The sequence below is a fragment of the Mirounga leonina genome, unplaced genomic scaffold (genome assembly GCF_011800145.1).
Source record: "Mirounga leonina isolate KUSES-001 unplaced genomic scaffold, KU_Mleo_1.0 Mir_152, whole genome shotgun sequence".
In the NCBI taxonomy this organism is placed as follows: Eukaryota; Metazoa; Chordata; class Mammalia; order Carnivora; family Phocidae; genus Mirounga; species Mirounga leonina.
Genome location: NW_023270380.1, coordinates 10,343,086 through 10,414,722, shown reverse-complemented (window position 1 = coordinate 10,414,722; position 71,637 = coordinate 10,343,086). Strand labels below are relative to the sequence as shown.

Genomic DNA, 71,637 nt, shown 5'->3' with positions numbered 1-71,637 from the left:
TAACAAGTGTTTTAGGAAAATGATTCAAAGGAACAAGGGCACAGTGTGGTTAATAAATTCATTTTAAATACCTCCTTAAATAAGCACTCTGACCCCAATGTTTTGAGATGCTTTCCTCATGCGCTAGACTGTGTGACTCAAGGCACTCATTTGCAAGACCACTTCCATTTTGTGAGGATCAAGTAAATGTGATCCAAGGATTTAATCCTAAACAAACTGTAATACCAGAGTGAAGAAAACCTATAAACATTCTCAAAGACTAAGTTTACTACTTACATACACTTGCTAAAAAAGCAATGAATGAATATATTTCGGGAAGAAGGATTCGAACTCAGAAAGATGGTGTATATTTTGTTATTTTCTGTTTATGATTAAATGTTTCAAAGTCAAAAATAAGAAATAAAAAAATACAGTCTTATTGAAATGAAAGCAAAGCTAAACAAAAGGCAGTCAGAAGGTACAGTTGTAAAATAAATAAGTCTCAGGGATGGAACAAACAGCATGGCGACTATAGTTAATTATGAGGTATTGTATATTTGAAAGTTAGTAGGAGAGGGGCTTCTGCGTGGCTGGGCCTGTTAAGTGTCTGCCTTTGGCTCAAGTCATGATCCCAGGGTCCTGGGATCGAGTCCCACATCGGGCTCCCTGCTCAGTGGGGAGTCTGTTTCTCATTCAGCCCCCCCTCCTGTTCATGTTCGCTCTCTCTCTCTCTCAAATAAATAAATAAAATCTTAAAAAAAAAAAGAAAGTATGAGAGCAGATTTTAAAAGTTCTCATCACAAGAGAAAAACACTGTATCTATGTGCAGTGATGGATGTTAACTAGATCTACTCTAGTGATCATTTCACAATGTATGCAAGGATCAAGTCATTATGCTGTACACCTGAAACTAAGGTAAGGTTATGTGTCAATTATGTCTCAAGGTGTAAAAACCTAAACTGAACTCTACTTGAACTGTTCAAGTATCTCTGCAGTCTGGGGCAACAAGAAGTTGATCCTAATATAAGGTCTGGAAGTCTTCCATGGTAGTTGGAATCAGGAAGGAGAGTAAATTAAATCTGTAGGAGTAGGGTGTGATAGAAAGTCTGATCTTAATAATTATGGTATTCCCTTCTCTGGGACCCATTTTCTTATTCTCTCTCTCTCTCTTTTTTAAGATTTTATTTTTAAGTAATCTCTGTACCCAACATGGGGCTCAAACTCAATGCCAAGATCAACAGTCACACGCTCTACTGACTGAGCCAGTTAAGTTTCCCTCCTATTCTTTAAAATAGAGCTTAAAACATGTATTCACAGAACTGTTGAGAAGATGCTTATCAAGCAATTAATATAGTAACACTTTTGTTCAATTTGGCTAACATATCTGATGAAGAAGAATGCCAAGTGGAAGGATTCACCCAAATCTTACTCTAACCTTAATCTCTTGCACCTTAATCTCTAACGACTCCTTCTTCACTGTCAATGTTCACTTCAGTTCAAGAATCATTTTTTCTTCTTTATTTTTTTAAGATTTATTTATTTGAGAGAGAGTGAGGGGGGAGGGGCAGAGAGAGGGAGAGAGAGGATCTCAAGCAGACTCCACACTGAGTGCAAAGCCCGATGCAGGGCTCAATCTCACAACCCTGACATCAAGAGTCAAACGCTTCGGCAAGATGGCGGAGGAGTAGGAGACCTGGATTTCGTCTCCTCTCAGGAATTCAGCTGGAGAGGGATCAAACCATTCTGAACACCTACAAACTCAACAGGAGATCGAAGAAAAGAAGAGCAACAACTCTCTCATCAGAAAAGCGACCACTTTCTGGAAGGTAGGACGTGCGGAGAAGTGAATCCGAGGCGATATTCGGGAGGATAGACGGCGGGGGAGGGGCCTCCGTCGGCCGCTTCTGGCAAGTGATAGAGCCGCGGAGCACAAAATCGGAACTTTTAAAAGTCTGCTCCGCCGAGGGACGTCACTCTGGTGGCTAAGCGGGGGGTGGAACCCTCCGGGACAGTGTGGTCTCAGGACCCTCGGGGTCACAGAAACACCGGGGGTGCCTGAGTGTGGGAGAGCTCCCAGGTATCGGAGCGGGGAAGCCGGCTGCAGAGGCGGAGCCCAGGCGCGGGCTCTCAGCTCGGGGTGGCCATAGACCGTGATCCGCGGCACAGTCGGGCCCCTGCTCCTCCAGCAGGGACCCAACAAGCGGCAGATACAGGGAGACTCGCCTTCCTCCCCCGGGAGGAGCCGCGCGGGAGTGCACCGCAGGGATCTGCTGGGTTTGGAGACTCCACCCGGGGTCGGGTGCCAGAGACAGAAACGCGAAGTCACAGGCCGGGCGAGCACGGGGTGCGGCCGGAGACCGGGGAGACGGGAGTGACTGACGGCTTTTCTCTGGGGGCTCACTGAGGAGCGGGACCCCGAGTTCTCGGCTCCTCCGGGGCGGAGATTGGGAGGCCGCCATTTTCACTCTCCGCCTCCAAAGCTGTACGGAAAGCTCGCAGGGAACAAAAGCCCTGGAGAGCAAACCCGAGCAGATTACTTAGCCGGGAGGGGGCAAGGGCGGGGCAATTCCGCCTCCGGCAGAGACATTTGGAAACCACGGCAACAGGCCCCTCCCCAGAAGATCAGCGAGAACAGCCAGCCAAGACCAAGTTTACCGATCAATGAGAACGGCAGAACTCCAGCACTAGGGGAATACTGCACATAGAATTCATGGCTTTTTTTACCATGATTCTTTAGTCTTTTAAAGTTAATTTTTTTTTAACTGTCTTTTTGTCTTTTTATTTCTTTTTGAATTTTTCTTTTTCCCTTTTTCAACCAACACCTTATCAATCCCTTTTTTAAAAAAAAAAATTTTATTTTTCATTTTTAGAGCCATATTCTATCCCTTCATAGTAGTTACCCGTATTTTTGGCTTATATATATAAGTTGTTCTCTCCTTAAAATTTTGAGACAGTTTCTTCTAACAGATTAAAATATACCCTAAATCTCTAGTATATGGTGTTTTCTATTCCCCTGCCTGATCACATCCTCTCCCTTTTTTTTTCTTTTTTCTTTTTTTAAATCCTCTTCTTTCTTTTTTCAAACAACTTCTTATCAATTCCTTTTATAAAATTTTTTATAATTTCCATCTTTACAGTCATATTCCATCCCTTCATCATATCAACCCTTATTTTTGTACATATATAAGTTTTTCTTTCTTTAAAATTTTGGGAGGCACTTTCTTCTAAAAGACCAAAATACACCCCAAATCTAGTGTGTGGCACGGATCTATATACCAGCCTGATCATATTTGATCACATTCTGGTTTTTTTGTTGTTGTTGTTTTGTTTTGTTTTGTTTGTTTTTGTTTTTATCTTTATCTTTTTTTTTTCTTTTTCTTTTTTTCTCTCTTTCCCTTTCTTTTCCCACTGCTTCAGGTCTTTTCTGATTTGTTTAGAGTATATTTTCTGGGAACGTGGTTACTCGGCTAGCATTTTGTTCTCTCATTCATCTATTCTCCTCTGCACAAAATGACAAGATGGAAAAAATCACCTCAACAAAAAGAACAAGAGGTAGTACCGACTGCCAGGGACCTACTCAATACGGACATTAGTACGATGTCAGATCTAGAGTTCAGAATCATCACTTTAAAGATAGTAGCTGGGCTTGAAAAAAATATGGAAGTTATTAGAGAAACCCTTTCTGGAGAAGTAAAAGAACTAAAATCCAACCAAGTAGAAATCAAAAAGGCTATTAATGAGGTGCAATCAAAAATGGGGGCACTAACTGCTAGAATAAATGAGGCAGAAGAGAGGATCAGTAATATAGAAGATGAAATGATGGAAAATAAAGAAGCTGAGAAAAAGAGAGATAAACAACTACTGGATCACGAGGGCAGAATCCGAGAGATAAGCGATACCATAAGACGAAACAACATTAGAATAATTGGGATCCCAGAAGAAGAAGAAAGAGAGAGAGGGGCAGAAGGTATAATGGAGCAAATTATAGCAGAGAACTTCCCTAATTTGGGGAAAGAAACAGGCATGAAAATCCAGGAAGCACAGAGCACCCCTCTCAAAATCAATAAAAATAGGTCACCACCCCGACATCTAATAGTAAAACTTACGAGTCTCAGAGACAAAGAGAAAATCCTGAAAGCAGCTCAGGAGAAGAGATATGTAACCTACAATGGCAGAAACATTAGATTGGCAACAAACCTATCCACAGAGACCTGGCAGGCCAGAAAGGACTGACAGGATATATTCAGAGCACTAAATGAGAAAAATATGCAGCCAAGAATACTCTATCCAGCTAGGCTGTCATTGAAAATTGAAGGAGAGATAAAAAGCTTCCAGGACAAACAAAAACGAAAGGAATTTGCAAACACAAAACCAGCCCTACAGGAAATCTTGAAAGGGGTCCTCTAAGCAAAGAGAGAGCCTAAAAGCAACATAGACCAGAAAGGAACACAGACAATATACAGTAACAGTCACCTTACAGGCAATACAATGGCACTAAATTCCTATCTTTCAATAGTTACCCTGAATATAAATGGGCTAAATGCCCCAATCAAAAGACACAGGCTATCAGACTGGATTTAAAAACAAGACCCATTGATATGCTGTCTGCAAGAGACTCATCTTAGAACCAAAGACACCCCCAGATTGAAAGTGAGGGGGTGGAAAACCATTTACCATGCTAATGGACACCAAAAGAAAGCTGGGGTGGCAATCCTTATATCAGACAAATTAGATTTTAAACCAAAGACTGTAATAAGAGATGAGGAAGGACATTATATCCTACTTAAAGGATCTATCCAACAAGAAGATCTAACAATTGTAAATATCCATGCCCCTAACATGGGAGCAGCCAATTATATAAGGCAATTAATAACAAAAGCAAAGAAACACATCGACAACAATACAATAATAGTGGGGGACTTTAACACCCCCCTCACTGAAATGGACAGATCGTCTAAGCAAAAGATCAACCAGGAAATAAAGACTTTAAATGACACACTGGACCAAATGGACTTCACAGACCTATTCAGAACTTTCCACCCCAAAGCAATGGAATACACATTCTTCTCTAGTGCCCATGGAACATTCTCCAGAATCGATCACATCCTAGGTCATAAATCAGGTCTCAACCGGTACCAAAAGATTGGGATCATTCCCTGCCTTTTTTCAGACCACAATGCTTTGAAACTAGAACTCAATCACAAGAGGAAAGTCGGAAAGAACTCAAATACATGGAGGCTAAAGAGCATCCTACTGAAGAATGACTGGGTCAACCAGGAAATTAAAGAAGAATTAAAAAAATACATGGAAACCAATGAAAATGAAAACACAACTATTCAAAATCTTTGGGATGCAGCAAAGGCAGTCCTAAGAGGAAAGTATATAGCAATACAAGCCTTTCTCAAGAAACAAGAAAGGTCTCAAGTACACAACCTAACCCTACACCTAAAGGAGCTGGAGAGAGAACAGCAAATAAAGCCTAAACCCAGCAGGAGAAGAGAAATAATAAAGATCAGAGCAGAAATCAATGAAATAGAAACTAAAAGAACAGTAGAACAGATCAACAAAACTAGGGGCTGGTTCTTTGAAAGAATTAACAAGATTGATAAACCCCTGGCCAGACTTATCAAAAAGAAAAGAGAAATGACCCAAATCAACAAAATCATGAATGAAAGAGGAGAGATCACAACCAACACCAAAGAAATACAAACAAGTATAAGAACATATTATGAGCAACTCTATGCCAGCAAATTAGATAACCTGGAAGAAATGGAGGCATTCCTAGAGATGTATCAACTACCAGAACTGAACCAGGATGAAATAGAAAACCTGAACAGACCTATAACCACTAAGGAAATTGAAGCAGTCATCAAAAATCTCCCAAAAAACAAAAGCCCAGGGCCAGATGGCTTCCCAGGGGAATTCTACCAAACATTTCAAGAAGAATTCATACCTATTCTTCTGAAACTGTTCCAAAAAATAGAAATGGAAGGAAAACTTCCAAACTCATTTTATGAGGCCAGCATTACCTTGATCCCAAAACCAGACAAAGACCCCATCAAAAAGGAGAATTACAGACCAATATCCCTGATGAACATGGATGCAAAAATTCTCACCAAAATACTAGCCAATAGGATCCAACAGTACATTAAAAGGATTATTCACCACGACCAAGTGGGATTTATCCCTGGGCTGCAAGGTTGGTTCAACATCCGCAAATCAATCAACGTGATACAATACATTAACAAAAGAAAGAACAAGAATCATATGATCCTCTCAATAGATGCAGAAAAAACTTTTGACAAAGTACAGCATCCTTTCTTGATCAAAACTCTTCAGAGTATAGGGATCGAGGGTACATACCTCAATATCATAAAAGCCATCTATGAAAAACCTACAGCGAATATCATTCTCAATGGGGAAAAACTGAGAGCTTTCCCCCTAAGGTCAGGAACATGGCAGGGATGTCCACCATCACCACTGCTATTCAACATAGTATTGGAAGTCCTAGCCACAGCAATCAGACAACAAAAAGAAATCAAAGGCATCCAAATCGGCAAAGAAGAAGTCAAACTCTCACTCTTTGCAGAGGATATGATACTTTATGTGGAAAACCCCAAGGACTCCACCCCAAAACTGCTAGAACTCATACAGGAATTCAGTAAAGTGGCAGGATATAAGATCAATGCCCAGAAGTCAGTGGCATTCCTATACACCAACAACAAGACAGAAGAAAGAGAAATTAAGGAGTCGATCCCATTTCAATTGCACCCAAAACCATAAGATACCTAGGAATAAATCTAACCAAGGAGACAAAGGATCTGTACTCAGAAAACTATAAAATACTCATGAAAGAAATTGAGGAAGACACAAAGAAATGGAAAAACGTTCCATGCTCATGGATTGGAAGAACAAATATTGTGAAGATGTCAATGCTACCTAGAGCAATCTACACATTCAATGCAATCCCCATCAAAATACCATCCACTTTTTTCAAAGAAATGGAACAAAGAATCCTAAAATTTGTATGGAACCAGAAAAGACCCCGCATAGCCAGAGGAATGTTGAAAAAGAAAAGCAAAGCCAGCGGCATCACAATTCCGGACTTCCAGCTCTATTACAAAGCTGTCATCATCAAGACAGCATGGTACTGGCACAAAAACAGACACATAGATCAATGGAACAGAATAGAGAGCCCAGAAATGGACCCTCAACTCTATGGTCAACTCATCTTTGACAAAGCAGGAAAGAACGTCCAATGGAACAAAGACAGTCTCTTCAACAAATGGTGTTGGGAAAATTGGATAGCCACATGCAGAAGAATGAAACTGGACCATTTCCTTACACCACACACAAAAATAGACTCCAAATGGTTGAAAGACCTCAATGTGAGACAGGAGTCCATCAACATCCTAAAGGAGAACACAGGCAGCAACCTCTTTGACCTCAGCCGAAGCAACTTCTTCCTAGAAACATCACCAAAGGCAAGGGAAGCAAGGGCAAAAATAAACTATTGGGACTTCATCAAGATAAAAAGCTTTTGCAAAGCAAAGGAAACAGTCAACAAAACCAAAAGACAACCGACAGAATGGGAGAAGATATTTGCAAATGACATATCAGATAAAGGACTGGTATCCAAAATCTATAAAGAACTCATCAAACTCAACACCCAAAGAACAAAGAATCCAATCAAGAAATGGGCAGAAGACATGAACAGACATTTTCCCAAAGAATACATCCAAATGGCCAACAGACACATGAAAAAGTGCTCAATATCGCTCGGCATCAGGGAAATCCAAATCAAAACCTCCATGAGATACCACCTCACACCAGTCAGAATGGCTAAAATTAACAAGTCAGGAAACGACAGATGTTGGCGGGGATGCAGAGAAGGGGGAACCCTCCTACACTGTTGGTGGGAATGCAAGCTGGTGCAGCCACTCTGGAAAACAGTAGGGAGGTTCCTCAAAAAGTTGAAAACAGAGCTACCCTATGATCCAGCAATTGCACTACTGGGTATTTACCCCAAAGATACAAAAGTAGGGATCCGAAGGGGTACGTGCACCCCGATGTTTATAGCAGCAATGTCCACAATAGCCAAACTGTGGAAAGAGCCAAGATGTCCACCGACAGATGAATGGATAAAGAAGATGTGGTATATATATACAATGGAATATTATGCAGCCATCAAAAGGAATGAGATCTTGCCATTTGCAACGACGTGGATGGAACTGGAGGGTGTTATGCTGAGCGAAATAAGTCAATCAGAGAAAGACATGTATCATATGACCTCACTGATATGAGGAATTCTTAATCTCAGGAAACAAACTGAGGGTTGCTGGAGTGGGGGGTGGGGTGGGAGGGATGGGGTGACTGGGTGATAGACACTGGGGAGGGTATGTGCTCTGGTAAGCGCTGTGAATTGTGCAAGACTGTTGACTCTCAGATCTGTACCTCTGAAACAAATAATGCAATATATGTTAAGAAAAAAAAAAAAAGAAGAAGGTAGCAGGAGGGGAAGAATGAAGCGGGGGAAATCGGAGGGGTAGACGAACCATGAGAGACGATGGACTCTGAAAAACAAACAGGGTTCTAGAGGGGAGGGGGGTGGGAGGATGGGTTAGCCTGGTGGTGGGTATTGAGGAGGGCACATTCTGCATGGAGCACTGGGTGTTATGCACAAACAATGAATCATGGAACACTTCATCTAAAACTAATGATGCAATGTTTGGGGATTAACATAAGAATAAAAAAATAAATTAAAAAAAAAAGAAAAATTGGAAATCAAAGAGCATATTGGAGCTACCACCTGGCTCTTTCCGGTCTTCAGCTTATTGAAGTCATAGTCACATGGGTTAATTCCTTAAAATAAATCTCTTTCTCTAGGTATAAAAAGCACAGGAAAGAAAGCAATTGTAATCTTAAATTGTAATCTTAATATCCAGATGACCTCTTTAAAAAATTAGGTGTATATTTTTTAGACCTGATACATTATAAACAATATCTACAAATGTCGTAGGCACGTATATGTAATTTTAGGGGTAAAAAGCATATATTGCAATTCTTTGATGAGGAAAATAATTGGTTTCCCAGTGATTTCCTCACGTAAAGATTTGAAGTGTTTATCTGAGGAGTATTTAAGAATTGGAAGGCAGGGCAAATTTCATACAAATGCCAACAATGATCTCTAGAAGGAACTTCTAGCCCTATGACTCTTCCTGCCATTTTTCTGTCTCCACAGAGCCCTCAGTTTATACTCTCATTGCTTGATTCTAATTTATCAGACAGCGGCAGGATGGCCATCTAGCTGGCGTTCCCGAAAGGGAAAGAACCACTCGATCCTTGTCAGAACACAGCTTCGCTTTCGGCTCAGAGGACCACTGCAAACTGTCTCAACCTATGTGCCAAGGAAAGAAAATACTTCCAGGCCCTTTCCATGAGAGTAGATCTTCTGTCGTTCGTGAACTTTTTCACAGCAGTACTTTGAGCAGAGCTGAGCCTTCTGGGCAGGGGAAGAGCAGTTTCCTCTTATGGTTCTATATTTATCTAGCTATTCTGGCATCCATGTTTCTGTACCCAGTCTTTTCCAGATAACAGACTAGCACTGATTGGACCCTTGATACTGTTTCCACTCCTTCCCATACAGTGACTTGCTCTCCAGAGTCTCCTCTGAGAAAATTATCTGCCTGGGAAACAAGCCAGCCACTTTACCTTTCCCATCTGTCGTCATGACAATTTATAGCTGTTGTATTTCTGGTGGCGTAATAGAACATATCAGAGCTGGAAGGAAGTTAGAGATTGAGGTTCATAAATGAAAAATGTCAGAACACACACCAAGGACTAAAGAGGGAGGTGAGTTGTACAAGACTATATTTAATGGAGTAAGGGTCATGCAGATGAATAAAACCCATCATTTTTTTTTTTAACTTCTACTCTAGAGGTCTTGATCACCCAGCTATATTCTATTCTGTACTTGCAGAAGAATATTTTTAAGAATCCCTGCTCACAGTTCCATCCATGAAAAATTTAGTGATTCTCAAAGGAAGAAGGGGGCATTATTGGGGCAAGATGAAATTTTGAGTATTTTAATGTTAATTAAAAGGGAGACATATGGGAACATGTGGGTGGTTCAGCTGGTTAAGCTTCAGCCTTCGGCTCAGGTCATGATCCCGGGGTCCTGGGATCGAGTCCCGCATTGGACTCCTTGCTCAGCGGGGAAGCCTACTTCTCCCTCTCTCTCTGCCACTCCCCCTGCTTGTGCTCTCTCTCTCTCTGACAAATAAATAAATAAAACCTTCAAAAAAGGGAGACATATGTTCCCAAAAGATTGAAAAACATTGTTTCTGTAAGAGAACTCTAAGTATCAAAAGTCTTCTTGGCAGGAATCTTCAGTTGAATGTTTTTAAGTTCTATGAATTTTGGTGTGGTGTTCCCCACTTAGCTATTTCTGAGTAAGAGCTGACAAGATTGAGGGATGATTGAGGGATGACAGACCTCATCAATAATCTGGGGATGTTTGGGCTGTAAAAGACTGATTATTCAGTATTTTGTTGAAACAAAAGATACCATCACTGATCCATTCCAATGAGACATGATGTGACTAATTCACACCTCCTATAAAGACGCCACTGTTGCTCAGAACATTCTGGGGGGGGGGGGGGGGGGGAAGGGAGTTCCCTTTCTAACCTGCCTTCAGAGGCTTTTGTCTGCTACATAGTATTTCAACCATCCTCTAAGGTATTAAAAAAAAATTTTTTTACCTTGAAACTGATTATGAAACCAGCATCATTTCAGATGCTATTTTTGTTTCAAAAATTACTTAATATTCTAGATTTCAGTCATATGTGAAATGTAAGAAACGAAACAAGTGAACAAAGAAAGAAACAAACCAAAACATACTCTTAGCTACAGAGAATAAACTGGTGGTGACCTGGGGGTGGGGTGGCCGGGTGTGTGTGTGGGTGGGGGAGATGGGTGAAACAGGTGATGGGGATGAAGGAGGGCACTTGTCTTGATTAGCGCTGAGTAATGTATAAAATTGTTGGATCACTATATTGCACACCTGAGACCAATATAACACTGTATGTTAACTATACTGGAATTAAAATAAAATAAAATAAAATTGATACTCTAAATACACTTATGATACAAATATCAGTTGTTATTACCATCTAAAGGTCATGCCTTTACAGTCATAATATTTAGCTACTAGGAAAATACCATATTGACAAAGGAATATGGTTTTTCCATCCTGTCCTGCTGGTAGGTTTCAATAGTCTCCTAATAAAATGGCTTTCTTGAAAGAATGTGGTTACAGAGATTCCCACTGCATTGCTGTGTCACTCTTCCCACATTCTTTTGAACACATTCCAACTACAACTTTGGGGCCATTCCAGGGTTTGATAGAAATGTGTCAAGAGAGCAAATCTGGGCGACTGCTATAGTTGGGGTCACCTTCCCAAGGCCTCCACCTGGCAAGCCCCATGCAGGGCATGGGCTGGAAAGCCTGCAGAGGTGGAATTTCCCATTGTGGGAGCCTCTGGAGGAATAGAATGCATTGGGGCTGCCTTCGATGTTGGTGCAGGGATTCTACTTTGCCCAGAATTCACAAAATCTAGAAGGATAGCTGTCACCTCCGAGAATACACAGTTACCTCTCATCTCCTGCATCTTTTGCCCACGGCAATCAGGGTTTCTCAAATTATAGCCTGTGAGCCATTTGTAAAAGGGCTCCTTGTTCCTACCCGAGACCTGCTGAATCAGAACCTCTAGTGTACAATCCAAAATTTATGTTGTTTACCACTTCCTGGAGTGATTCTTAGGTACTCTAAAATTTGAAAACCACGGTTTTACAGGTTCTTACGACCAACTTCAAGGGAAGGTATGAACTCAACCTGACAATATATCAGGGTACAGCTTCATTAAGCTGGAAAATTCATTAATGTTAACCAATTTTGTTCCTCGGTAGGCCTCATTTTCTCCAGGGAGGCAACTGATGAGGACATCAAGTCACAGAAGGCCCGCATGCTTTCTCCTTAAGATACTTACTTTCCTGTGCTCCCTTGGTTTTAGGTACTTTTGTCACTCAAATACAGATTTTGGAAAATACAGTGACTTATTTAACAGACTGCTGAATTAATTAGCACCTACCATGAGCCCGGTCTTATGCTTGTCACCAACCATATAGAAAGAAGTAACTTAGAATCCTTCCCATCAAGAGTTCACACCCTAATCCCCTCTTCCTTGACCTCCTCTGGCAATTGCTCAAGAACAAACACCTCATTCCCCACAATGAAATTCTAGAAATTCCCTAGTCCCCTGGGTTTTCACTGTGTTCCTTCAAGCTCTTGAAGTGCCTCAGATGTTTCCCCAGAGGCTATATGGGTGACAGATCAAGTAGGCTCTGTGTGACCATCTCCCCATTCAACCATAACAGCTCCAATTATCTCTCCTTATGTTTTATATCGTAGCCACGTGAAATTTCAGTTAAGACAAGAAAGAAAAGTGGTAAACCGTCACCCTCGAACATTTTCAAGTATTTCAAGTATTTGTCTCCAACAAAGAGTTTCCAATGCCATATTCCACTCTCCCCTTCTTGTCTTGTTGGATGTTTCTGGTTAATCAGAGGGAGCACCTCCCATGGTGCTTACACGGTGTAAACTCTTTTCCCGCTAGCTAAGATTTGATTAAAGGTGTATACCCTAAGGGAGCTGGAGGGAGTCAGAAACACTAAAATTCAATGGAATTACTGCCATTGTATTTCACTTGGAAGACATTTTTGGAACCATGTCAAGACACACAAGGAACTCGGAAACCTCAAAACTTAACTCTCTGTCTCCTGAATTCTCTCTCTCATTCCAACCTGTCCCAGTCCGATCTCTGTGCTCAACTCCTCCTTGAGCTGTGGGTCAGCACCAGTTTCCACTGAATTAAAAGACGTATCTATTTTCTTTTTTTTTTTTTTAAGATTTTATTTATTTGACAGAGAGAGACACAGTGAGAGAGAGAACACAAGCAGGGGGAGTGGAAGAGTGAGAAGCAGGCTTCCCACAGAACAAGGAGCCCAATGCGGGGCTCAATCCCAGGACCCTGAGATCATGACCTGAGCTAAAGTCAGATGCTTAACTGACTGAGCCACACAGGCGCCCCAAGACGTATCTATTTTCAACGTTAATATTTACCTTTCACATCAAGAGCAGCCTACTCCAAGCTCATTCAATTATTCACAAGAACTTAGATGTTGAAAGAGAACAGGACGTCCCTCTTTGTCATCAGTTCATGATGGGCCTTAATGTATATGGGTCTATCACCATACACATTTAGACGCAAAAGACTTGGGCCCCTGCCGAAGACCACATTTGAAGACAGAAGTAGGAGAAGGAACCATGTGAGGGTGTAAGCACAGTTTTCTGAGAGGATAAAGTTATTTCCAAGTCCCTGAGAGTGAATATAGCATCATAATCTGGCAGAACGGGGCGCCTGGGTGACTCAGTCAGTTGGGCATCTGCCTTCAGCTCAGGTCAAGATCCCGGGGTCCTGGGATGGAGCCCCAAGTTGGGCTCCCTGCTCAGCGGGGAGCCTGCTTCTCCCTCTCCCTTCGCCTGCCGCTCCCCCTGCTTGTGCTCTCTCTCTGTCAAATAAATAAATAAAATCTTTAAAAAAATAATAATAATCTGGCTGAGTGACAATCAATAGTCAGCACTGTTTGTGCTCTACCTCCGCTCAGTAGGTCATAGGGGGTTGTGAATACCTGCTTGGTCTTGGGGTAGTTGTTGCTGAAGCAATTCTTGACAGAGGACAGTTGGAGTTCTGCCCCTTGCTGTTTATGTTGCTTCTTGTAGATGAGGTAGAATGGGGGAGAATTATAGAAAGGGCTATTTCAGGATGAGGCAGCTTACAATGACATAGATTGATCCTGCCAGAATACTCTCTGGATTTAGCTTAAAATCACTGTGATAATTTAGAGAGGTTTTAAATGTTCTCTACATTGCCATAGTGGATCTTTTCACTAAGGAATTGAAAAAAAGCAAAGGATTTAAGTCTCCATGACCTCCAAATGGATGCAGTGGTTGCTGTGGGAATCCTGGGAAGGAAAGCTCAAACACGGTCCAGACTCTTATTTGCTTTGTGAACTTGGACATCGTGTTGGACATCTCTAGCCTTGTATTCCAGATATGTCTTTTGCAAGACATGAAGTTATCTGTCCATCCAACTTCACAAGGTTGTGATACAGATCAAAGCTCCCGACTGTGAAAGCATTCTATAAAACCCAAATACATGTAAGGGAAGTAGAATAATCTTTTTGTTACTATTCCTGAGGTCATTAAATAAAACCACTAAGTGTGCCTAGCCCAGAGCACAGACCTTGCTCACATCTACTGAAAGTTAGTATTTCTACTGCCTCCTTTGCATGCAAACAGCATTATCGAAGCTTGGCTGCTAGGGAAAGACCTCGGTAAACCAGAGCATCTAGAAAGTGGGGCTAGAGAAAAAGGAAACACGCCCCAGTGAAAACTATTCATGTCCTCTATCTCATCCCTAAACTCACATTTCCTCTCATGTCTGAATAAAGGCACTCACAGCCTAAGGCACAGAGCAGTGTTGAGCTGCATTTTCTGGAAATGAGACATGAGGGAGTTTATTTCACAGAAGACGGCCTCTAAGACTTGGAGTGGCTGACGTACACACAAGGACATGAAGGAAATCTTCGAGGATGAACTCAAAGATAAGTCGTTTTTGCCCATGTTCTGGCATCATACCATCAAATGCAGCGAGGTGATTCAGTCGCTGTTTGGAGGGTGTCAAGCACGGAGGCACATGCAGAAGGTAAATACCCAAAGAACAGTACAAACTCAGGCACGTCCATCACCATCACGTTGAGAAAATCACACCACATGCTAAAATGTAGTGTGGTCAGGCCCCTTCAGGTCATTTACTCAGAATTTTAAAAGTATGGAAAGTACCTCCAAGAACAATTACAAGAAGGAATGCAGGGTTGAAGATGTGGTTGCAGCAAAATCTTCTCTGCTTTCTGAACAAACCCCATTAACTGCTCCGGAACCTCATCATATGTGTCTGCAGGTTGTGCACTGCGCATCTCCAGGGGGCGCTGTTCAAATTGATACCGATGAAAATGTCACTCCCTGGAGTTGTTCAGTGTACAACCTGCATGGCTGTGCATGGCAGGCTCAGGAGAGCATCTCCATCATTTCAGGGATGCAGTAGAGGGGAGGTGTGTGGGAGAAAGAGGCATTGCTTAAAATTGACTTTGTATCCTGGTTCCCGTATACACTCTGGGCATTATTTTTTTTTAAGATTTTATTTATTTATTTGACAGAGAGAGACACAGGGAGAGAGGGAACAGAAGCAGAGGGAGTGGGAGAGGGAGAAGTAGGCTTCCCATGGAGCAGGGAGCCCGATGAGGGGCTTGATCTCAGGACCCTGCGATCATGACGTGAGCCGAAGACAGACGCTTAACCGACAGAGCCACCCAGGCGCCCCTCACTCTGGGCATGATTCTGAGCAAGTCATGTAACCACTCTGAGTCTTGATTTCCTCTGTAAAAAAGTGACAGTGAAAAAGATCCTACAAGTTTGATAGGTTAAATGAGGGCTAAATGAGACCAGGTAGATAATAGTGCCTCCCCCATGGAAGGGACTCAGAAATGACAGTTATCAGTATTGACTTGGACTGCCAAGCAGACACTGAAGGAAACAGGCTTCCTCGATTTATAAAGAGAGATAATTATAATAATAGTACCCGGTATTTAAGTAGCATTTTACATATTACTATCAAAATAGCTTTTTTTTTTTCTTTGTAAGCACTATGAGTAGATCCATTTTACAGATCACTTAAATCACCTTCCCAAAGTCACCAAGTCAGGAAGTGAAAAGCCAAAACTCAAATCCCTGCTTTTGACTAAAAGGTCAATGTCCCTGGCTCTGAATGATTCAGCAGGAAACAAACGGGCTCGGGGGAAGCATTTGAAGGAGGCTCGATGAGCAAAGTAGGGTTAGCCGTTGAGCTTCTTTGGCAGTGGGTCTTATGAACTCACTGATAGATAGCTATTTAAGATGCTTCCTTTTTCCCATCAGCCACCTTGGGACTGCTTTTGTGCAACCCAGGGAAAAGAAGACAGAGCTCAGCTCTCTCAGGCCATGCAGACATTACTAGAAGAGACGAACAGAAACGTGCAATTCAAAAGTTAGCTCCAACCTTAATTCCTTCTATTTTGCCAGCAAATGTGTGTTGTTTTCTCATCTCAATAAGAGGTGTGTGTGAGATGTGCCAAAATTGGAACCAGTTCAATTGCAACAAAAGGCCAAGTTTCCAAGGGAGGTTACGATCCCTTCCCCTGGCCTGGCCCAGAGTTGGAATCACCACTGCATACCTAAAACAACACACTCGTGAAAACCAAGGACTCTGGCATCTAACTGCTTAGGTTTTTCTCCTGCCATATAAAACCTTGTATGTCGAATTTCTTTTCCTCTCTAAAACTGAGATCGTGGATACTGAATACACTTCCTTTTTTTAACCACCTGAGCCACCCAGATGCCCCCTGAATACACTTTTAACAAGGGAAGGAAGTTACATAGAGAAAGCAAGTAGGAGAACTCTTGCCACAGAGTAGGTGCTCAATAAATTAGGAGTGCGTAATAATCCTAGACGTTTCTATACCTCATGTAACAGAGTTCAAAATACACGAAGCAAAAACTGATAGAACCAAGAGAAGAAATAGATACGCCTGCAACTATAAGCAGAGATTTCAAAACCCATTTTCAGTCATTAATAGAACAAGTAGAAGGAAAATAAAGATATAGGGGATAACCGAGAATTTATGTCATTTTAACTTACCTTAATCCCAACTCCCACCCCCGAGCTCAGCGGTGGCCTTGAAGAAACAGCCCACATTCCCAGTACAGGAATCCAGGTCCAAGCAGAAGAATGGACTCCATTCACAAAGAATCACGGTTGTTGGTTTTGATCAGCCTTGTGTTTTCCTTGAGGATCCGCCCCACTTACTTGCCTTTATCTAGTCTTAACTCAGAGCTCACACAGTGCTGAGCCAAATGCCCTGGGGGGTGGAATTTGTCAATAATGTTTACAAGTAAATGTATCTGTCACTGCTGCTCAGGGAGTTCAACAAGCCATCAACTAACCAAAAGCTTGGAAATCAACTCACCCAAATTAAGAAAATTAGGAAAAGAAAGATGCATTGGGGGAAAAAACTCTGAAAAGTTCCAAAATATTCCCGGGAATCTAAAGGTCATACATAAACCCAGGGCTGTGTGTATGCTCAAGAAAGATGGAAAAAGGCCCTAAGCTTTCACCTCTGACTGACCTTCAGGCTCCGGGCAAGCAGGAAACGAAGATGAAGGCAGAGTTGTAAGCTGCCAGGCTGAGGGTTCAAAGTGGGTCCTAACAGAGTCCGCTTGCAGTGACTGGGGTATTTGTTGCTTCCAGGCATTTCAGGCTTTGGAAAAACCACTAAACAAACTCAACAACGACAATCAGCAGGAACAACACAACCTGCAGAGGAGAAAGAGTCTCATTTATGGAGCTGCCATCACATAATATTCGAAATGTCTGCTTTTCACAAAAATTACGAGCCATGCAAAGAAACAATCAAGTATGGCTCATTCATAGGAGGGGAAAGCAACTAAAAGACGCTGTCCCTAAGGAAACACTGTGGACTTAGTAGACAAAGACTTTATTTTTTTAAAGATTTATTTATTTATTTGAGATAGAGAAAGAGTGAGCAGGGCCTGGGGCGCAGAGGGAGAGGGAGAGAGAGAATCCCAAGCAGACCCTGAGCTGAGTGCAGAGCCTGACGCAGGGCTCCCTCTCACAACCCTGAGATCATGACCTGAGCCGAAACCCAAGAGTCAGATGCTTAACTGACTGTGCCACCCAGATGCCCCAACAAGAACTTTAAATCAACTGTCTTAAATATGCTTAAATATTTGTATATCACATATCTGATAAGGGTCTGGTGTCCAGAATATATAAAGAACTCTTAAAACTCTATAACAAAAACCAAAAATAAAAGGGCAAAGGACTTTAATAGGCATTTCTTCAAAGAAGATATGCTAATGACCAGTAATCACATGAGCAAAGGCTTGACATCTTTAGTCATTAAGGAAATACAAATCAAACCACAGCAAAAGACCACTTTACACCCACGAGAATGGCTATAATTTTTAAAAACGAAAACAACAGATATTGGGAGAATGTGAAGAAATTGGAACACCCATGCATTTCTGGTGGGAATGACAAAGAATGCATTTAATTTTAGAACAGTGTGGCAATTTCTCAATAAAGTGTTACCGTATGGCCCAGTAATCCCACTCCTGGTTATACCCAAGAGAAATGAAAATGTATGTCCCCACAAAAAAATCTGCATGAATGTTCATAGCAGCGTTATTCACAATAGCAGCCAAAGGGGGAAACGGCCCAAATGTCAAACAACTGGTGAATGGATAGACAAAATGTAGTATATCCATACAATGAAATATTCGACAATAAAAAAGAATAGGTACTGATAGGTGCTACAACATGGATGAATCTTGAACATGTTATTTTACTTGAAAGAAGTCAGTCGAAAAAGGCCACACATTATGTAATTCCACTCACACAGCCTCCAGCCATCACTTAGGATATACCTATTTGGTGTCCACTGGGGAAAACCACTCACAACTCCTAGACTGGTTGGCATCTAAGGGATTTCCTCCTTCCACCTGAAGTCAGAAAGATGTCACAGAAACTTTGTGAGTTTTTTTTTTTTAAGAGTTTATTTATTTATTTGAGAGAGAGAGATAGCAAGAGAGAACACGAGCAGGGAGGAGAGGGAGAAGCAGGCTTCCCGCTGAGCAGGGAGCCCAATGCGGGGCTTGATCCCAGGACCCTGGGATCATGACCTGAGCCGAAGGCAGACGCTTAATGACTGAGTCACCCAGGTGCCCCAAAGACACAAATTTATTTAAAGTAAATGATGGAAAAAGATGTATTATACAAACCATAGCCATAAGAAAGTTATAGTTGTTATAATGATATCACACAAAATAGACTTTAAAACAAAAAAAAATATTGCTGGAGTGAAAGAGGAGTATTTCACAATGACTAAAGGGTCAGTAGACCAGGAAGATATAAAATTATAAATATATATACACACCTAACAATAAAGTACCAAAATACACAAAGCAAAAACTGACAGAATTGAAAGGAGGAATGGAACAGGTCATGGAAATGAATTGGTTAATTTCTTTTTTTTTTTTTAAGATTTTATTTATTTATTTGACAGAGAGAGACACAGCGACAGCAGGAACACAAGCAGGGGGAGTGGGAGAGGGAGAAGCAGGCTTCCCGCTGAGGAGGGATTCTGATGCGGGGCTTGATCCCAGGACCCCGGGATCATGACCTGAGCCAAAGGCAGACGCTTAACGACTGAGCCACCCAGGCGCCCCAGAACCCTTGTGTTTTAACCATGTTATCTTTGCGTACGAGAACCACAGTGACATCTCACAAGTAAGGAGAGACATTTCATGGAAAGTCACGAAATGCAAAGGCAGGATCTATAGCGGGCTTAACACCCAGAACGTGGCGTATGGACCCCTCAGGAACCCAAGCAGCTGGCTGCTCTCTCTACTCTCCTTCCCCTCACTCTCTTTCCAGGGATGTGTGCATCTCATCTCTCCTCCCTGAAAATCTGCTCATCCTTCCTTTGTTCTGTAGACGAGCTTCCGATGCATCGCCATTCACAGGGCACGAGATGGTAGCCCAAAATGGTCATCTCGACCCCCTTGTTTACATATTGTAAATTCCTGGGAGAGTCTATTTATTCCTCTGTGAAAAAGATTTCCGACCCAGGTCCAGAAAGCTGTGGCCACAATAGACAGATCGTATAGTACAACATGGCTACAGGACTCTAACCTGGCTGTGTATATGATGGGGGGGGAGGGGAGGTCCTCAGAGAAAGGGGTCCCAATTTTGTAGGCTCTCAAGTAGGTCTTCTTCCTTGTGAGGGTGTCTGTTTCCGATAGGTCAGGAGTACAGATGGGCAAAAGATAGATCTTAGACTCTGTGTAGGTATGTGTGTACTTATGATGCGATCATGATGTCCCCTGCCATATTTTTCTCATGGTGAATTGGCTCCAAAGCTAAAATTCATAAATGATTAATCATCATTGATGTGATCATCATTATTTTTCAGTATAATTGAGGTATAATAAACCCTACATATATTTAAAGTATACAGTTTGATAAATTTCAACATATCTTTATATACACCCATGAAACCAGCACTACAATCAAGATAGTGAACATAACCGTCTTCCCTAAAAGTTTCCTCGTGCCCCATGGTGATGCATCTTTGAAGCCCACTCCCTCCCCTAAACAACTACTGACCCACTGTCTGTCACAACGGATTCACTTGCTTTTCCTGAAGTTTTATGTAAATAGAACCATAGAGGACATACTCTTTTTGTCTGGCTTCCCTTACTTATCGTAATTGTTGTAAGATTCATCCTTGTTGTTGCATGTACAAATAGTCTCATTCCTCGTTGCTGAGTTCATTGTACTCCATGATATGGATGCTTTCTTAAACATTCTCTAAACAGAGATTATCAGGGTTCGCAGGGACATAATAAAAGTTCACACCAATTACCTGCAAAAGTATATGGCGGGGGCGCCTGGGTGGCTCAGTCGGTTAAGCGACTGCCTTCGGCTCAGGTCGTGATCCTGGAGTCCCGGTATCGAGTCCCGCATCGGGCTCCCTGCTCGGCAGGGAGTCTGCTTCTCCTTCCTGACCCTCCCCCCCCTCATGTGCTCGCTATCTCTCATTCTCTCTCTCTCTCAAATAAATAAATAAAATCTTTAAAAAAAAAAAAAGTATATGGCGGGATAGATCTTAGCCAAGTGCGGAATAAACATCTCACTCAAGTTGCTAAAAGTCAGCAGAGCTGATTATGTTGTGTTTATGCGAGTGATTAACAAAGACTATGGATTGCAACAATTTCTAGGCAGTGTAAGCACGTTTCTGCTACTGGGCAGGAGGCTCTGAGGACCCGAGGGTGGGAGGGAATCCGCAGGGAGGCACCCGGGGGAGCACAGATCTTAGTTCTCGCCCAGCTGTGTGACCCAGGAGAAGTCACTTCCCATGCCTGAGCCTCAGTTTCCTTATTCACCAAATAGGGAAACTGGACAGTGTCGTCTCAGTCTTAGCATTTGTACAATCTCCTTGGCTTGACAGTGTCAGCTCATGAGCTATCTTCCCTCGGCTCCGCTGGATCTCATCAAACCCACTGCCAGGGATGAGCCCTCTTGTCCGCTTCACTGGGAACTCAAAGTGCCTGGTAGGGGGTAAGTTTTTTTCCACTTAGTGTCCAAATACATGAGGCTTCTTTCAAAAGCCCTGAGCTCCCAAATTCTAGTTCTGTAGCCAGCTGCAGCTCTTGGCTTGGCATTCATCCTTGGCACAGAGAGAAAGAAGAGCCCTCTTCTGGAGCGTCTCAGCCCGGGGTTCCTTCTGCAAACTCGCTGCCCAGGGGCCAGCTTCCTCTGTCTCTGGTCACTCTGAAGTGCCCTCCCCTCCTGTATTCTCCCGAGATTTAGCAGGGAGGCAAGAACCAGGGCTTAGAGAGGAGAGGATTTCAAGGAAGGGAGGTCGGCATGAGCCCTCGAGGCAGGGCTGATGGAGAAAGTGGTGATGCAGGATCGCTGTGGCAGAGATGGATGGAGACAGGAGCCACGTCACCTCAGCACCTTCCAGACATGCCCAAGGTCCACGTCATCACATGGTGCACGCGGAGCATCCACTCCTCCCTTAGCAACCTACTGCTCTGTCTCCTTAGGTCTCCACAGCAGCCTGAGGACCAAGGCAACCCACTTCCCGTTTACCCCCAACCTCCACCCATTTCATAGAGAGGGAAACTGATGTCCCAAGGGACTCAATGGTTTCCTGAAAAATGGAAAAACAGGGAGCTCAGCCACAGCCTGTTCGGGCTTCAAACCCCAAAGCCTGCATGCCAGAGACACTGACTGAGCACCTGCCAAGGAATCAAAGATCTGTAAGATGTGGCCTCTTCTTTCAGACACCTCTCTCTCCAGTAGCAAAGGCAGAGAGTGGAGTTTCCAAAAGAGGGGCCAAGGAAGGGCTGTAGGCATGAGGAGAGGTGGCAAGGAGGCTCCCAGCTGCAGGGAGCGAGGAGAACTTTGCTTTTCCTCCGTCCTGCCCTTTCTGCCAGCCCGGCGAGCAAGCTGCCCATAGAAGCTGGGGAAGACAGACAACTTAAGTTTCCCTTCTTGTTTTGAGTCGTGATCAAAAAGTACAGAAAAAGGAAATAAGCAAAAGATATTTAGAGGGAGGAAATGCCCTTGGGCTTTTGTCTAAAAATTTCTGTTCACACTAACTTGCACTTTTTTTTTTTTTTTTTTTTTTACTTTCATAAACCCTTTAATGCATCCTAGCTGAAAAAGAGACTGAGAGACTGTGAATGACTGGCTTTCTGGTCTGGTAACCCAAAGAAGGGTTAACTTTGATTATACCTGCAGTGGAAATGAGTTCACGGAGTGGGGATGGAAGTTACTCTACTTCACACTGTTCTCAAGTGTTTGAAATTTTTCCACGAGCTTGTGTTGTTTTTCTGACAAAAGAGAGATCCATTTCTTCCTCTCTACTTTACCTGCACTTGTTTGGGAACAAGCTTATTATATCCTGTCTGCAATCATAATGCTTTTTGAACAGCTTGTAACAAAAGAGCTACGACTCACAGAGTTCTTGCTCAATGGGAAGCAGGGTGCTAAGTTCTCTAAACATCTTCCTTATTGCTCACAATTCTACCACCCTCCTTTTCCAGATGAGAAAACTGAGTCATAGGTTCGGTAACTGGTTTACACTCACAGAGTGCCTAAGCCAGGGAGCCAGGATTGGAGTTGAGCAGAACTTGGAACGGTCCCCTTGCTGGAACCAGGACAGCACCATCGTCCTCTGCTGCCAGTTACCTTTTTCCACCATTTCTAATCGCATCACTCCTTGGCTTAAAATCTGTGGTGCCCCCCGCCCGCCGCCACCCTAAGGAATAGGCTGCCTGGAGAATACAACCCGAGCTTCTCCGAATATCATTTCCAGTTTTCGATTCATTCATCTATGTACTCCTTATAAATTAGCAAATAAGAGCAAGCCCTAACATTGGCTTCGAAGCAATTTTTACATACCGTCTTCCAAACCCCCTGTGCAGAGGCAGGTGAGCAAACAGTGCTGAGCGGGTACGGTGGTTTGTCAAGTGGCAAGACATTCCTTCCTCGTTCTCAGAGAGCGCTGTGCTTCCTTCCTTGTTTTCCAGCAGCCAAGTTCCTTTATTCCTCTCTGCCCTACAGCGTTGTTGCTTCTGCCAGGGACGCCCTTCACCCTGCCTGGTGAACACATACAAATCCTTCTTGGTTTCTTCTTTAAAAAAAAAAAAAAATTATTTCTTTATTTGAGACAGAGAGAGAGAAAGCACAAACAGGGGGTGGGGGAAGAGGAAGAAGCAGACTCCCCACTGAGCAGGGAGCCTGATGCAGGACTCGATCCCAGGACCCTGGGATCATGACCTGAGCCGAAGGCAGACACTTAACCGACTGAGTCACCCAGGCGCCCAAATCATTCTTTTTTTTTTTTAAGATTTTTATTTATTTATTGAGAGAGAGAGAGAGCATGAGAGAGAGGAGGGTCAGAGAGAGAAGCAGACCCCCCTGCTGAGCAGGGAGCCCGATGCGGGACTCGATCCCAGGACTCCAGGACCATGACCTGAGCCGAAGGCAGTCGCCTAACCAACTGAGCCACCCAGGCGCCCACGCCCAAATCATTCTTGATTTCTGTTGCTCAAATGACCCACCTTTCCTGGGGCTCTCTTAACTACCTGTGAATACCCACCATTGGAGCACTGACTACATTAAGTTAGATGCATTTGCTTGCCTGATGGTCTTTCTTGGCAGACTGGGACCTCCTCTAGAGCAGAGATTATGTGTTGTGAGCATGACCTTAGTTAGGAAGCCAGGATGGACTAGTGGTGGATATGGAACCAATGAAGAAAGACAGGATTGATGGCAAAGCTGTGTTTCTACTGCTTCCAGGATTCATGCAACACTGAACCAGCATTTATCAAGAACGAGTGTAGTACTAAGGGCAAAGATAAATGGTAAGCAGGACAGAAATGGTAGTGTGAGGGGGTGCCTGGGTGGCTCAGTAGGTTAAATGTCGGACTCTTGGTTCTGGTTCCAGTTGTGATCTCATGGGTCGTGAGATCAAGCCATGAAATGGTAGTGCATGTGTGTGTGTGTGTGTGTGTGTGTAGAGAGACAGAGAGGAGGGAATATATATCTATACTGTGTGTATATATATAATGTGCTTATATAACATATAGATATGTGTATGTGTGTATACATATATATATGGGTATGCGTCTGTGTGTGTGTGTATAGTGTGTGTGCAAATGCGCACCTGTGGGCATAGAACAGCGTGCAGACCTACAGTTTGTGCGTAGCATGTACACATACATAGTGTGTATGTGCACATATACATCATACATTGTGTGTGCGCGGTGGAATGCAAGGCAAGCAGCCATCTCCAGATTTGCATTAGAAGCTGCTACAAAGACCATTCATCACACATAGTCTAGATACTTTTTAACAAGAAGAGAAACACCCTGAGGCTGGCCTCCCTCCTGAGCAAAGTGTGGAGCCACCAAGGAAGGTGGAGACTTAGGAAGGAAAGCAGTTTGGAGAAACGTCATTAAAACCAAGCAAGAGTGAAGAGACTGGTTAGCAAAAACAATGACCTTTAAAAAGAAAAAAGCCAGGAAGATGGAAAACCCAGGAGAAGAAATCACTGGACTCGATCATTGGGAAGATAGCAGTGAACCAGGAGTGGACGCTTCAGGAAGAGGCAGGGGTGGGATGTCTCAGAGGTGAGGAAGTAGAATCAGACAAACACCGACTTCTCTCTTTCCAACACTTTAGCCTTGAAAGGACAAGGGAAGCAGCGTCCACAGTAAGGCAGGATCAAAAATCAAAACCCGGGCTTTATTTGGTCCCCGGGGAGGTGAAGAGCTCAAGGGTGTGGATGGGGGGCCCCGGTACCACAGGGCAGTCCCGGTGCTCACATCCTGGAGCCCCCACCTCCACAAACAAATGCAGCCGAGACCCCGGCCCAGCTGGCCCTGCATGAGTGGTAACTCAGAGTCTCCCACAGGGACTCCGTGACCTAGGTTCTGGGATGATCCACGTGTCACAGATGAGGAAGCCGAGGCAGAGAGGCTAAGTCACTTGTCCAGAGTCACACAGCTAGTTAAGGCCCAGAGTCAGGCTTCCCCCAGGGCAGTCTGGCTGTATGTTCCCACCGATGTGCAGTGATGGAGACAGAAAACAGAGACCTTGCCTTGCATCATGCTTTCCCCAGGCCTGCTTATACTGGCTTTGAATCCAGGGACATCCACATCCAAGTAATGGGCCAGTGGGGGGGGGGGAGGCGGTGTCTGAGGGCAGTGGCTGGGGAGGAATAGCAGACAGAGGCCATTGGTTGGTGTTGCAGGGCAATTGTGGAGAGTTTCACAAGCATCCAAAGACCTGAGTTCGAGGACTGGCTCCAATGTCTAGTGTTCTAATAATCGGGAGCGAGTCAGCAAGTCACTTAACCTGTGCAGGTACCAATTCTCCATCCGTAACACTGGACGGTCATCATAATGGTAATAATAGCAACCATCCTACCTCCCTTTGAATGTAAGGAGCAAGTGAAACAATGTGAGAGTGTGAACGTGCACGCAAAAGTGAAGTATTTCACTCTTATTATTACGAGGCTTTTCAACTATCTGAAAAACTGCTCATCCTCTCCTCTCCCCTACCTCGCCTGCCAAGGTATTAAAAACTGATAAAACATCCATTGAGAGAAAGTGTTTCCAGACCCAAATAATTTCCATGGGTACAATTTGCCCGAAATGCAAAATTTCCTTATACAGTGGGGCTACATGAGACATTTTACAAAGTCTTTGAGTGAGCTGTGATAAATTGTCATTATCTCAGATTTGTAGGCAGTTTGGGGGGGCGGTGCCCAGAGCTGCTCAAAACAACTGATAGTTGTACCATGTACTTCACGCCTGCCCGTCCCTTCCTCTCTTTTTTCTCTGCACAGTATGATGCTCATCCCACTCCCTCTAAGGCAGCACGTTCCTCTTACCTCTGACGGCCTGTTTGCACGGACCTCACTTTTATGCATCAGTATAATCCTTAAGACCCGGTGTGGAGCCTCTGCAGACAGAGGAGGAAGTAGCTTTGGTGAAGAAGCCCAAAGAGCACATGTTTTGGGAGGGAACGTGAGAAAATCAGCAGAGCAGCAGGGCATTCCGACTGCAACTTTGCCAAAGATTGGGAAAGCATGCACACACTTCCCAGCAATCTCATTTGGCAGGTTGTGGAAACCAGGTCTTTAGATGGATGCCTCACCTTTAAACAGGACAGTTTGGTTCGTATATAATGAGCCTAGAATTACATGCAAAGTTGCCATTCTTTATACTTTTCTGTCTGAATTGTCTTGATGTTTTACTTTCCCCTATATAACCCTGTTCCAAAGAGAAAATGAAAACAATTAGGTAGCAGCCGCTTGGGATGAGGTACATGATGGGTAACAGGTGTGTGGTCGGTCATAGGGACATTTACTGTGGCAAGTAATCTGGGAGAACATCTGGAACACAATCCCATTTTACAGATGAGGAACCAGGGACCTGGGGCCAAATTTCACTTTTTCTCTCTTTGACAAAGGAGTATGTATTTTGCGTGTATGTCTTTACTTAAGAAAAGCGAATACCCCGGGGCACTTGGGTGGCTCAGTCGTTAAGCGTCTGCCTTCAGCTCAGGTCGTGATCCCAGGGTCCTGGGATCAAGCCCCACATCGGGCTCCCTGCTCGGCAGGAAGCCTGCTTCTCCCTCTCCCACTCCCCCTGCTTGTGTTCCCTCTCTCGCTGTGTCTCTCTCTGGCAAATAAATAAATAAAATCTTAAAAAAAAAAAAGAAAAGAAAAGCGAATACCCCAAAATCCCCAGTTGCAGAGCTGTGTGTATGATGGTCACTTACTCTAGATGGATGCATAAAAAAAGGAGGGCTGACTCAGAATCTCCTTCTATATCTATCAGCCCTTCTCATGCACAGACTTGACTCGCCAGTTTTGCAAAGCAAGGCACTCCACTAATTCTATTCATTCCCCAACACCACTGTCCTCCAAATAATCAAATGGTTGGGCAGGGTTGGTCTCTCTAAAACTTGAAAGGGTATTTCTTTGAGTTGCTTGCTATGCAGAAATCAGCCGAAAACTATTCAGAACAATAGTGGTTTCCCTCTGTGCAATGACTAGACCCAAACAGACAAATTGACCCCTTCTCCTGCCTCCGCCTGCCTACAAATCCCCCACAAAACACCCCACCACCAGATCCCTCTCCTTCTAGGGCTGATGGAGGCTCTGAAAGACACCTGCCGGCCCAGCTCCCTCTTCCGGTTTTAGTATCAGTCAGTCTAAATGCCAGTGAAACAGTAGCTGGTACTGGTTTGGTTTATGTTCTGTTCTTTCTTTTTTTAAAAAAAATACAAATAACATTTCTTTCAATAATAAATATACAGTTACATGAAAAAATAGAAAGAAGCACAAAAATCGTGATCGCTATCCAGCAGGAACATGTTTTTTTGCTAATAGAGTCAGAGATCACATTCTCCATAAGAACACGTTATTTTAGCCTATTTCTAGGACACTTTCAAACATAAGACCTTCCTTGTCCGACAGTCAAATCCTCTTTGAGATGGTTTAACTATGCCAGTGATGAGTGTCTAACATATCCAGGAATCAAGGCTACTGAAGTGAGCTAGAATCTGACTCCAAGAATACAACTGTCAATACACAGAAACGATATAAATCACTTCACCAGACTGTGAAAATACATCCGATTTTAAATCTCCAACAGGTAATCAATTACTTACAAAAACAAAGCAAGACACAACAGCTCAGGTGTGTTTCTCCTGATTGAAGTTGAAGTGCCCTGCGGCAGTCCTGGGTTCCGGGGTGGCGGGCGCGTGGGGAAGGGGGCGCCCCCCTCCGCCACCGCAGCCCGGCTGGGAGGCTGCCAGTCACTTGGAGCGAAGAGTGCCCAGGATTCTGTCCCAGTGCGTGAAGTAAGGGGCAAAGTTGCAGTGGAACTGCGAGTGGTGCAGGTCGTGGTGCGTGACGCCGCCGTACCACCCGAAGGGTACCAGTCTGTGCGTGGACCAGGGGAAGTCGTAGCCGGAGTGGTCCTCCACCGACAGCCAGATGTTGAGCACGCGGAACACCAGGACGGTGAGCGGATGGCACTGCAGCAGCGTGACGTTCACCGCGTCGAAGAAGCCCAGGGAGAACAGCTCCCAGGCGCTCATGTACTGCGTGGCCAGCGCGAACGAGGCCGAGTTGCGGTGGTGCATCTTGTGGAAGGTGCGGTAAAGCCACGGCACCTTGTGATGGAGCACGTGCCACGCGAAGAACTCCGCGTCGAAGAGGAGCAGGCAGCCCAGGACGTGGCCCGCCAGCTGCAGCAGCTCGGGGGCTTCGCGGGGCCAGGGGGCCGGGCCGCGGGCCCAGGACAGCAGCGTCAAGGGGAGCACGAACACGGCGTGCTGGTAGAGGGTCTGCCCCAAGCAGGGCAGCATCTGCCGCGTCGTCGGCGAGAAGTCCGGGTGGATCTTGTAGCGCCGCAGCGCGGGCACCCAGCGGCTCAGCACGTCGAGCGCCACGAAGGGCAGGCAGAAGCCCACGTACGTGCAGATGGAAAAGAGGACGGCGAACAGGGGCGACTGCGTGAGCGCGTCCTGGGCGCGCAGCTGGTCCCAGAGCGGCTGCAGGACCAGCTGGTCCGAGCTGCCGAGGATGTGGCGCTCGGACGTGTTGCCGCAGCTCATGGTGAGGCTGTGCCGGGACCGCTCGGGCCCCACCGACTTTTCTTAGCGCCGCGGCCCCGCCCCGAGTGATGTCAGCCGCCTCCTCTCCCTCTCCCATTCCCGGCCGGGCCGAGCTTGCAGAAACAAACGGCCCCACAGAGAGCCGCGCTCCGTTGCCAAAATGTACATCTACGCGGGCGCTGAATCGGCTTTTCTACGCGCAGTGTGCAACGTTACTAACTTTTTACGTGCACGCAGATTTATGTTCCGATTTTTTTTTCAACTGCTGTACCGTGTACGCGCGATACAATGCGCAGATCTTCAGTGCAGTGTCTACAAATTTTGACAGCTTAATTCCTCTGCCACCATCGCACCCAAACAAGATAAGAGAATGTTTCCGCCACCACGGTAAAGAGCTCCTTCTCAGTCGGTGCGCAATCGCTTGTATTTTTTAAACGCATACATGTAATTGCGTCTGTGTGCTTTCCTAAAGGGGCAACCATCACTGCATTTTTTAAAACTTTTTAAAGCGACGTACCTTCTGTATTTCCGATCTTTTCTGTCGGCACACCTCCTGTCGATCTGAGTAGATGCGAGCTCACACCGACCTTCCCGCAGGGGGAACCGCGGGGCGGCCGGGCGCGCGCTGCGGCGATCGGCGCAGGAAGTCGGAGCGGACGGCGGGCGGGACCCGAACCTCCCGGTTCCAGCGTCTCGGAGCGCAGCTCTGGCCGCCGGCTCGCCGCAGGCTCCCGGTCCCACTGCGCGCGGACTCCCCCCGCGGGGTCCGCACACCCGGGCGGCCGCTCGTTTCTTTCGCCGCGGCGCGCGCGGAGCCCGACCGGCGACCCCGACCAGGAGGCACGGCGACAGGGCGGGGACCGCGGCTGGGAGGCTTCAATTAAAAAAAAAAAAGTGCTGGGTTTTAACATCCAGAGCCTGCCCAGATCTGGCTACAAAGCCGCTCCGTCTCAATTTGGGATGGAAGCAATGAAAGCAGTAAACCACCCCCCTTGTTCCTCAACGGAGCATCCGAGCATCCGTGCGCGGGACGCAGCGCACTGAGCGGAGGAGGACGCGCCTACCCTGCCCTCCTCTCGGCGGGCTTCGCGGGGCCAGCCTGCCGCTGGTCCTCCACCCGCGTTCCCCCGACCACCCCTGGAGCCCAGAGCCCACTGCGCGGCACGCCGCCCCCCGCCCCGAGCTCCGCGGCTCTCGGGGGACCGAGCGGGAGGAGGGGGGTACTGGGCGAGCTCGGGGGCCACCGGGGACCCGCGTAGAAAACCACCTCCGCCTTTGAGCCGGGTGGCTGCCACGCACACAAGAGGCCCCTAGAGGATAGAAGTTGAGGACGAACACTTTGAAGGCGGGACCACTCGGAACTAATTGTGGCTTTGCCTCCTGTGTCTGTGAGGTTGGGGTACGGCGCTTCGCTCCCCGGAGGCTTTGCATTTTCTTGTCCACCTCCCACCCGCGCCAAAGGAAAATAAGAGCAGCCATCGCATGAGGTTATTTCAAGCATTAAAATGGGAAAACAACAACAACAAAAAGAATACTATAACGTCTGCCAGGCATTAGCTAAGTGTTTCATTTGAAGGGATTTCGTTCCGGGCTGGGAACCCCAAGCTGCCGAGAAGAGGCCTCGCTGTTAGTGCTGTGGCCCTTACGGAAGCAAAAGCAGAGGGCTTGGCACACAGCAAACTTGCAAAGTAAGACGCATATTATTTTAAATTTGTGCTCCACATTTCACCTAAAGAACGGAGGAAGTTTACAATTAAAATCAAATAAAATCGTGTAAGGAGAAATAAAAGATGTAAAGCCGCATATTAGGAGGACCAGTATATGGACCTAGAAATATAACAATATATAGGGTATATACGTATGATATGTCATAAGCCAGTTCCTAATATTTAATGATATATTAATATCTAATAATGTATCGGATGTTATACACACGCCCTGTAACAAACCAGTTCATAATTCAGAACCTCTAGCTGGCGTTTGTCCCTGAACCACCGCTGATGGAATACACATACTCCCTAGATGCCCATTCTCTGGGGCCTCCAGCCTCTGGCCATACTGCAGCTTTGTTTTCTTTAAAACTTCAGTGTGCTAAGAATATTATGATATTCTGCTTGTGTATTGATGAGACAAAGGTTCAGAAACAGCTCCGAGTTTCTTGACAGGCAACGCGAACATGGAAAGAGGGTGGATTTTCTAATTGCTTGGATATCTGGATGGTAGAAGAGCTGGGTACGATGCAGGCCCCTGGCCTCCCTTGCTGGTGAATTTCTAGCACATAGACAACCTGACGCTTCTAGGCTCCTCTTCAATCTTCCCCTCCTCCAAGGCTCTTTCCAATTCACCTTTAGGGCAACCCAGGAACTTCTTCCTTTCCCATTCCTGGTAGACAAGACTTGCCCTTGAACTTTGCATGGCTCCAGCAGCATCTCAGAGAGAAGAGGAAGGGCTTGGTCTCCTTCGCTCTTGGACCCCTCAGTGCTCCAAAGGGACTGTCAGAGCTCACTTTCTCAGACTTACAAATGAATTCTGCTCAGAGGTGAATTATCACTCAGATTTGCCCTCCAAAGAAATTAACTCAATCTTCAAATTTCCATTCAGCACACGCTGTCCTCTTCTTGTGGTCTCAGCTATTATGCTTGGGTGCTTTGGATGCTCCTGTGGATTTTTTAAGTGGGTGGCATTGGCAGACTTGCTTAATTTGGACCTAGCTACTAGGTTGCTGTCAGGACTGCCCTTTTGAGCCCCCAGCCCCACCCAACCCATTCTTTGCCTACTTCGGTTCTTCCATCTTCTATCACTAAGCCTGTTAGAATACTCTCCATGGGCCGGTTGCTTAGAGCCCTGTGCAGCAAGATCCAGAAGCCTCGGCCGCCCCCTGCTTGGCCCAGGCTCTCCCCTCTTGCTCACAGCACTTTAAACAGGCATCCACCAGCGTCCCTGCCTTTCCAGCCCATCAGCTGCCCGGGACAGAAGTCTGTGTCCCATATACAAATGCAACCATCTCGGGGAAAGTAGTCAGTTAAAATCTCATCGTTGTCCACTCGATGTCATAGGGAGGATGCCGGGAAAGGTAAGCACAACATCATGGGCAACCAAGACAGCACCACTTAAATGGGCCCAAATGAAATCGAACCCTGTTTAGTCTTGACTAAAATGCTGCCATTTCCTCAGCTGGCAAATGTGCACCTTTAAGCACTTCATGAACATAAAATATATTTAACAGCTTGCTATGTGAAGGGTTCTTTTTAGGGCACAGGTACTATCTTTTAGGGTTTTTTTCTTCCCACAGTGCCAAGCATTATACTGTGCACATAGTGAGCGTTCAAAAGATATCTGTGGACTCAATGCTTGTTTTTAAAGATACTAGCTCTAAATCGAAGCTAAAAAGTAGATTTTTCTTTTTTTTTTTTTGGCTAGAGCACACTGCTTGGTGTGGTTTAGCTACTTATCTACTGGGATGGCTTTCCATAGAAGGGGGTATTAGGACTTCAGCCATACTATTGCTTGTGCTTCTCCAGTTGACTTTGACTTCTTGTGTATCATTTTTAACTTGGCACGGTCTTTCTGACAAGGTTGGAGGACAGGATTCTTTTCTTCTCCAGCTACCCCGGAGATCAAGTCATTTTTATGAGCGCAGCAATCAAGTCTGTGCATATTTAACACAATCTCGAAGTTATTGGGTACTACTCAGCAGACGACGTTGGATACCGCCCCCACCCCCACAAATAGAACACGTACTCGGATTATCAATGACATCCTCTCTTTTTCTGTGACCTTTATGGTTTTTTTCTTTCCAAAATTAGAGAAGATGTCCTTTGATCTATCTAACTGAAACAGATACTGCCAGATATCAGAGATGAGAAGTGGGTTATAATGCCTTACAGCTGTAACACGTAAGACTCATAGGGGATGGAGTAATCTCAAAAATTAATCTCAAAGATTAAATGTAATCCCTTGAGGCGCCTGGGTGGTTCTGTGGGTTGGGTGTCTGCCTTTGGCTCAGGTCATGATTCCTGGGATCTAGTCCTGCGTCCCGCTCCCTGCTCAGCGGGGAGCCTGCTTCTTCCTCTCCCTCTGCTTGCTGCTCCCCCTGCTTGTGCTCTCTCTTTCTCTGTCAGATAAATAAATAAAACGTTTTAAAAAATGTAATCCCTTGTTATAAAAATGAAGGCTTCTTGTCAGAAAAGTCAGGACTAGCTAGGATTGAATAGAAAGTTACAGCCAACGTGAAAGCGGTGAATAGAAAGTTACAGCCAACCTGAAAGCGGTGAGTAGAAAGTTACAGCCAACGTGAAAGCAGAACTTTTTGTCAGTTTCAAGGTAGATACTTCTACAAAAGGACTTTGGTGTTGCAATGAGGCATTGAAGTTTCACTTACAGGGAAGTTTCCAAAAGACTCAGAAAACACTACTTACCCACACCAAAACAGAAGATGCTGATGAAGAATGTGGGAGATGTTAGCTCCCCCAAGAGACTCCTTGACACCCTATTACACACAGATACTGATTCATATTTGGTTTCAAACACTTTCTCTTTATGTTTTTTATCCATCCACCTAAGTGTGTACTTCTACTGAAATTGTCAGAATGCTCATCAACCCCTTTAAAATATTTAAAGCATGTAAAAATCATCTCCATTAAAAGGCATCCCATTGCCTGTAAAGCAGAGAAAATACCTCACCTACCAAGGGAATTGCTGCGAAATTCAGGCCTTGTGAGGTTTTAAAAATCAGAAGGCACAATGTAAAATGCAAAGTATTTTTTAGTACCACTAAAACAAGTTGGCAGAAAGAGTTTTACTTGCTTAGTTTGGAATTGAACTTGAAATCTGCACCTGGCATGGTGTGATACTCAATAAATACTCTTGAATGAATTACTGACGAGCTTTTTAAAAATCAGAGGGGCGCCTGGGTGGCTCAGTCGGTTTAGCGTCTGCCTTTGGCTCAGGTCATGCTCTCAAGGTCCTGGGATGGAGCCTGTTTCTTCCTCTCCCTCTGCCCCTCCCCCAGCTCGTGCTCTCTCCTGCCCTTGCTCTCTCTCTCAAATAAACAAATAAAATCTTTAAAAAATAATAAAATAAAACAAATAAAAATCAGAATAATTATTGTCACCTAATGTTGCCTTTCCGGGGGGGGGGGGGTCACATTTTGAAAATATCTCCCTATATTAAAAACTAAATGACAAAAGTTAAAAATGCATATATTTTAAATGTTTACATTGAACACATTAACACCTCTAATAAAATAATCTTTATTTTTTGGAGATCGTATCAATAGCCTCAATTTTGGTCCTTCCTAAGTGTGAGGCCTAGGTTAAAGCTTCCCCCACTGCCCCTTTCCGGTCTGAGGTTCTGACCATTCTTTTACCACATCAGGCAAATTTTCATCTTCATGTCACATTTGGGGCACAGCTATTCTTTGAGGACATTTTTCAGATATTATTAATTAGGCCTGAATTGGTCGTAATCCTGGCTAGAAATGACCAGAGACTTGGTTGGCCTCACCAGTCCTCGAATTACCAACTGGCTCTCCAATCCGCAAAATTCTCCACCTCGCCCAGAGAAGACACTAGAGAAAGCCGCCTTACAGAAAGAAAAGGTTTGGCAGCAAAGCCAAGAGCGCCCTCTGATGGCGAATGGGAGAAATCACTGATGACAGCCCTACGTCGGGCTCCCTGCTCAGCGGGGAGTCGGCTTCTCCCTCTCTCTCCCTCCGCCCTTCTCCCTACCCCCACTCGTGCTCTCTCTCAAATAAATAAGAATCTTAAAAAAAATAAAATAAAATAAAACAACGATGAAACATTAATGCAGCCAGGGTTGTAAGGATATAAAGGACCTACACAGCAGTGTCAGGAATGAGAGGCCACCAGCAAAGGCAAATGTGCAAGGTAACAGGACTGTCCCAAGAACAGCTATGCAACATCTCCACCTCTAGATGGGCCCCACCCTGAAGAAAGCTCCCCAGAGAAAAGTCTGGAAAGGAGGAGAAGAGAAACTCTCACCAGTAAGAGGTGGCCTCTATAGAATGGACCCCCTCCCCCTGCTCATCCATATCACCTGGTGTGTGAAAGCTTTACTCGCTCATTCTCAAGGGAGTCGGGGGAGCCCCCATGGCAGCAACCTCAGCTAGAGAAGCAAGTCCTCTACGGCGCTGAAGCCATTCTCGGTGGGGCAAGCACTCTCCCACTAGCGCTGGAAAACAGCAAACGAAAACACCTATTCACCGTCCCTTTCTTTCCAGCCCTACCCAAGAATCTTGGACCTGGTTGGCCAAACTGGTTTGCTTTGATCAAAGGAGAAAGAAGGTTTGGGGGGGCTGACATAAAGCCCGTGGGGAAGGTGGCACCCTCCTGGGCATGTATATCCTTTGCATCCAGTACACTCGGACTCTTTTCTGTGGCTGCCATGAGGAAACACAGATTCTGCTTCAGTCCTTAGACCTTCCCGGATGTTACTTGTACATCTAATTTCATTTAGCTAACTGGGAAAGTCTCTCACTTTTCACACATCTTGTGAGTCCACATGTATTTTTTGACTCACTATATTCCAGGCTTTGTGTTCGATTCTGGGCATATAGAGATGAGTAAGATAGATCTTCTGCCCTCAAGCTCAGAGAGTAGTGGAAGAGATCACATTGGGTGCCCTCCCCACCAAGATCTGTGCTTTGGGGATCCTACGGCACGATCTATGCTTTGGGGATCCTACGGCACGAATGACTTGTCTCTGCCTCCTTCAAGGAGGGAGTTAATGGACAGTCCCTTGAACCCATGGTCCCACCTGAGGACGGGTCAGTCTCTGCTCGCTCTCCACTCAGCCTCACGAGCTCAATGGACCCCGCGGGATAAGGTTGAGAGCCAGAGTTTCCAACCTATCTCCCAACCCCCCTTAGTTTGAGAACGCTCTCTCCTCACTGTGGGAGGGGATCAAAGGCTCACGGGCAATAAAGGAGAACACACACACACCCACAGTCCTTCCGGCTAGGAGGCTACTGAGTTTTATTGAAAAGTTCAAATAAGCCTTTTTAAGTATTACAAAGTAGCTATCACACTGTCTGCATACATTAGCCAGTTCCAAGTATTGTCTATTATCGCAGCTAAAAGAGCCGTATCAGAAAAACATCTCAATTGTCATTCCGTCCATCTGTCAGTATTGCAAGGACACTGTGCAGCAAGAAAAGCAGGTGAGTAAGGGCTTCCCGAGCTAGGAACGCAAATCAGGAGTATTGAGAATATGGTCACGTGCAAAACTAAAAAACAGAAAGAATCCCTGAGCATCTGTCTTAAAACATTCACGCTCACATTTCTTCCGTGTGAAAATGAGTAGGACACTCTTAGCTGCTGTAGCTCGGTGCTCCTGCGTGGGAAGCAGAAGCCCAGGGGCTGCCCAAGAGAATGCACTGATTTCGCAGAAAAGAGTGGTACTGTCTCCCCACAGGACTTGTCTTCTCACACATGTGGATTTACGGCCCACCACACAATTACGAGTTCACGAATATAGATGGTCACCTGCATCAGTCTTCGAGCTATTTAAAATAGAGGGCTGGGGTTTTTTGTTTTTTGGGGGTTTTTTTTAATGAATATCATTTATTTTCTGAAGATTCCAGCAAATTATTTGGCTTGATCTGAGCAATTTAAACATTTGCTAAATAATGACTATCACAGTTAGGTTTGATGAAATTCATTAGAGAATCTTCGCAACTGGCCCAGCTGGGGTGTCACAGGATTAGACGGTGCGCCTACTGCATGAGGGTGGGAGTACTTGTCATTTAGCTCCCTAGTGACCACAAAGCCACTGGACTGAAGAGCCCTTTAAGGCAAAGAGGTAAAAACTGAGTGCATGCAGAGCTTTTTCAAATCGGTGTCAGGTTATTTACCAACGGACCACACAGTCTAAAAACTCCCAACACCTACTTGGCGCGTCCTGTGTGACCATAAGAAGGCAACATTGTGTATTTTAAACTGTAAGGATATCCAGAATGGTTAAGATCTTTTACAAGTCAGTGGTATTTTTAAAAAAGTCTTCAAGAGGCCGCACTATCTTCTGAGACGCTAGCCTCGACTAGGCCATGATTAAACGAAAAAAGTGCAACTTCTAATCCTGGAGGCACTTGAACAACGTCAATCATAATTTGATCAGAGACAAAAATGCAAACAGCCTGGGAAAGACAGACAGCTATTTTAGAGTAAGAGAGCACACACACTTGAACGTGGCTGATCACCCAACGTGACGGTCCATTTCTGCAGCATGCCTCACGCCTCTCATGGGTATTTCTTCATTAGATCCACCACCTCGTTATAAAGCCGCCAAGGGGCATCCAAGCCCCAGATAAAGTCCAGGTGCTCCCACTCCGGGATGAGCTTGCTGTACACCAAGTTGGTGATCTGCGGCAGCAAGATGCTGATGTCGCCGACGTCCGCCAGGGAGTCCTGGCCCCCACTCCAGACGGCCGTGGGCACCAGCATGTCCTTCACGTTGTAAGGGGGAGGGTAAGTCTATAATAAAACCGACAGAAGGCTTTGTTGGCGTTTTAATTTATAGAAACACAGCCAAATAATCCCCCGTGAGATACTGATTAGCAAATGTGACAGTGGACCCAAGTTTTGAAAACCGTTCTCAGTTTTCTTTTCAAGTTACTGTTACCAGAACCAAAAGACACCTAGCCCCCAAGGGCGGAATCCTAGCTAGAAGAGCTTCCAGCTGTCGAGTGCCCTGGAGGAAGGGGCTCCTCTCCCTGCTGGTGGTCATGAAACCCTGGAAGCCAAGGGGTTGGGTGGTGGCTCTGGAGTCCTGCCTCCTACTGTTGCTTCGTCTCCGTCTGGGGTACAACACGTCACAGGAATTCTGTAGCCTCAGTTCCCTCACCTTCCATGACAGTAACCACCACACCTGTCACACGGGCATTGTGAGAATTAAACAAGAAAAGTAGGGGCAGAGTGCCTCCCACCTCAGAGCACCCGGCCCTCAGAATATGGTCCGTTTCAAATAATGCAATATATGTTAAGGAAAAAAAAAAGAAGAAGAAGAAGGTAGCAGGAGGGGGAAGAATGAAGCGGGGGAAATCGGAGGGGTAGACGAACCATGAGAGATGATGGACTCTGAAAAACAAACTGAGGGTTCTAGAGGGGAGGGGGGTGGGAGGATGGGTTAGCCTGGTGGTGGGTATTGAGGAAGGCACATTCTGCATGGAGCACTGGGTGTTGTGCACAAACAATGAATCATGGAACACTTCATCTAAAACTAATGATGTAATGTATGGGGATTAACATAAGAATAAAAAAAAAAATATGGTCCGTTTCTTTGTATGTGGAAGGCAAGGCGTAGACGATGGAGTCTGGCCAAGGCCCACCAGCTGCCAGGAAGCAGACAGAGGCTAGTCTGACTCTGAAGTCCGTGTTCCTGGTCACGATGAAGCACGTGTGACCGTGACCACTGTTACAGACTCAGGGAAGAGGACCAAGAGGGGAGGCCCAGGCCACAACACCAACCACAAAGCTCAGGTTGTTCCGGAAGACGGATGGAAACCAACAGCATCTACTCAACCCTCCCCAGCATGTCCCGCAGCACCCACCCCCCCCAGCCCAACCCCGTGACTCCAGCTGGCTTCCCTGGTAGGTTTAATTCTAAAGACTTTCGAAGCCTTTACCTGGTTGTAATGGAAATAATTCCTGGCATGGCTTCCCCAGTCAAAGGCTTGAAACTTCTGGAATTTAATAAGCTAAAAAGAAGATAATTTGGGGGAACATATTATCTGACACAGAAGTCTGAGAAAGCCTCACAGGTGGCTAGTTAGCTGTATCCTCAGAAGTCCCATTTTACACTGTACCCAGATTTACTCCTTATTTCCAAAGTGTAATTTAAAATAAAATGGCATGGGGGGGGGGAGGCGGGGCGCCTGGGTGGCTCAGTCTGTCAAGAGTCCAATGCTTGACTTCAGTTCAGGTCATGATCTAAGGGTTGTGAGATTGAGCCCCATTTCAGGCTCCCTGCTCAGTGGGGAACCTGCCTGTCCCTCTCCCGTGCTACCCCCTGCTGGTGCTTTCTCTCTCTCGCTTTCTCAAATGATAAATAAAAAATTTTAAAAAAAAGAAAAAGTTAGGGGACGCCTGGGTGGCTCAGTCGGTTAAGTGTCTGCCTTTGGCTCAGGTCCTGGGATCGAGCCCCACATCGAGCTCCCTGCTCAGTGAGAAGTCTTCTTCTCCCTCTGCCTCTCCCCCTGCTCTCTCTCTCTCTCTCTCTCTCTCGAATAAATAAAATATTTTAAAAAAAAAAGTTAGGAAGGAAATTCCTACAAAAATATGTCCTCAGGTGGAAATAAGTCCCTGATATACTGTTAGGTGGGGAAAAAGCAAGTTATAAAAGAATAAGTAGAAGAAAATAATTTAATTAATCTATTTCTACAACTATTATTTCTATCTTCGTCTTTAGCCAGTTCTTTCTGAAATGATCTGCAGCAAGAGGTAGAAGGTAGAATGCAGAGACACTTCATATCTCTGGGTACACATTTTCTGTCTCTGCGTCTGATTGCCGAGTCTTGTTTCTTAATCGTGAAGAGAATTTTCATTCTCTTTTTCCTATACGTAATTTCTAAATTTCCTAGAATGAACATGCATTGCTTTTGTGGTAATGTGATAAAACAATCAAAACTGCATTTTAAAAGTGAGTGGCTCCCATTTACGCCCATGACTGGTTTCGCTCTGGCGTATCCACCAATGGTTTCAGTCCACCGTGCTCATGGGTTCATGACAACATCGCAGCCCCCCTCTCAAAGCTGCTCCCAAATCTTGCTTTGTGAAGCAACTCCGAAATAAAATAAATCTAGGACTCGGTGAAAAACTGACAGAGGGGAGGGGTGAGGCGGGGCGGGACGGGGAGGCGCGGGGAAGTCAAGCCCAACAGGGGTTGGATGAACTCGCCCGGGGTACAAGGGCACAATGACAGGAACCCAGGACTCTGGGGCAGAAAACCAGCTCCCATGTGCAAGCAGCCTGGCTCTGTGCGGGACCGGAAGGGCTTGGGAAGGGCTCGCAGAGAAGTGCTTCATGGGGGGCACAGAACTCTCTCTAAGGCTGACTTTACACAAGCCCCGGCCGCACCCCGGGGATGCCTACCTGGCCCCAGTGCAGAATGTTTTGCACAGAAGTTCCGGCAGGAGAATGTGCCACATAGATGGGCACTCTGGACTGCAAAAGAAACATGGTGAAATAGAGTGGACACAACATGATAAACATCGTTTGCGCTTCAGAGCCACAATCTCAAATACAGGAGATTAAGAGCAAGGAAAAAAGTTCTAGTTCTGTGATGACAAATACGTCCTGTAAGAATACGTACAACCACACACGCACAGAATACATACAAAGGAAGCAGAGCAACGTGGTAGCTAACTGTAGGGCTCTGTGGGTTGAGCTTACTGGTCGTTTTGATTTTCTTCTTCAAGTTTTTCTGAATTTCCAACATTTCATATAATAATCAGACCTTGTTTTTATCATCGGAAACAAGAAAAATTAATACTACTGTAAAAAAAAAATTCCCTAGAGCCTTCATTCTAGAATTTTAAGGCCTGTTTTCAAAACGCAACATTACAAACAACAAATACATTTAGAAATAGCAGCCAGGGGCACCTGGGTGGCTCAGGCAGTTAAGTGTCTGCGTTCAGCTCAGGTCATGATCCCGGGGTCCTGGGATCGAGCCCTGCATCAGGCTCCCTGCTCAGTGGGGACTCTGCTTCTCCCTCTCCCTCTGCCCCTCCCCCTCACTTGTGCTCCGTCTCTCACTCTCTCAAAATAAATAAAATTTTCTTTAAAAAAAAGCATTGGAAACACCGGCATATTGCTGGTCGAGGGTCTACATTTTGTAAAATAAGTAAATACATGCGTACACACACACACACAAATTTAAATACACTTACAGTAATCTCTTAAAAGAAACAGATCACTGGAATGAATGTAAATACCAGGACTTAAATTATGACAAGTGTCCTCATTCAGTAGGAAGTTGCTAACAGCAGGCCTGAGGAGCGCTGCCCACAGCATCCCAGGCACCTGCCAAAGCTACTTCCGTGCCTCTTCAACGAGAGACCCGTGAGCACTCTGAGGCCGTCGTCCCCACTTCTCTCACACCCTCCAGCACAGACACGCATCTTCACAGATAAAACAAACTCATGGACAGTAAACACTGGCCGTAAACACACATACCATGTTGAAGTTCCTCTCGTTAAATCCGCAGAGAAGAAAAAAGGCATTTCCACAGAGCTCCTTCAGAATGACATGACTGCAAACATGTACACTCAGCCACTTCAAAACTGTACTCTGGGGAAAAAATTCTTTGACCCCAAACATGTCCTATAAAATAAAAGGGAACCCAAGAACATCTCAGCATTTCATTCTGGCAGACAAGCCTCCCTGACCCACCTCAGAAGCAGAGACACACGCCGAGTGTCTCCACGTGTGACCCCAGAAAAGAAATGGCAACCAGCGGATGGTCGCACCAGGACACGCATAGGATATGTCTACTAAGGCCAAAGCAGATGTTAGGGAGGTGTATTTAAAGTCTCCCGTGAAGAGAAGAGGCAGAAAATCAAATCAGTTCACAGCAGACTCTTCACCATGGGAAGGAGCATTAGTGATCACTCATCCCAGGGCCATCCCCAAAGAGTGTCGTGGGCGGGTGGGCTCGTAGTGACTCCCGAGAGAGAGTCAAAGCCAAGACCGATCAACAGCGTGTCTGCGTAGGACCCATACACCCAATCCAATTCTACTGGCCAGGGAGCCGATTCCGGCCCCCCGCCTGTTGTCTTTTCCTTTTAACACTTTTTTCTTGCGCTAAAGCGTGCGTAGCACAGAATTGACCGTTTCGGCCATTTTTAAGTGTTCAGGGGCATTAGGACACTCACATTATTGTGCAACTAGCACACTACCCATCTCCAGAGCTCTTCTAACACCTCAAGCTGAAACCCTGTTCCCACTAAACAAGCACTCCTCATGCCTCCCCCCACCGGCACTGCCTAGTCTTATAAATAAAGTTTTATTGACACATACACAGGCACACTCCTTCGTCTCCGCTTTGTCTCCGGCTGTCTTCGCACTACAGTGGCAGAGTGCTCAGGTTCCAACAGAGACTGGAGGAGCCACAAAGCCAACAGTATTTACTATATGGACCTTTAGAGAAAAAGTCTGCTGCCTCCTGGTGAACGGAAGCCCTGACCAACGGCCCCTGAACTTGTCGGGGCAATCGCTACGCCCACAAAGGTCTTTGCGTACTGGTGCAATGGGAAACAGGAGAAAGATCTTCCATGTATTGAACCCAAATGCATCCCCCTATAAGTTACACTTCCGCTGATGCCTACCCTGTGGAGGGACGAGCAGGAGTGAAAAATTCAAATGCCTCCCAAGGCAGTGTCCCCCCACCCCAGGAAAAAAAAAAGGGGGGGTATGTTGAAGTCCTAATTCCCAGCAGCTCAGCATGTGACCTCATCTGGAGACAGGGTCTTTACAGAGGTCATCAAGGGAAGATGCGGTGATCGGGGTGGGCCCCAGTGCAGTAGGGCTGGGGTCCTTATAGAAAGGAGAAATCTGGGCAGAGACAGACACACACCCGGGGCACACACATATGTGGACATGAAGGCAGAAACAGGAGTGATGCTCTTACAAGCCAAGGAATGCCAAGCAGGGCACCAGAAGCCAGAGGGAGGTTTCGAGAGTGTTAAAAGCCCCAGTGAACTGTAAATCGTATGCCCAGCCTAAGGGTGCAGCTGCTTTGTGATACACAGCGCCCTTTTCTCCCCCACCCACCCCCGGCCAAAAAATAATCAATTATCAAGATTTCAGCATTAGATATGCTTTTCAAAGGGTGTGGCTAATTTGAAGTTTTAACACCGTATGGGCCATATTCAGCACATCTTTGGGCAAATTCCGTCCACGTACACACAGCCTGTGACCTCTGTTAAGTCTGTCGACTACAAGACAGCCAACCAATATCTAACGACAGATACTGGGTCTCCCTGAATGTGCCCCTTTGCCTGACTAATCACATGACAAGTAGCTGGGGAGAATCGAGAAACATCGCGTGCAGAGAAGGTCATACTGCAGGAAAAGGCATCAGTATTTAAAACTCCTGGCTTTGAGTCTACGTAACAGTCACGTGTGATAAATGCAGAGATTCTGGAGGTTCTCTCCTAAAAACAAGAGGCTAGCGCATCACCGACCTAGAGGGCAATAAGCCAGGCCTTCCTTTGGACTGACCAGGGGTGCAAAGTTGACCTTGAGCTTCAGAACTGCTACCCGAACGCCACCGTGGCACACTCCCCGGTGAATTCTGTCCAAGCAGGACCGCACGTACAGAAAAAGAAAGATCCGCCTTACACACTTACAGGTCCGCTCAGATCAATCTTGAGGTCTTTCTAATTCGTATCTTTGTATTCTGAGAGTTAGGGCGCTAAGCTTCCGTGGGGGCAACACAGATTTCCCAGAGCAGCTAATTCAAAGGTTTTATGAACATTTATTTTTTCGCTCTGTCACTATCCCAGGATATCAGAAAACACCACTGTCAGGAACAGTGACTCCCAAAGACCAGTCTGTTTCATCTACACTAGGATCCGGTGGGGTGCTCTGTGAAAACGCAGATCCTGGGCCCCTCTCCAGATGTCGCGAGCCACCGTCTCCAAGGCGGGGAGTGGGGGGGTCTGTATCTTCACAGAACTACTAGATCACACTCTCCAAGAATTAAATAAATCAGAAACCCTCCTCTGACAAAGCCATTGCAGTTCTTCGGAAAGAAGGGCACAGGGAGGCGGCAATGGCAAATGAGCAACCACCTAGGAGTCTGGTTGAGGAGGCTGGAGTTCCTGATAATGGAGTACTTCCCACACGGCCGTTTAGAACATGATGTTGTTTTGTGCAGTAACATGATAGCTCTCCAAGCGTGAAACACGGAATCTGCAGAACATACACAGTTGGCTACCGTCTTCATTAAAACAAAACACTACATTTCTCTCGGGATCTGGGTCTATAGGAAAAGACCCACCCTGAGCACTGTGTTCAACTCTGAGGGGTGAGAGTGGCCTCGGTAATGGAAGGGGACTTTATGTGCAATTTCTGAATGGTTTATAATGAAAACTGAAGCATCTATGACCCGGGGCATTAAAGATAAATTTGGTTAGAGGGGGCCACGTCTTATCTGTGTGTCTGGTCACTGGTGCAGAGACTCCATCTCAGGCGAGGGTCGGATACTGAGATCAGAGTACAGTCTGTATTCCCCGTGAACATCTCTTAAACGGCCGATATGTTATACCTGACTTTAAGTATATGCTCCTGTGTGGGATTTCATGTATGTGTATAAAAGTATCACACATGAAACCCACAGAGTGTGTGTGCATGATGGACCTCTGGCTTCAGCTGGCTCTCAACTCGTCCTCCTGAAAACTGCTTCCTCCTCAAACAGGGCTTGGGGGTCACACCGTTCTAGGGCTGTGTTAGGGGCCACATTATGAAATGTAATAGGAACAGTGTCTTTCGATGGCCCTCAGCGTGGCCAGGGTGGGGCTGGGGGAACAGCACGCTTCCCCTCTCCCATCTCCTGCCTGATCCCACATACCCACGGGCTCACCATGCACAATAAAGGGCAACTCCAGGAGTTTACCTTCTCCCGGACTCCCTTGAGCTCCCTTTGTGTGGTGGGTGGAGAGCGCTGATAAGTTAACCAGGAGAACATGGTGCTCTCCTGTAGAGTTAGTGATACACCTTACTCCCCAGACCTGAAAGTAGGGGTGAAGGGGGAAAGAAACACGATGGGGAGAAGCTGCCCAACTGTTCCATCGACAGCGAAATACAGAGGAGGAAGGCACTGATTCTCGCTCTAAAGGCCAATTCTTCAGGTCTGAAAAGGAAGTCTGTGGGGCAAGAGGGGGTGGGGGGAGCCCAAGTACCTTCAAGAGAAATTCTGGAAGTCCTCCTAATTTACAGAGAGGGCTAGTAGAGAACGAAACTGAAGCCACAGGAGCCAGGGCAAAAAACATTTTAACCTTTTTGGCCAGCTCGGGAATCCGTGAAAATGCTATAAAACCTGTGGGAACAAAAGGAAGACAGGAATTCCATCTTGTAGGACTTTTCTCTGGAAAGGCAAAGGTGGGCGTGCATGACGCCCTCTAGTGGCAGCCTGAGAACCATGCAAGCAACGTCACCGCCGCCAAGAGGCCGAACACTCACATGGGGGCCTCTGAACTCGGTGCGCACGGAGTTTGATTAAACTAGTAAATCAAGTACTTGTTAAGTGCTTGACTCAGTCTTCAACCTACATATGCACTGGAAGAGAGCCAGAATATGTCCCTGCTCCCTTAGTCATGTAAGCCGAGCAAAAGAAAGACTCCCTAGCAGGGCACCCCACCACCGAGCCCCAGGAACAATTTACAGAGGCGTTCTGATCAGCCGCCAATGACTCAGAAGGAACCTACACATTTAGAATGTTCTAGCTCTAAAATATCTTCCAGCTTCCTCTTGGGTCACTCCTTGCCTTGAACTTGGCCCCAGAGTGTCACTTTAGAAGGCAACTGAGGCAAGGGTCACAAGTAGAGAAGTCATGGGAGAAGGATTATAAAATGGAGAAAAATGCTTAACTCGACTCTTAAGGAAGGTACACGCATCCGTGTTGCCTTCTGTCTGTAGCCTCTCAAACTGGCTACAAGTGTGTTCGGAGCAGTGAGGGTGCGGACATTTAACCAAACACGTCAAGGCTCTTATGAGCAGCCCTACCTTTCACTGACTGATTCTGCTCCTTAGGAATGCATTCTAAGGAGACTGTGTGATAGAAACACAGAATCTAATCTTAGTGTACACTAAGAGAAGGAATTAAATAAAGTATGGGACAGGGCCCTAGGCCCTAATCAGAGGACCTCTTATTTGCTAGAATTATAGGCAATTTTTATTTTCTTTAAACTTTGCCAAAAAAAATTTCTTAAGTAGGTCCCACATCCAGCATGGAGCCCAACACGGGGCTTGAACTCACGACCCTGAGATCAAGACCTGAGCTGAGCTGGATGCCTAACCGACTGAGCCACCCAGGCGCCCCGAAATTTTTTTGTTTTTGTATACAATGAACACACCTTCCTTTTATAAGCAGCATAAATAAAAAAATGCATATGACTTTCTGAAACTATTTTAGAGATGAAGCATAACATGGCATGTTTGTAGTTAGTTTTATTCCACATAAGAGTCGGTGTACTTTCTTATTTTCTGTTTAAAAGTCTCTGCACTTAGAATGCCCTTGTTTTCTATCCTCTCATATCTCCATACTGCTAAACCAGGAAATTACGTGCTAGACTGTGGCTGCCATCAATTCCTTCCATGTCAAGAGAACCATACACCATGTCTAGCCATTGATACGAAAGTCTGAATTTCCGGAGAACGTTGTGAACTATTACTCCAGATTCCCTGCCCTTCCCCTCTTCATTGTTTCTGCTTGGCATTAAAACAAAAAACAAACACACACCTCTATTCAAACTAATGTTATTTTTTTATATTTCACTTCTCAGAACAAACGCAAACTCTGTACCAAGACACTCTACCAAGCTCCGGTCTTCATCACATACGTACCTATCGTAGTGCCTTGAGAGTGACCCACATAATACACTTGTTCTTGGCCAGTTTTATTCAGAATGAAGTTAATCGAAGCTGGAAGGTCATAATTTGCCATTTCATCATAACTGGAATCCAAAAAAGGAACGCTTTCGTTAAGACATCGCATGCAAACACAACCCCACGCCAACACAACCCCCCACAAACAGTAAGGACACAGTGGGATGAGCGCCCATCAGCTGAGCCCAGCGGGGTAAAGCAGCACTGAGCGCAGAAGACATTAACGGGACTGTGCGGGCCCCTCACCACTGTCCTCCTCTTTCATACAATAAACTAGTTTTACCCATTCTTGAACTTTTCCGTACGTGGCGATCAAACAGTCTGTATGTTTGCGTCTCTGGCTACATCCATGCTGTTGCGTAGCCGCTAGCCGTTCGTTGTGTAAATACACAGCACTCCATCTGTCCATTCATTGCTGATGGGCATTTGGTAGTTTCGGACTTTTCACTATTACAAATGGCATGACAACATATATATCCTCACACGTGCCTTTGGGAAAAGCTCCCATTCTTGCATCTCCTGTCCTTAGGTAAGCTGTGGTTTTACAAATGGGAAACAAGCCCGAAGGAGTCTACGGCTCTGACCTTCTCTAATACCAGGTACCAAGACACCGCCCTGGACCCGTGCATGGGTGCTGTTTGCCATTAGGAGATGCGTGAGCAGACCATTACCTGGCATGCAACACACCAGGCTCTCTCCCTGTATCCTCTCCTCTGATTCTCCCAACGACCTCATGAGATAGGTATTTGTTAGCCCCATTTTACAAAAAAGAATACTGACACACAGAGGGCTTATGCGACAAGCACGATGTCATGCAGTGAGCCAGGCAGAGCCAGAAGTAACAGAGGGGAGAAGACAATTTCTGGAAATAGAGAACAGTGCATGTTGATGGAGGAAGGAAGAAGGTTCTAAGACACAATTAACCCAGCAGCTCCCACATGGCCAGGAATGCCAAAATAACTAAAAACCCATAAATGACTCTTATTCTTAATATGCAATTATTTGCTTGTAATTTATCCGACTGTGATTTACTAGATTCCTCACCAGGTTTAAAGCCTTCCACGAGCCATCAGTTTCCCCTCTCCTACAATCCCAAGTTGCCCATCGGATCTGCCTCCCCGGATGTGTCTGCGTTAAGGGTGCGAAGGAAACAGCCCCGGTCACGATCAATTCCAATGTACCTGAAGGTCCAGAATTCATTCTGGGAAACTGAAAGAGTCTTGTGTTTCCGAGACCAGGTGTTCCCCCTGCTGTTGCCCAGCCACACGTCGAAACCGGTGTCTGCCAGGATGAAGCCCAGGCTGCTGTTGGGCAGGTTTGTGACCCAGTTACTAGAATCTGCCAGCAGGCCATGCTGCAGGAACACCACTGGCTTAGGACCTGAAAAACATTCGGGTTTAGGAGGCAGAAGCACCTTGCTGTAAAGCCAAAGTGCGATCTTGCTGAGCAGATCATTCATAAAAGATTCCAAAGCAAATAATGAGCTAAGAACAAATCCAAATGTTGAGGTAGCAATGTATTCCTACATGACGCAGGTAAAGAATATTTTTTTAAACAGTGCTGGCAAAGGAGTAGCAAAAATAGACTATTTTGCATATCTGATAACCAGACACAGTGACTTAACCATAAAAAATATATATATATTTTTTTAAGACCCGATGAAATGTTTCTATAATTTATTTGCTCCAGTAATTCCATTTCTTACAATGTATCCTAAGGAAATAAACCAAAAGGCAGAAAAAGACTATATACAAGGGCACCTGGGTGGCTCAGTCGGGTGGGCGTCTGCCTTCAGCTCAGGTCATAATCCCAGGGTCCTGGGATCGAGCCCCACATCGGGCTCCCTGCTCAGCGGGGAGCCTGCTTCTCCCTCTCCCTCTGCCCCTCCCCCTGCTTGTGCTCTCTCTCAAACAAATAAAATCTTTAAAAAAAGATTATATATATATATACAAATTCATAAACATATCTATACATATTCTTTTATTTACATATATATTCCTTTATTTATTTATTTTTATTTTCTACTCACCTATACACTGATGTAGTGGAAAAACAAAGACTCGGGAGCCAGAGAAACATGACCTCTGGCTGTTTACATCATGTTAAGACCATTTAGTCATTCATTAACCAAGCATTCATTGAGCACCAACTATGTGCCAGGCATTCCCAGCACTGGTCACATGGCAGAGAACAAACACAGAAGGAAAATAATTCACCGTCTCAGAGCTGATGTTATACTGACCACGAGTGTTAGACAAACACACCCAGGTTTGAACCTGTCCTCTCCAATTTCGGACTCGTGCCCTGTGCAAAGCACTGCCACATCCCCTGAAACTTACATCATCCCCTGTAGTAGGGAAATGTCGTACGCACTTTATAAGGAGTAACGAGCCAGGAGATATGACATGAGAAGTTCTTAGCAAAGTGCCTGATACACAGTAAGAGTTCAATGAACATTAGCTCATTATTGTCACCTAGCCAGTCTGAGTCTCTGTTCCATAAATAACTGTCAGCAGAAATAAATGAGGTAATTAAGTGACGGACACAGAGATCACAAAGTAAGAGCTCCCTTTGCCTTCGGCCCGTTTGTTAGGATAGTGAAACGCTGGGGGCCGGAGAAGCTGATTGTTGAGTGGTCAAATAACTCACTGCAGTAATCCAGCCATCTACAATGACAAGGACCGCGGCTAGCCCAGAAAAGTTCATAACCCAGCCTGGAAAGGGGGTAAAAAAGCAAAGCACAAAACAATAGACTACTCTGGACAATAGCTAGACAGCAATGATGTGTGCAAACAAGAAGAGGTGTAAAAATATCAAGGAGAAATGGGAAGAAAGATTCGTCCGGGGCGCCTGGGTGGCTCAGTCATTAGGCATCTGCCTTCGGCTTGGGTCGTGATCCCAGGGTCCTGGGATCGAGTCCCGCGTCGGGCTCCCTGCTCAGCGGGAAGCCTGCTTCTCCCTCTCCCACTCCCCCTGCTTGTGTTCCCTCTCTTGCTGTGTCTCTCTCTGTCAAATAAATAAATAAATAAATAAATAAATAAATAAATAAATAAATAAATAAATAAAATCTTTAAAAAAAGAAAGAAAGATTCGTCTGGACAGATGGGAAGTGAACTGACAAATGCTTACTCCTGTTTATGTCCTACGATGGATTTGGTAACTAATGAACTGCTTTTCAAGTGGCTGTCCCTCTGAAGCAGGTGGGCTCTCCAGACAACTCCAGGAGGCCCAGTCCAAATACTTCGCAGCACGAACACCACCCCACAGTCATGCCGTGTGGACGCTGCTCCCCACATCTGTAGAGACCGCGGGACGGCCTGCCAAGCAAAGGTCCAAACGATTCCTGTGATTCTGTAATTCACGGCAGGGGCCACCCCATGACTTTCTCCCAGAGGGAAAGGCTAGAGAGCAAAATAGATCCAGATTGGGGCAGCGTGACAAGCACTTCGTTGTCTTCAGCGTTCATTCTGGTGCGACGTTACCAGGACTACCTGGCTGACAAAGCTCTACGGACAAGGCGCTGTGGGATCCACGGCATCTGAGAGGCTGGCTCAGTGAAGAAGATCCTAATCTAATGGGGGAAATAAGAATCATCACAGAAAGTTCAAATGAACTTCAGTGATGCAATCACAATTACTGAAATTAATTTGTCGTTAAATCGCAGCTCATAAGATGTGTTTTAAGTAACAGCTGCTCTTCAGCAGGGCTGCCCTGTGGGGACGGTGACAAGAGGCAAGGTCGCTCAGGGTAACTGGGCATCGCCCCGTGAAGCCACACGATGCTGTTCAGCATCCATCCCTTCGGCACCATAAGACCCGTGTCTCTCCTCAAAGGTGCTCTGGGCCGCGCCAGGAGGAATAAGACTTAACCTTAAAAGATCAGCAAGTCAGGCCGATCGAGGCAACCCTTTGGCAACATTCGGGCATGACCAGGGCTGGACTGCCTGGTTCCAAGAGGCGCTCCTGCCCGTCATCCATGACCTAAAACCATGGTCTGCCCGTGGAGCCGTCTCCCTCGGGGAACGGGGAACAAGGACGGGCCAGGGGCATGGCAGACTGAAAACCTGCCTCTGCTCAGCCGACTCCTCAGGGCCCAGCTCTGAGAACAGCAGGAATGGTCTCAATGGGGAGGGAGCGCTGAGGAGGGGGCGGGGGGTGACGAGGGGCAGCCCCGCCAGGGCTGAGGCTGGAAGGGGAGGCGGGGGTCAGCCTATGGGAGACCAGATGTCAGTTCCCTCCCTTGGGGAACGTTTACAACTCCCCTGACATCTGTGTTGTACGTCCCTCCCTAACCTGGGAGCTTCAAAGGAGAAATGTGGAAATTGGCAAGGTGAAGATACACCGGAAAACTCTTTGAACACCACCGGTCAATAATTCCTGGATTCCCACAGGCAACGAGAAGTCACGGGTGCTCTCTCAGAAGGTAAGCATGAAGCCGAGAAAGGGCAGATGGCCAGGTGAAGCGCGTGCCCAGGCCCCACGGCCGACCTCGTGCTAGACGTGGGGGACACAAAGGTGGGTAAGCCACACTCCCGCCCCCAGGGAGCTCCATGCCAGCCCAGGAGACAGACGTACAATTACCTTCTAGGCAGCGTGAAGAAGCCAGACCCCCACCCAGGAACGCCCCCAGGAAAGAAAGTCAGGCAGCCAGAGTCAGGGACATGGGAGCCAGATTTTGAGAGAGAGACAGAACGCCCCACGGAGGGTTCTGGGGAAGAAAAGGGACCCTGGATTTGTGGAACGGACAGGGCGCCCCAGGCCACAACCAGACGGGACCCCAGAGTGCACACCAACAGCCCCCTGCAGGAGCCAGATGCCAGGCGGGGCTGGGGACACTGGTAAGGGTCAGTGCCTTGTCTGACCTGGAGACATGAGGGACCCTGTGGGGAGCACATCCTTCCAGCTGGGCCAGCTTCCTTTCCTTCTAGAACCAAAGTGCCCCTCTGGGCTTCCAGCACCCATGCTTTCGTCAGACAGACAAAACATTAACAAAGCCTGGCCTGGAGTGGCAAAGGGGTGCGAGAAAGTTTGTCCCTTCCCTCTGGCGATCAGCGACTGCAGGACGACACCCAGAAAAGACAGGGCCCTACAAACGCCCTGCCCACACACCTGCTGGCTTCCCTCACCCACTCCCACCAAGGGAATGAAAGGAAGGCACTGCGTCCTTCTTTATCATCCCGCTACCAGTCAAGGACTTAAGCATTTGCTGGAAAAGAAGTATCTCTCTGGGAGGCTCAATCCTACGGCCATGCACGTCTTTCAGTGAGTTAGTTTAATTGGATTTCTTTTCACCTTGCTGAGAAAAGCTGACTGAAGTAATAACTCGCTATTATTACGCACTCGTTCGCTCTAAGGGACTGCGCCGAAAACAGAACAGGACATGGTGGCTGAGAAAAGTCAAGTACTTTACCCAAAGTTGAATGAGAGCCGCTAAAAGGGGGAGTCGGGACTCGAACTGGGGATGTCTGATGCCAGGGTCCATGCTCTTCCCCGCTTGGCCATAAAAAGAAGGTTACCAAGAGAGACGTTCGGTAGCATACAGAGGCCCTTGGAGAACGACAGGCTGAAGAGGGAAAGCTATCTTGGAGGGAGTTGGAGCAGGCGCTCAGAAGAAAGGAAGCTCGCGTGGATGGAAACTCAGAGGAGGAGGCAGGGACGTGGTAGGCAGCCTTGCCGGCTCAGGCAGGGTGCCCAAGCCCCAGCCCAGGCCACAACACTGGAGCGCCTGAGGCCTGGCTCGTCTGAGCGACAAACCAACACAACGGCACAAGGGCTGGCTCCTCGGCTGTGCCCAGAGCTGGCTTGTTGGTCCCAGACTAGCTGGGGGCTGAGGGAAGGGCCTGGAAGCCCCTCAGCCCAGAGAGGGCCAAAGGTCACCTCAAAAGCACAGAGCCAGGGAGGGGCAGCGGCCCAGGGCCCGGCCGGCCACAGTGCTGCCTGACTCAGCCCAAGTATGGGTGGAAGTGAGAAGGGGCTTTCAGGCTCCAAAAACAAATGTGCTGAGCCCACAGTCTAACAGGAGGAAGCGGACTGGGCGGGTGGGGAAGGCCCTCCTGCCTCCCAGGGCACTGGCCTCTCCACCTCTTTGCTCCAACGCTGTGAAATCAGCTGAGTCCAAGAAGCACGGGGACAACAAAATGAGGTCACCGAAGTCAGGGTGCTAGCGTGAAACAGACCCTGGTTCTCGCCAGACAGGAAACCTTGTAAGATTTACTCAATGTCTCTGAAGTCCAAATGCTACTTTCTAAAGTGGGAATCACACGGCAGCTGATACGCAGTAAAGCTCAACAAGTAACAGCCGCTTGTAATCGTAATAAATATATAAAGGTCATAAAGTATTATCAGAACACAAGCACTGTGAAGAAAGATAAAATGAAGTGGCATCCCTTAGCCAGGATACTTAATCACGGTTACAGCAGGGGCATACTAAGTGCTGACTATGTTAGGCGCCGTGCCAAGCACCTTGCAAACATTTTTTTTTTTTTTTAAGATTTTATTTATTTATTTGACAGAGAGAAACACAGCGAGAGAGGGAACACAAGCAGGGGGAGTGGGAGAGAGAGAAGCAGGCTTCCCGCTGAGCAGGGAGCCCGATGCGGGGCTCGATCCCAGGACCCTGGGATCATGACCTGAGCCGAAGGCAGACGCTTAACGACTGAGCCACCCAGGCGCCCCCCTTTTTTTTTTTTTTAAAGATTTGCACCTTGCAAACATTATCACCAAACAGCCGAGTGGGCCCCCAGATGTGTCCATGTCCTAATTCCCAGAACCTGTGAATATATCACCTTACATCGTAAAAGGGGCTTTGCAGATGTGATTAAAGGTTTTGAGAGGGAGATATCACCCTGGATTAACTGGCAGGCCTGTGTAACCACAAGGGTCCTTCTGAGCAGGAGGCAGGAGGGCCAGAGAGAGAAAGAGAGAGAGAGATTGGTGGAAGACACTTCGCTGCTGGCTTTGAAGGCGGGAAATGGGGCTAGAAGCCAAGGAATGTGGGCAGGTTCAGATGCTGGAAAAAGCAAGAAAACAGACTTTCCCTTAGAACCTCCAGAAGGAACCGCCCCGCCAACGCCTTCATCTTAGGACCTCTGACCTCCAGAACTGTAAGACAATAGATTTGTGGTGTTTTGAGCCACAGTATGGCTAAGGAATCTCCACACAGGTGCATAGCCAACAACCCTGAACCAGAGCAGACGGGTGGAAGTACATCTCCGAGGCCTCAAGAAGAGAGAGGCCGGGCTCCTTGCTGCTTTGGAAGGAGGCTGCATAACTAAAACCTTCCAGAACAGCTTCGAAGGTAGGCTATGAGTCACATATGGGCTCCCCCCACCCCTGCTCCCGTGCTAAGGCAGATTCTAGACAGAAGGTCCATGAGGACTTGCTTATGGAGTACATACGCTGCCGCCGTGCCGCACGGAGGAATGGACGCTCAGAATCGCCCCTCGTTTCAGACACCCCTGCCACCATCCACGGGACTGGACGATGCAGGCGAGCTTGAGACCCAGTGAAGTCGGCCCTCAACCATGCACAAGCCCAAGGTCCAGGGCAGGTGCCAACCATCCCTGAGACAGGATTCAGGTCACCAGAAACTGCTGAACCTTCCCCAACTACTCACGCTAGACTGCAGCAAGCGTCCTGGCATCTGGTTAATTTGTAGGCATTACCAGTATTTGTTTTTTTTTAAAGATTTTTTATTTATTTATTTGAGAGAGAGAATGAGATAGAGAGAGAGAACACATGAGAGGGGGGAGGGTCAGAGGGAGAAGCAGACCCCCCGCTGAGCAGGGAGCCCGATGCGGGACTCGATCCCGGGACTCCAGGATCATGACCTGAGCCGAAGGCAGTCGCCCAACCAACTGAGCCACCCAGGCGCCCGGCATTACCAGTATTTGTCACAACAGCTTCCGATTATGGATCCGGCCCTGTGTTCCACATGGATTAAGCTGTCACAAGAGAGATGCGAAGATCCACCCCCCTGCTACAGATAAGGTAACCGATGCCTGCAGAGAGAGGGAGGTTAAGTGACCTGCACATTCACCCCAAGTTCTTCTCATTCTGAAGTCCCCGCTTTAACCGCTACTCCAGAAAAATGTGTCATCAGAGAATAAAGTGGCAGGGGAGAAGAGGTGTGCTTACAGGTATTCTATTTGAACCCGGCCACTTCAAAGCAAGCCAAGCACTCTTTCCCCAAACTGGCTGCCTATCAAAATCACCTGGAGCACTTCAAAACCATACACGGTTTTGGCCCAGCTCCTGATTTAGGGGACCGGGAACTCCAGGGGCAGAGCCTGGAAGGATTTATTTTCCACAGGTTCCATCAGCTCTTCTGAAGCAGCCCGTCCACAGCTGGGTTCAAGGTGGCTTCATCCAAAGGGGAGCACAGACGTCCTCTGCTCATCAGCCTGGCCCAGAGAACACGCTGCCCAAATGCCCAGAGAGAGGCCAGACGTGGAGATCCCTGGCTGACATCCGAGAGGCTCCTGGAGGGAGTTTCAGAGCCTCCTTCTCAAGGATTATTAAGAGTAGACCTCCAGGGGCGCCTGGGTGGCTCAGTCGTTAAGCGTCTGCCTTCTGCTCAGGTTGTGATTCCAGGGTCCTGGGATCGAGCCCCGCATCAGGCTCCCTGTGCTGCGGGAAGCCTGCTTCTCCCTCTCCCACTCCCCCTGCTTGTGTTCTCTCTAGCGCTGTGTCTCTCTCTGTCAAATAAATAAATAAAATCTTAAAAAAAAAAAAGAGTAGACGTCCATTCATCCCAAGCAAGGGACGACGGAGTGAATTTCTGCAGTTAATGCTGGTTTGAAGCTTCGGCCTCAAAACACAGCCAAAAGCGTGATCAGCAAATAATAGTGGGAAGCCTTGGTCATAACACTGAGAGTCACTGGAGAAAATAAGAAGGAGGAGCTCATCGGGGCGCCTGGGTGGCTCAGTCGTTGAGCGTCTGCCTTCGGCTCAGGTCATGATCCTGGGGTCCTGGGATCGAGCCCCGCATCGGGCTCCCTGCTCAGCGGGAAGCCTGCTTCTCCCTCTCCCCCGACTTGTGTTCCCTCTCTCGCTGTCTCTCTCTGTCAAATAAATAAATAAAATCTTTAAAAAAAAAAAAAAAGAAGAAGGAGGAGCTCACTGCCAAAGCATTTATTGCCAGGAACTTTTGCGACAGAAGCTGGTGCACAGGTTACCTAAACAGAGCACCTCCCACACCATGGCTTTATCAGGGGCATTGCTGTCGTCCCCAGGGCTGCATGGGTAGGAGGTCGGTCCTAAACCAGCCGCCTTCCACAGGCAAACTAATCAAGCCCTATAAACGCTGGTTTCCTCATCTGTAACAGTGACAGAGTGCATGAGAATCCACTTCACGACCCACAGGGAGCACTTGGCCCCTCCCCAGGAAGCCCTCAGAAAGGTGTGCACTTTGCCACGGGCCAGATCACCGTGCTCACATTCCAAAGTCACCCTGCTGAAGAGGGGTGACCCTCTGCAGGAGGGGACACGATAGTGCTCGGATCACAGAGCAGGCCAGACAACCACCCCGATCTCCCCACCACCAGCCACAGCCACCGTGGTTGCTGAACAACGTGAGGGCGGAGATCCGGGCTGAGTGATCCCCGGCAGCGTCCCCAGCACCCCACGTGGAGTCTGGCACGTGCTGCTCACTCATGACAACCCTGAGGAATGAAAGCAAGCGCCAAGGAATCAACAAAGCAAAGAAAGAAAACCCACGACATGTTCGCACGCACCCCACGTACACCATACACACCCTCCGGGTGCCTTAGTTTACTGGACACCAGGCCTCTGACTCACTCCCCCAACCTGGCAGATGGAGACTCCGAGGCCCAGAGAGAAGCAATCACCCCAGAGCACACACAGTGTGCACGCAGCCGAGCCAGGACCCAAAGCCAGGTCCATGCAAAGTGGCCTTTGTGTTCTCCCTGCCCCTCGCTGCGGCCACGGCCTGCCTTCGAGAGGCTTCGCGCCATGACACCTTGATTGAGTTCGTGGAGCCTCACTGTTGGCCAAATGCTGGGGAGTTACCTAGCTCCAATTCCAAATACTCAGTCAACAGAAGGAACAGAGAGAGGCCCCAGAGGCAAGCGTGTCACAGAGGGGACTCTGGCCCCCAGACACAGTTACTCCTTGCTCGCTGGCCCTCCCTTCCGTACTGTCTGTGCACAGCTCACAAATCCTGACAATCGACATCTTTCTCCTTCCCTTGTAGTGTGGGATACATTCTGTGTCCGTGCATTCGGGCTGCTACAGCAGAAAACCACAGGCTGCAAGGCTTGTGAACAAGAGAAATTCTATCTCACGCTTCTGGAGCCTGGGAAGTCCAAGATGGAGGCTCTGGCTGATCTGCTGTCTCGTGGGGACCCCCCTCCTGGTTCACAGACGGCTGACTTTTCACTGTGTCCTCACAGAAGGGGTAGGGGAGCTCCCTGGGGTCTCTCTTTTCTAGAAGGACATGAATCCCATTCACCCAGGCCCGAATCACCTCCCAAAGGCCCCACCTCCAAACACCACCACATTGGGCGTTAGGGTTCAACAGAGGAATTTATGGGGGGACATAAACATTCCACGATAGCACCTTCCCTGTCATTCAGAACAGAAACTAGAACTTCGTGTGTTCCGCACAAGATGTTCTATGGGCCTTATTTCATCTAATTTTCACAAGACCCTATGAAACAACAGTGTTATTCTTCCTGGTTAGTAGATGGAGAGGTTAAATAAATTGCCAAGGTCACACACCTAGTTATGGTAGTACAGCAGGAACTTAAACCCAAGCCAGGGTTGCTAACACGCTCACTCAGTGTCTGCACACATATGAGGTATCCGGCCTCTGATTCCATGCGCAGCGCGGGACGTCCCCCACTTGCATCCGTGGCTGTCTCTGAGCTCAGCAGGACCAAGTCCTTCACCAGCGTGGCCTTGGCCTTCGATGCCCTGCTCCACCGAGTCCCAGGAGGGCCCAGCCCCAGAGGAACTCTCGGAGACACTGAAGACAATCAAACAATCAGAAGCAGCTTTGGCCTCAAAGAGCTTACGATCTAGTGAAAGTGCAGATCACACACACACCGTCACCTACATAACCCGTCATGACCTACGGTTTTCCCACCCTCCGTGCTAGGAAGGAAACCCCCAGAGGGCCATGAGAATGAGCGGATGGGCAGTCCTCCCTGAAGAAGTGACGTGGAGGATGAGGAGGGTGAGGAGGGTGAGGACAGAGAATGGGTAAACAGGTAAGACGGGTTAACAGGGAGGAAGAGAGGGAGGGTGCAGGAGACTGGGGTGCTGGCAGGGTGCTCTCTTCTGTTCCAGCCTGACTCTCTGCTCCAGCCCCAACCTGCGTGTGGGAGGAGACAGGTGGAGCTCCCACTGGTTTGTGCCGCTCTGGTAGGCAAAGGTCCAAACACGGTCCGCTACCCCGAGAGCCATCAGAACCAAGCACAGCTGGATGTGAGTTCAGTTGGCCAGAGTCCACAAGCCTGGGCATCCATTAATGACCCTACATTTGCCCAGTGTTGCCAGGAGGCAAGGAATTACATCTCAGCTCGCCCAGGGTTCTGGGAAGCTTGTTGGAACACACCATTTACTCAAAGAGACAGTTCCTTCAGGAATTGCGTAGAAGAGAAGAACAGAAAATCCAGAAATAATCAGAATCCTAAAACAATCAAAGGAGAATATAAGTCAATGGTCTTTCTGTCCAAAGATATAATTCACGAGCCAGACTGTGAATTTCCAGTTATGACTTAAAAAGCTCAAGGAGCAAGCCGTGGGGCGTCTTTGCCAAGGCCAAGTTCAAAATGCCTGAAGACAATTATTCATGTCCCAGAACACCACTTCACTCATTAGGCCATCAAATACCTATCATAGATCATATCAGATATCATATGTGCATGTATGCATTTATGTATATATACATACATCAGATACAAATAATCCACTATTGGTGCTTTGACAATTGCTTTATGAACAATGTATTTCCCAGTGAGGCAAGAAGTCTTGCCTTGTTGTAGTCACTGTTCTATTTTAGGCAAGACAATATGCATTTCCTTGTTTTAGTCAAATAAAATAAATATCTAATTATCATGGGATCAACTCGCTCAATACTTATTACATAAGGTTGCATTCTCTAATTCAAAGAACACTGTCTCAGCAGTCAGACTGGCTGGGCCACTATTCTTTGCCTTAAAGCCATTTTCGTTCTCTCTTTGTCTCACCCAGTAAAATGAGGGTGTTCATCTAGCACACAGGCTCCAGAACCCAAGGATTCTACCTTGGAATCCACTAGGAAGTTATGTTAAAAATGCAAACTCTGAATCCCGGCTTTGCACAGGACCCTGAGACCTCCCTAGTGCTGCTAACATCCCATGACTTTCTGAAACACAGCTGAGGACATGAACGAGAACCACTTCCCTATTAAGGATGAGTTTCCAAATTTCAATTCCCTTTTGAGTTAGTGCAGAGTAAGGGTAACTCAACGCTTGACAGAGAAGTTGGCGTAACACCGAGAAGCGCACACACAGGCTCCCCAGGCTGCTAAGAACTTTCTAAATAGGTGCTCCCAGCTGACCGGTCGATGGGAGTTTGAGCGTACAGGCAAATGATTGTCTAAATCAGCATATTCTTTACTGGGTCCATACGCTCTCTACAAATGTATATCACATATGTGTGGGCACAGCGTTCTGTGCCATTTCGCAGCAGGGAAGGTGCATTGCCTTCATGCAGTTAAGAGCCCCGATTCTGAAGACTGCACTGACGTGACTCTCAGTCAGGCTGGTCAACCGTGCTGAGGGACACGAGGACGACAAAGACACAGCCCCTGCTGCAGAGAGGGGTGGTGGGCAGGAAGCAGCACAGAAATAAGTCCATCCCAAGGCAGAAGAAGGAAAGCACCTCCAGAGTGTTAGTGAGCGGTTTGGGGGTTCAGGGGAAGAACGTCTCCTTCCTGCTCAAGCAATGTGGGAGAGCCGCCAGTTAAGCTGGGCCTGGAGGGAGGGGAAGAATGGTTTTTATAAATATATAGAAATGAAGATGGTGGGCAGAGCGAGCAGCATCCGAGAGGGCTCGGCAGAAAGGGAATGCCTCGCTTGGACTTCAGAGTGCCCAAAAGTCGTTCTTTGATACTAATTACTACAGCGGATGCGCCTTTAGTTACTCAGAGTTGGGCTAAGGTCCCAGCTTAAACCCGGACAGCTGATAAATGACAAAGGTTTCTTCACCAACGCGGAAACCCAGCTGGGAACCGATGGGCCTGAGGTCTCCTACCCCATGGTGAGCAGACACGGACACCTCAGGCATCATGGTCCGTAGCTGTCATATGACACCGAGGTGCTGAATCCTTAAGGTCTCTGCACATACCCTCGGGAGCTTCAAAGTTCTTCTGCAGTGTGAAAGGTCCAGACAACGGAGAAACAAAATATTAAGGAAAGGTAGGTCACTTCATGTGCCAGGGCCCTGAAGATTGCCAAATGGCCCTGTCCTCTAATGACCCCTGGGCTCGAAGAACTTCATCCTGCAAAACTACACAAGATGGATGAGACAGGGGGCAGGAGAAGGAACCATGTGGCCAAACCCTGGGACCATAAAGGCCTCCAGTAATCTCTAGGTGAGGTGCTCCGTACAATCCGAGGACCAGTGCCTGGAAGTTGCTCCCCACACTGCCTCAACTAAGGTCATGCAGCATGGCCAGAGAGCACAGAAATGGAGAAAACCCACTTAAAAAGGGTAAGAGGGACGGTTTCACCATCCCCCCCAATAAATGAAGAAATGGTTTAAGGTACCCTGCAATGCCTTGTAATTAGTACAGATGCAGGGCATTATATCTGGGTGTAGTAAATGCATTAATTTCCTAAAGAACAAACAATTTTTATCTACCTGTTTTTTTTTTTTTAAAGATTTTATTTATTTATTTGACAGAGAGATAGCGAGAGCAGGAACACAAGCAGTGGGAATGGGAGAGGGAGAGCAGGCTTCCCGCCGAGGAGGGAACCCGATGTGGGACTCGATCCCAGGACCCTGGGATCATGACCTGAGCCGAAGGCAGACACTTAATGACTGAGCCACCCAGGCGCCCTATCTACCTGTTTTGAAATTCTTCTTTTTTCTGATACATGGCAAGCCTCAAAAAAGAAAGCAGCCCAAGCCTCTCCCAGGTCGTGAGCTTATTCCAGGCGTCCAGTTAAATGGGCACGAAAGCGTTGAGTAGGGTGACGGCCCGGGGTCAAGAATGATTCTGCAGTTTCCGGGGCAGGATCACTGGGAGGACAATGGTGTTATTAATAGAAGAGGAAGTCAGGGGACGAAGTGGCATGAACGAGAGGATGAGTTCCGCATTGGGTGTGAAGGACTCTTAGGAATTCTTTGCGTCTGTGCGGCTTAAGTGAGCCAAACACCACTGACAACTGACAACGCTGATCCTGAGTAGGAGGAGAGGACAGTGAAGGGTCTCTGCCAGGGACCGTGGACGTGCAAACCATGAAGAACCTACGCAGTGCTCAGGGATGCCAGGAACTGCCTCAGATAACGAAGTCATCTGCCGCAGAGCTCCCTGAATGCGCCCCCCTCCCAGCCCCAGAACCCGGGCTTAGGGCACAGCAGGTGTGAGACACGCATCACTGACGCCCTACAAGGAGACCTCTGCAGAGCACAGGTAGCAGGTGGGGACCTCACGCTGTGACCAGATTCAGACAGCTTTCAGTCTGTGCCCCCCATTCTGTGCCCCGCAGCATGCACGCCTGCCAATAACAACAACAACAGAGTAGGGACGAGACCCCACAGAACCAGAGTGACCAAGCCTAAAAGGGAACTTTGGGATCATCCCAGCCAGTCTGCTGTTTCTGCAGGTGAAGAATCCTGGCGCACAGAGGCGGAAGCACACACGCGTCCCTAGCAGCCGACGCAGACCTGGCATCGAGCTCTCCTGACTCCTTCCTGCCACCCAGCAGCATATGGAGACTCGGGCTCCCTTTCCTCACCTTGGGGGGCACAGCGCTTCCCCTGCAGGAGTACGAATGTGCATGCATACGTCCTTAGGGCAGGCGGCACTCTGAGCCACCCGCGGCGTGACACGGAAGCCTGGGGGTGGGGACAGAGGACGCAGGGGGTGCGTTCTCTGAGCGTTTTTACACGAGTTCCTTTTAACAGTGATTCGCGTTACTAATTCTATTAGTCAACTTACCACTTTTAAGAGAAATGATACCTGAAATCAAAGGGTTTACTAAAAAAAAAAAAGGCATGGAAACTAAGATCAGATGTTCACGCTGGAATAAAGGATACATTTTGTGTGTTTTGAGCAGGAAAAAAAAAATAGAAGCCCTCAAGCTCACTACTCATTTTTGCAACACACTTACAAGAAGAAAGCTTAACAACATATATGTGTAAACCATAAAAGTCTCAAGAATGAGAAATGAGGGCGCCTGGGTGGCTCAGTCGGTTAAGCGACTGCCTTCGGCTCAGGTCATGATCCTTGAGTCCCGGGATCGAGTCCCGCATCGGGCTCCCTGCTCGGCGGGGAGTCTGCTTCTCCCTCTGACCCTCCTCCCTCTCATGCTCTCTGTATCTCATTCTCTCTGTCTCAAATAAATAAATAAAATCTTTAAAAAAAAAAAGAATGAGAAATGAAATTTCAAAAAGAGCACTGTCTGGCTCAGCCACTTCAGCATTACAAAATGCCTCCTTATAGTCAGAATTTATGGGAGAAAAAAATAGACAAACCAGATTATATTAAGAAAAAAAAAGAATAATGCTACAAAGCTCACGTTAACATAGGTTTTTAGTTTGCTTCGAATAATAATTTGGGAAGGAATTGAGGCAAAAAGGCCCTTCTGCTCACATAAAATGTTAGTTAAAGAACAGTTAGTCATCAAATTTCCTTAATCTTAATTTTCCAGGGAAAAGCTCTACAAAGAGCAAATGTTAAAGAATAAGGTAAGTCTGGAGAGATGATTGAATGGGGATCAGATCCTTATTCTGATATATGTTTAACAATTTCAAGGAGTCTGTCTAGAAGTTCATTAATCTGAACTGGAAACCACAGTTTTGCTATGGGAAGATATGCACATATCTCCAAAGCTATAAGAACTTTCATATATTGCTAGCAAGAGTAATTACTAGAACAAGACCACATGAAAAGCAATTTAACAGTATCTATCAAAATCACAAATGTATACAAGATCCTCTGACTCAAAAATTCTATTTCTGGAAATGGATCTTATAAACAAACTTGCACACATACAAGGTTATTTTCAGCAGCAAGATCTGTCTTCTATCAGAAGACTAGAAACAGTCCAAATGCCCATCACTAGGACATCTGTTAAATAAGTCATGGTACAGCTATGCAGTGGAATGCCAAGTGTCTGCAGAATTGAACGGTGAAGTCTTCCATGTTTTGTATGGAAAGATCTCCAAAATATTAAGTAAAAAATTCAAGGAACAAAAGAATATGCATTACATTCCACCTTTTGTATTAAAATGGAAGCAGGGAAAAATAGTAATCTATGTTTATATTTGTTTCTAAAGAGATTTTTTTTTTAGAGCTAGAGAAATTCAAGAGATTTTGGAAGGATGCACACAGACCGGGGAGGTGAACAGTGAGACAAGAGGGAGGGATTTCACCGTATGGCTTATTTCCTTTAAGTTTTGAACCATGTGAATACATTGCCTATTCAATCAATTAATTTTCAAACAGCAAAAGCTATCTCCTTAATGCTCAAAACATTTCATGAATAAGATGTTTCCTTATAATAAAGAAAGCAGAGATTTCAGCATATCCTCAAACAATATTGATCTTTTGAATCCTTAAGCAAAATATGAAATTAGATGACTATCCTTACTTCTTTCAAAATAGTATTTTTATATGCCTTGCATAAGTGTAACACTTTTAGTACTTTGGCCTAAAAAATAACCCCATTTCAATGTTTTCAAGTTAAATCTCAACTTTCACCGACATGAAAACCAGCCACATTCCAGCCATGCAGGTACTTCTCAGAGCTTTCCTATCTCACCACCAGAAACACCCATACCTTTGGCAGAATGGTTCTTTCTCCCGTGAGGGATTCGGTGAAGGCAAAGAATATATCCGTCTTCTGTCTCGATGAAGTGTTCCTCACTAGGGTATCCCCAGTGAGCAATAATTTCACTCTACAGAGAAAAAGAATATTGGAAACTCTATGGATAGAATCGGACAAGATCTCCCACGTTAGCAGGCAAAGGAGAAGATAAAATGTCAGCAGACATTCTCCAGGCTTTGAGAAAACAGTTGTTATTGAAATTTTAGTGTGCTCAATCGAGCTCAATCTACTTGTTTTATCCATCTGTTCTGCTGACTGGTGTCTGATTAACCTTGGTTTCAACATTCTAGCATGTTCTACACCAAATGTGTCTAATTTCACCACTGCTTTGGGCCTCTCTGTTTCCATCCCGGCTCCACAAACACACTCCTTTCTTTCTTTCTTTTCTAAATATGCCAGCTAATATCGTGATCTACCCTATCCTCATTTTAAGAGGTCCTGTCCTAGGGAACAGAGTATAGCATTAATCCATTTTCATCAATGAACTGATAAACTTATGCTAACATAGGACACTAAGAGACAAAAAATTGGAAATTATGATCAAAATCACACTTCTCCAATCCATGGAGCAGGTGTTAATCAGGCATCCAGCTCTTCACTGGGCATGGAACCTGCTGAAGATTCTCTCTCTCCCTCCTCCTGTGCTCCTCCCCACCATGCTCACTCTCTCACTAAAAAATAATAATAATAATAATAATAAATAGTTATTTCTTTAGTCATTTGTATTTTCCCAATATTTTATGCCTAAATGAGGTATTTCCAGGTTTTATTGTTTACTTATGATTAATAACTTTGAAATGTGTCAATTACTCAACAAATTGTATTTGCTTATTTGTTCCAACAAAATTTTTTTCAGATATTTTGGTTTTTGTATTGAACTATATTCCCTGGACATTGCTAATCACACTCCTTGTTCAACGTATTATAAAAGCAGCAGTTGGGGGCGGGCGCCTGGGTGGCTCAGTCGTTGGGGTCTACCTTCGGCTCAGGTCATGATCCCGGGTCCTGGGATCGAGCCCCGCATCGGGCTCCCTGCCCCACAGGAATCCTGCTTCTCCCTCCCCCACTCCCCCTGCTTGTGTTCCCTCTCTCGCTGTCTCTCTCTCTCTCAAATAAATAAATAAAACCTTAAAAAAAAAAAAAAAAAGACAGCAGTTGGTAGTAACATCCTTGCAAAGTTTTGATACATTTTTATCATTCTTTCAACAAATTCAATGGGACTTAAAAATGAAATGAATTTATAAAAATTTCATTTATCCCATTAAGAAGTAGGTAGTTTTAACAGTTAAATGCAGTTCACAAAATACACATTACCTGATGGGAAAGTCAGCAAACCGAATTTAAGATTCAGAGAGCATGAAAAGCACAATGATCTATAAAGAGATGGTTTGTGGCTTCATGTAGCCCACATTACGGAATTGCAGAAAATACTTGACATTTGCCACAGATGCATGCATCCTTGAGACTTTGAGAAACTTACCACATTCATATTTGTTTCAGGATCCACACCTGCCAGCTTGCTTTCGAACGCCTCGGAAGGCAGGGTCCCAAGGACCAAACAGACCACCAATCCCAGGAGCTGCATTTTCATTCTGTATAAAATAGTCTATTGTTATTTGTCTGAATTTCACTACACAGATTATGTTGGTAGATTAATGCTCCCATACAAAGTTCTGAACCAGGTTTAGGGCAAGTAAACATCAGGTCAAGGGCAAATAGGAAACAAAGGACTCTAGCCATATCTGGAAACAAAAAAAAAAGGATTATTTTTTTACTAGGAAACTCCCCCCTCCCCTCCTTTGCCACCACCAGTTAACATGTGACCTTTGGAGCCCAGCACACCCACTCACCCTCCCACCATGAGGTTAAACAAAGTGTTCTGGAGAAAAAACAGAGGACAGGACTTAGAAGACAATAGGCTGAAAAAAAGGAGGGTCCACAAAGTTCCAGAGCCTGCGAGCCTCCCACCTTTTCCCTTCTAATTGCGATATAAACATTTTTAAGTTCTCATGTTTAAGTTCAGTATTAGTTCTTGTCCAAAATTACATGTCAGGATTCAAATTTGTCACCCAAATATTATGCTAAGTGAAATAAGCCAGACTGAGAAAGACAAATACCATATGATTCCACATGTTTGTGCAATCTAAAAAATGAATTAACAAACAAAAAGTAGAAACAAAGCCATAAATACAGAGAACTGATGGTTGCCAGAGGGAAGTGGGTGGGGGGACGGGCAAAATGGGTGAAAGGGAGTGGGAGGTTCAGGCTTCCAGTTATGGAATGAGTAGGTCATGGGGATGAAAGGCACAGCATAGGGACTATAATCAACAGTATAGAACAGAGTTACATGGTGATAGACGGTAGCAGCATAACATACAAAGATGTTGAACCACTATGTTGTACACTTGAAACTAATGTAACATTGTGTCAACTAAACTTCAGTGACAAAAGAAGAGTAATAAATTTTTAAAAATAAATAAAATAAATATGTCATCCAAGGAAAAGAGTAAAATGAAAGAGAGGCTGAAAGAGAAACAGGATAGAAGACCACCCGTTTCCCCTTCTGAGACCCTCCAACCACCAACAAAGATGATCTAGTTTCTACCAGTGATGGTGCAAAATCACAGCACAGCGAAGACCTTGGGGCTGAGTGTAAAAGGCAAAGTGAAGTGAGTCTCCCAAGGAACCTGGATGGTTAGAGGCAAAACTGGAACTACAGCCCAGCATCCTGCATTTTTTAAAAATATAATCATTTTTAAAAAGATGCATGCATGTATACCCATACAAAGACTTGTATGAAGGGGCGCCTGGGTGGCTCAGTTGTTAAGCATCTGCCTTCGGCTCAGGTCATGATGCCAGGGTCCTAGGATCGAGCCCCACCTTGGGCTCCCTGCTCGGCAGAAGCCTGCTTCTCCCTCTCCCACTGCCCTTGCTTGTGTTCCCTCTCTCGCTGTGTCTCTCTGTCAAATAAATAAACAAAATCTTTAAAATAAAAAAAAATCTTTAAAAAAAGAGACTTGTATAAAAATGTTTATAACAGCTTTGTGTGTAATAAACAAAAACTAGAAAAACCTGAATACCCCAAATGGGTGAATGGATGGAGATATATATATATATATATATGCATATACATATATATAATATGTACATGATATATACCTACTATTCAGAAATAAAAAGGAATGAACACACAATAACATGGATGAATCTCAAAATAATTATGGTGTATGAAAGCCAGACCAAAAAAAAAGAGTAAATACATATGATTCCATTTATATAGTACTATGGAAAATGCAACCTAATCTCTATTGACAAAAAGCAGATCTCGAGCTGTCTAAGGAAAAGGGCAAGAGGAAAGGATTGCAAGGGGGTATGCACAAGGAATCTTTTGAGGGTGACGGACAGGTTCACTATATTGAATTTACCGATGGTTTCATGGGAGTATACATAGGTCAAAACTTATAAAATTGTTCATTTAAAATACATCTTGTTATTGTATGTCAATACAATACAGCTTTTTTTTAAGACTTGGGCTTAACTGAGTATTCCACAAATCTTAAAAGATTGGTTCTCAGGAGATCACCATAGTGAATTCTGCCAATGCAAGTCCTACTGATGCTGCAGTTACTTCTCCAGCAGTGATGAACCCTGGACATCTAAACAGAAAGGAGTGTAACCTGGAGCCTGCGCTGGCAAAGCAAGCTCACTTGGCGTTTATTTCTTTATGGTGGTTGGGAAGGGATGTATACTCCCAGGCCACCTTTTATCATAATCCCTACCTCCCCGAAGTCCACTTTTACTAGGGAACAGGGAAGAGATTGAAAAGGAAAAAGAAAGGTCATATCCACAATTTAAAACAAAGAATCTTCTCGCAGCAGATGCTTTCCACTCGGTACCGATCCCACAGAACCTGGACCAGCTGTCCACGGAGACGCTCCAAGAGGGTAGCAGCTGAAGATCCTCAACTGCATATGTCACCCTGTTCATGTTTCCTTCCAACACAACATTAAGCAAGTTTTTCAACCAACTAGTCAAGTGATTCTTGGAAGGATGATGATTAAGAAGTTTAAACGGAGAAAAAGCCCCCTTCCAGGCTGGATCCTGTGTGTTTTTCTGGGCTCTCTTAGCAACTTCTATCTCTGTTCTCTCTACATTGTAACAATGCAAGTAAGTGCTCTTCTGCCCTCATTTCGCCCCCGCCGGAAAGCAGGGCAGGCGTCTGACTCAACTTTGAACCCTTAGGATCTATAGAGTTGCCCTGCACCTAGGAGATGCACAGTACAGATTTTGAAAAATGAGATACGGGTTGGTCCAAAAGTTTAGTGGCTGAAGAAAAGAAAAGCCCCAAAGCAGCCTCCCATTTTGCTTCCTACTAATGACAAGGTCAACACCACCACCAATAATCTCGCTCCCATTAAACTCCCGCTACGCTCCAGGCACGCCAGTAGTGCTTCCGACCTATGTTAACTACTCCTCCAGCACATCAGTACGGTCCCGTTAAATCCTTGTTTCGGGAAGCTGAGCTTCACCTAGGTCAAGTACGGGAAGCAAAGCGCCAACCGGTTAAGGGGGAGCTTAACCAGGGTAAGGGGGTAGCTGGGAATCAGGAATCCCGGTTGCCACCGCAATCCGAGGGCTCTGGGCGGCTTTGCTGATCGGCGACCGCTCCCGTACAGGAAATCGGAGGGCTCCCATGGAAGGGAGGCAACTTCGGAGACCCCGCGAAACCTGGACCACGCCGCCTGCAGAGGAGGAGCCCGCAGGTGCTCCAGGAGGGATGCGCCACGAGCCAAGCGCAGGGGGTCCCGCCGGCCTGCAGAGGCTCGGGCGTAGGAGGGTGGGGGGGCGGCGCGCGGAGGCCCGAGCTGCAGCACCCGTAACCGGCGGCGCAGCCCGGCGGCACTCACCCGCACCGGTCCTCCCAGGCCGCTGTCCAGAGCCGCAGTGCCCGCTCGTGGAACTGGGCACCTGGCGGGGCGGGGACCGCGGGAAGCGAGGACAGGTTCCCCTCCAGGCTCAGGCTACGCGCGCAGCCAATCGGAGCGGCGGGCCGCCGGGAAGTGCTGCCGAGACCCCGCCCCGCCCAGCGCCGCCACGGAGCATGCGCCTTGGGCGGGCCCCAGCAGGGCGGAGGCTCCGCCTCCCAGCCCGGGCTGATCCCCAGCTGCACCTGCGGGCCGAGGCTGACGCTTTCTCCCGCCGGGTCCGCGCCCTCTGCACCTGGCCTAGAGCTGTGGGCTCTGTAAGTGCAAAGAAATTGTATGTTCCGTATAAAGCGCTTAGCATTGTGCCTGATGCAAAGCAATCTTGCTGTACATTTTATTTTTATTTCTAAAATGCCCAGTATTAAGAGACTTGGGGAATAGCAGCCAACCAAACAAGGTCCCTGTTCTGCTTACATTCCAACGGGAACAGACACACCGTGAATAAATATATAACATAAAGTAGTAGAAAGTGCTGTGAAGAACAATAAAACAGTAAAGGGACAATGAAGGAGGATGTTGTGTTACGTGTAAGGTAATCAGAAAAGGACTCTGATGAAGTGAGAACTGAACACAAACAGGAAGCTGATTGAGAACCATGTGGATACTGGAGAAAGACCATTCTGGGGTGAGAGAATAGCACGTGCAAAGGCCCTGAGGCAGGAATATTCTGGTGGGTTCTAGGAAAAGTAATGAGGTCCGTGTCACTGGAACAGAATGTGATGGTGGAGAGTGGTAGAACATGAAGTCCTAGAGGTACTTGGGTGCCTTGGAGGGGCAATTGTAAAGACTTTGCTTTTTCTTCTAACCAAGATAAGAAGCTGGTGGAAGGTTTCAATAGAAAGGCAACATACTTTGGTTTACAGTTTAGAAAGATCACTCTGACTGCTAGGGTCAACTAGGGAAGCAGGGAGACAAGTTGGAAGTCTACTGCAATAGTCCAGGCGAGAGTTAATGATGCTTGGACTGGGGTGGTGAGAGCAGTGGAGGTGGAGACAAACACTCGAATTCAAATGAAGAAAGCACCAAGAGGAGCAGCTTGGGAGGGAAATCAAGAGTTGGTTTTAGATGTGTTGATTTTGAGACACTCTTTAGAGAACTCTCTCAGCCAAGGCCCTGTCAGCACACCGAACCCACTCTAGGTATTCCAAACAGAGCAAATGGTTACACTGGTGGCGGAATTGTCGGGAAGCCAAACAGGGTTTAGGCTGAGACCAGCAATGACAGGAAGGGCTGAGGTGGTGTTGGGAAAGACAGTGTCACCAGAGACCAGAGGTGGTTGTGTTGAACAGCAACCTCTGCCAGAGACACTTCCAAGGTCAAGAGAGGAGGGTTCAACATGCTGTGGCCTTTCCTGCCTCCTGCCCTCCAGTTTCCCACCAGTCCCTCCTCTGGGTCAAATGCAACCTGACGCTGGCTGACAGAGGACCCTAAGAAACGCAGGCTACAGGGCTCAGACCCCTCCACCCTCCACGACACAGAGCAGAGGGTGGGCAGGGAATGGATCTAGAGACAAAACGGCAAAGATCAGCACTGGCACGTACACATCTAGTGTTCAAAGTCAAATCCAAGGCTGGCGATAGAGACAGAGTTTAAAGCCCCAAGACTGGATGAGGTCTCCCAGAGAGAAAGCGTAAGCAACAAAGAACACACACAGAGGAAACTAAATGAAGTGAGCCCTGCAGCTGCCCCAGATAACAGCCTGGGAGACTTTCCAGGCTGCAGTTCAGGGAGAGGGGAACTTAGGTAAAAATCCAGCAGTTTCGGGGCACCTGGGTGGCTCAGTCGGTTGGGCGTCTGCCCTCAGCTCAGGTCATGATCCCGGGGTCCTGGGATCGAGCCCCATGTCAGGCTTCCTGCTCAGCTGGGAGTTTGTGTCTCCCTCTCTCTCTGTCCCTTCCCCCTGCTCATGCTCTCTCTCTCTCTCAAATGAATAAATAAAATCTTTTTTTTTTAATCCAGCAGTTTCTCTGAGTGGACTCAGATGAGAATTCAAGAAGGCTAAGGCAATCGAGTTTGCAGGGCAGAGTAACGAGGTGGAGAGAGTTGCAGAGAGAGAGAGAGAGAGAGCAAGAGCTCTGGGGGTCTACCAAGCATTCCCCTCAAGTCTTGCACTGAGAATTAACTGGAGTTTGCATATGAAGAAACTACACTAGACCAGGGGGGAGAAAACACCTGAAAGGAACAAATGGGTAACTCCCCCAAGTTTACACAGGATTGGGAATAGTTCAGGTGACACTGGGCCAGAGTGGAAAAACCTCGTTACATAAAAGGCACTAGGTAGAAGACTCGCAAGGATATTATTGCCTCGGCATGAAGCAAAATTACCCCTAAGTAAGACTACTCAAAAGGAAGAGTCCTGAAATAGAGCCCCAGTTGATTTTCACAAGACAATATTGTGGGGAAAGAATAATCTTTTTAACAAATGGTGCTGGGACAACTGGATAGCTGTATGCAAAGTGGTAAACTTCGACCTTATGCAAGAATTAACTCAAAATGGACCAAAGACATGCATCTGAAAGCTAAAACTATAGGACTTTCTTGGGGGAGGGGGAGAGTGGAAATGAGAGAAAATACTGGATTTGCCAAAAGGATTTCTTAAGCAGAACATAAAAAGCACAACCCATGAAAGAAAAAACAATTAACAAACTGGACTTCTTCAAAATAAAAAAAATTTTGTCCTTTAAAAAGCACTTTATAACCATAGTGAGATTCCACGTCATATCCACGAGGGTGACTATAATAAAACAAGACAGATATTAGCACACATGGGTGAGAATGTTGGACATGCAGGGAACCCAGAAGCCGGGGTGATGTGAGATGGTGCAGCTACTTTGGATGATAGTCTGCAGTTCTTCAAAAAGCCAGCACTTCCCCTGCTGTGTATACACCCGAGAAAAATGAAAACTCATGTTCACATAAAACAACTCATATGCAAATGTTCATAGGATTATTATTCATAAGAGCCGAAAAGCGGAACCAGCTCAATGTTGAGGAGTTGATGAATGGATACATAAAATGCAATATATCTATATTCTATGGAA

The 71,637-nt window shown here is 46.3% G+C and overlaps 2 protein-coding genes across 3 annotated transcripts; both read right to left on the bottom strand.

The window, feature by feature from the left end:
- Positions 1–27,574: 27,574 nt before the first annotated feature.
- CH25H (cholesterol 25-hydroxylase) lies at positions 27,575–29,717 on the bottom strand. The gene has a single exon (XM_035008554.1). It carries the CDS (start codon positions 28,923–28,925, stop codon positions 28,122–28,124), a length of 804 nt encoding a protein of 267 aa, XP_034864445.1. The 5' UTR covers positions 28,926–29,717; the 3' UTR covers positions 27,575–28,121.
- Positions 29,718–35,893: 6,176 nt separating this feature from the next.
- On the bottom strand, positions 35,894–68,671 carry LIPA (lipase A, lysosomal acid type). Of its 2 annotated transcripts, XM_035008552.1 has the most exons (10): positions 68,519–68,671; positions 65,092–65,203; positions 63,564–63,681; positions 47,731–47,929; positions 46,508–46,617; positions 44,845–44,981; positions 41,117–41,263; positions 40,034–40,105; positions 38,569–38,640; positions 35,894–37,417 (listed from the first exon to the last, which is right to left on the bottom strand). In XM_035008552.1, the coding sequence occupies exons 2-10, from the start codon at positions 65,200–65,202 to the stop codon at positions 37,184–37,186; spliced, it is 1,200 nt and encodes a 399-aa protein (XP_034864443.1). In that variant the 5' UTR covers position 65,203; positions 68,519–68,671; the 3' UTR covers positions 35,894–37,183. The 2 variants fall into 2 exon arrangements, with proteins under 2 accessions (XP_034864443.1, XP_034864444.1); XM_035008553.1 differs by lacking the exon at positions 38,569–38,640.
- Positions 68,672–71,637: the final 2,966 nt, after the last annotated feature.

Coding starts and splice junctions, on each gene's coding strand:
- CH25H (XM_035008554.1), bottom strand. CDS start 28,925: ATGAGCTGCGGCAACACGTCCGAGCGCCACATCCTCGGCAGCTCGGAC.
- LIPA (XM_035008552.1), bottom strand. CDS start 65,202: ATGAAAATGCAGCTCCTGGGATTGGTGGTCTGTTTGGTCCTTGGGACC. Junction 63,682..65,091: donor CTGAAACAAATATGAATGTG/GTAAGTTTCTCA, acceptor TTTTCTCTGTAG/AGTGAAATTATTGCTCACTG. Junction 44,982..46,507: donor CTCTCAAGGCACTACGATAG/GTACGTATGTGA, acceptor TTGTTCCCACAG/GTTTTATAGCATTTTCACGG.